We start from the raw sequence: 72,089 nt of genomic DNA on the forward strand, positions 1-72,089 counted from the left end.
CCCAAAACATAAATTGCCTGTGAGATGATATGCATCCCAACTATGAGGAACCATTACACTCTTTCAATAGCCTATTTGTTATGGGCCCATAAAGGAGGTGGTTAATGCAGTTTGGTGAACAGCATAAATGAGCCGCTAGGGCCTGATAAGGTGTCTTCACCTTCCCAGGGCTTTAGAGTGGATGAGCTGGAAAGGCCTGGGCGTGAAATGACTGCCCACAGCTGCTGCATCTTACAGGCACAAATCATGGGTGAGTGTATCTGGACTATTTTTTTTCTTGAATAAGGGATAGAGAAGCTCTCAGAGGACAAAGGGACATTAAGTCAGCCTTGAACAACACCTGTGTAAGGAGAGAGAAAAAAAACTACCCTCCTCTTTTGTTATTTATTTATTTATTTATTCACTTTATATCGCAATCACTGCCCCCTCCCAGTCACCCCCTCGCACAATCCTTCCTCCTATTACCCTCTCCCCTCCTCCTCTGATTGGGTGGGATATGTTTCCCCACCCCCTCCCCCTTTTAAGAAGAGCATGAGAAAGGGCAAGGATTCAGACACAGTCCAGACTGAATGACACATCTCCTAGAAGGCTGAAAACACCGCTGCTCAAGTCATGAGGAACATAAACACCACTGGCATGAGCTGGGTCAACATCCCTGATTCTCATGGCCAAGATCTGGAGATAAAGATTGAGTCAAATTCGAATCATCAGGATCACATAAGCATTTGTCCCCACCTGTGAGAGCAAGGTCACACCCTGAACAGCTCTGTTTTCGTCTTCAATTCTTGTTTTGGATACATCTCTTGAAAAAACTGGACGAGTCCGTGTATTCATTAGCTTGGGTGTGGATAGCTATCAAAGGCTGGATGCTCGGGGAAAAATAGCTCAGGGTGTGATCTATCCAGCACAGCACTCAGTGTGCCAGGACTTCATCAGGCACTGCGGAGTGCGAGCATCTGATGCGCACAGTGCTTGGAGAGCCATGCTGTCCTCCTGGAAGGAGTCACTGGTTTGGCAGCCCTTGACACAGGATCTTCATGGTCACACCTGAGCCCCTGTAATGAATGGGCACCACATGGCACTGATGGTCACTCAAGGAGAGACTGGGATGAAAGCTTGGGGACAAATGACCACCTCACCTCCTACTACAGGATGGAGACAAGGCAGGACCTTGTCAGGGTCAGATTTATGAGGCTGATTAAAGTGGGGGCGGGGAACGCATGAGTGACCAAAAAGGAATCCAAGTAGGTGGCGTTGATGTATGAGCCCCATCTGCCTAATTTACTAGGTGTCAGCAACAACCTGCTTGTGAAGGAGAGCCTTGGATGGTGTGAGTGGCAAGCCAGAGAGAAGGCTGGCAGTGAGGGAGATGTCTCTTAGTGTTTTCCAACCAAGGCACTTTGTGCTTGTGGAAATCCCAACATCACCGAAAGTGGTTCTCTCCTAGAAACCCCCACAATTAGCCAAAAGAAATTCCTAAAGTTTCTACTGATGCAGTTTAGTCACAAATAAGAAAGGTTACTTCTGGGTGTTCAGGAAAATTATTTAATTACTCTTTTTTTTTTCAACCCAAGGAGCTCTGGCTGGCTGGCCTCACCTTGGAATTTGTGGGAAATTATTCGTTTTTCTGGTCTTACTTGGCGGCTTACAATTTTCTGTAGCAACCACGTTTCTCCCAAAGCCCGGGCTTTCTTTTTCCCAGTAAAATGAGAATTTAAAATGGTATTCGTGGCTGCATGAAATGAGATTTATAGGGCTCGTTTTTCATGTAGCTTTAATTACCTCTTATTATTTAAAATAATTTTAAAATCCCAATGTATTTTGACCGTATTCTTCACTTCGCCTGTCCCCTCAGATCCTCTCCCCTTCCTTACCCACCCAACTTTAAAGTTCCTTTTCAAAAAACACAAAAAACTCAGCACAGCAGAGCCCCTCAAAACCAAGAAAACAAGGTAAAAACCATACCACAAAAGAGAAAAAAAAGGATCTGCCAAAGCATAACCAAAGAAAATACACACAGAAAAATAATAATTGTGGAGTCCAGTTATGTGCTGGTTATGTGCGGACACTGAAGGTGAGGCCTGTTCTGGAATGGTTGATACACCCAGGGTTACTTTGTCAGAGAAAACTGATTTTCCCTCTCCTGTCCCCAGCAGGTATAAGTGACAGTTCAGTTGTTAACCTTTACGCTAAGTTTTCATTCATTCACTCACTCACTCATTCATTCATTCACTTCTTAATATAACAAAATAAAATATAATAAGATAAAACAAATATAATAAGATACATTAAAGTTGGGCAAGACAAACCAACAGAAGGAAAAAAAGCACAAGAAGAAGCAGAAGAGTCAGAGACCCTCTTGTTTGCACACTCAAGCAAAACACTAACCTGGAAGCTCCAGTATATAGGCAGAGGACCTGATGCTGAGCTGGGCTCACTTTTAAATGTGGTCATTGGTAGCAGCAACAGTAACCCAGATATGGAATCCTTAAGAGTTATTGGAGGATTGACCAAGAATAGAGCCAAGATTGAGATTAAGGCCATCTGTGATTTCCTGGGATCTGGAAGGCGATTTGGAGAAGAAATTGTTCTTAAAGCTGAGGAAAGCGACATGATAATACCAAGTACTACAAGATCAAGGAATCTTAGCAGTGGGTTGTCTGTCTGTAAAACTGTAAGACAGATAAAAGCTGCTCCAAGGTGCAATGGAGCGAGAGACGGGCACAGGTCAGAGTAGTTGATGCAAACATGCTCTCTCCTGATTCAGCATGGGCCTGGGTATTAATTAATTAATTTTCATTTATTTATTTATTCATGTTTGAATTTTTGACCTAGCACCTAATGCAGCCCAGGCTTGAGCTCACTATTGTCTGAAGATCGCCTTGAAATCTTGATCCTCCTGCCTCTGCCTCCAAAGCACTGAGATTGTTGGCACACACCACCACACCTGTCTGAGGTTTGGATATGGAAAGATCTTCTTGGTTTATGCTCAGCAGAATAGTTATTCCCATAACCTCTCTGATTTTGCTGACCACCTTTCGTCCACTTTCATGGAGTTTATAGATAATACTTAGCATGTATTGGTCACATGCTATTTAGTAGGGGCTGACAATATTTAATATGTGGGGTTTTTTTTCTTTAATACTTTCCACAACTTCTAGTTATAGTAGCAGCATTATTGTTAGGATCCCAGTCTTCCCAGTGAGGAACCTGGAGAAGCAGAGTTGAGCACCTTGCTTAGGTCATTCTTGACTGGCAGAGCCACTGTGTCCAGTCTGCATGGTGGGACTTCAGGGTCTGTACGTGTGCAGGCTGTTTGTTTAATTCATAGGCAAGTGACAGGCTTTAGACCACGATAGAGGTAGCCTGTCAGATGGTGACTGGCGTGTGGTTTCTGGGGAGGTCTTGAAAGTGAAACCAAAAGGATTTCCAATGTGACAACAAAAAGGAAGGGTGACAATAGAGTCTGCAGACAAAGCACGGGCTGCTGGAGGCGAGTGGAAGTGTGGACCACGTCAGGAGCTCAGACAGAGTGCACTATGAGTTCTACTGGCTGTGAGGTACCGACAGTCAGGAAGCGATGGGATGTGCACGCAGAGAGTTAAAGGAAGACGTTCAGGCTAAAGATAGAAACTCGGAACCAAGAGAATCCAAATATAGATGAGGCTTCAACCATGAGACTGCATGATGTCAGCCAGAGAGTAAGCCTTGACAGGATAGGTCAAGGGCTGAGACATGGAAAATCACCATCTATTGCAGTCTAGGGAAGCACAAGGAGGCGAAAGGACGTGGCCAGAGAGATGCAAGAGTTCAGAGTCCCAAGAGCGAGCCAAGAGAAGCAAGTGTTTCAGGACAGGAGGGATTCATCAGCCCCCGAAGTCAGTGACCAAGACAAGAGCTGGGACTTCAGAGTGGGCCTTGGCAGTGCAGATGTCGCCGGAAGCTTCACTGGAAGGGTTTCCACGGTGGCGGGGTGTGAGCTTGCCTAGAGTAGACCTGAGGAAGACTAGGAGGAGGGAGAAAACGTGAATAGAGTGTTTTTGTTCAGAAGAAGAATAAGTGGGGAGCAGGTGACATGGAAATAAGGTACAGTATGTTCTGATGAGGCGTGGCATGTGTGTGCTCACTAACAGGAATGACTAATGAGGAAAATAAAACACAAAAGGAACGGAGGCTTTGGTGGGTTTTTTGTTTTGTTTTGTTTTGTTTTTGTCTTTGCCTTTGTCTTGTTTTGTTCTGCTTTGTTTTCAAGCTGGGCAAAGTTGTTGTGTTGATAGCAGTCAGGATCCGGGCCAGGTGTTTCCAGGTTCTTGGCCTGAAATCAAAGTCCACACAGATTACAAAATAGTGAGGAGACTTCATTCAAGAGAAGCAACAGAACAGAATATACTGCAAGAGGACAGTGGGCCGCATGTATGGAGATACCCAAGGCTCCAAGGACTGTTTGCGGCTTCTTTTTGTAGGATACACAAGAGGAGGGAGCTTTGGTGCTAGGGGTGTAAGCAAGCGATTCCCTATTTTGACTGTCAGCTTGGATCGCATCAACAGTTGTTCACTGTGAGCGATTCTTCCCTTAATCCATCCGACGTTAATATGTACACCCTATTATTGGTAGGTATTAGATAGCTAATAGAAGATTTCCTTTAAAAGTTTACTGAAAGACACAGTTTTGCCTTGTACTCCAATACAGTCTGTGCCAGATCTGCCCTCATACCCTCCATATTCAGAGGTATGTTTGTATACATAGTACTTACAGGAAGTAGTGCCTGATACATCATTAGAAGATGGGTGTGCATAGCCCAAGCCAAATGGATCACTGGTTGCTAGTCTGTTGCCTAGTCTCACATCTCACATATGCAAGCAAGAAGGAAACGAATCTGCTAGATAAATGGAAAGGCTGTCATAGGTGTGTACAACCTTGTCACCTGTAGGAATGGTCAAAAAGAGCTGCGGACACAGCAGGAGAAGCAGGGATATGAGCAACTGTGATGGTTTGGCATTGCAGAAGTTCTTTGCTGCTCGGTATTTCTCAGGTGATGGTAATGTGTCAAGAGGATGGGGAGGTCATGAACAGAGGTGTCTGTAGACAATGCTGCTGGGCCCCAGGTGAATGGGAGCACGTTGGTGGCGAGGAAGAAGAATTTCATTCATGGTCAGTGGGCACCATGGTCCAGCAAGGATAGAGGACTTTTGGTGAAGAATCTTGGATAAAACGGCAACAAGTTGATTCAGAACCCATGGTCTTTAAAATGCCATCAAGATATTAAGCAATGGGGGAAAGAGCTGCAGCACCATCTACGGAAAAAAAAAAAGAAAGAAGATGGTTACTGTAGCCTTGGTGACAACAAAAATGATAACAGTGCACCTAGAATCATTCGGGCATGAGTAAGAGGACTCATACGGACAGCACAGATGCAAAAGAAGAGATGACACAGGCATTGTGACTAAGGAGACAACACTGGGTAAATCAAAGGGGAAAGGAGTCAGGTGGACAATGAAGATCCGATGCTTAAGCCAAGATAGCTAAAGCAATGACAGAGCTCTCCTGATGAAATGATAGAGTTATGTAGTGGGTAGGCAAACAAGCCAGGCAGGAGAACAGCTTACAAGACTGAGGCCCTGGCCATCAAGACTTAGAGGGCAGATTGATGTCTATGCAGAAATGTTCACTGGATGGTGCCCACGAGAGACAGAGGTGGTGGAAGAACAAGAAATTAGATGTGAGGAGTCAGGAGAGCCACGGGAACTCCAGGTGTGGGACTTCAAGGTGAACTGAAAGAATTACAGGGGAGCTCGCTCAGTAGCCAGTGGAAAAGAGACTAAAACAGACATGAAGCCTTTGGATTCTGAGGGGTAAATAAGACGTGAGGAAAAAAATATAGGTGGCATGTGTTGGAACTCCAGCGATGAAGGCAGAGGAAGCCTTGTCCAGCTGCAAAGGACAGAAAAAGTAAAGGCCATTTTGAGGATTTTTCTGTCATGTTGATTGTTTGCTTGTTTTCTTCAATGTTTAGGACCAAAGCCAGGCTATTGTGCTTCGTGTATAAGCCGTTCTATCACTGAGTTAAGCTCCAGTCTCCTAAGGTAGAGGAAACCCACGTATGTTTGAAGAAGAGGCACAGAGAAACTGACACCAAGCTTATGTATAGCAAATTAAGCTTATACTTTGAATAACAAAATTTAAGACGTTACTAGTATTATTATTGCTTGCCTATAAACTGATTTGATGTCCAATCAATCAGACAGCTCAAAAAAAAAAAAAACTATGGAGAGTTATTAGCTCCTAAGGAGATGGAAAAGTCAGGTCTAATTTAAAAACCTTGTGCTTCAGTTACATCAGCTGTGTGGCTGGGGTGGGGTCCAGTAATTGCCAGTCTCCTCCACGATGCAAGAACATATTCCCTTACATGGCAATTACTTGGTCAGTAAAGTGCTTACTGCCCAAGCACGAGGATCAGAGTTCAATCTTAGGGCCACGTTAAAATGCTAGGGGTGGTGGCACACGTGTGTAATCTCAGTATTGAAAAGGTAGAGGCAAGTGGATGGCTGAGGTTTGCTGGCCAGCTAGCCTAGCTGCATTGGTGATCCCTAGACTGTGAGAGATCCGGTCTCAAAACACAGGATGGGTCTTGACTGAGAAACAGCTGAAGTTGACCTCTGGGTGTATCTCAATCCCCAACCCCAACCCTGACACCATGCAACCCATAAATGTACTCACACATATATGAATGCGTATATGCACATGCACGCACTTTAAGCAGTAAAACTAAAAGTTCAGAATTTGGTTGAAATGAGAGATTATCCTGAATTATTTACATATATCTGATTTAATCAATGTGCAATCTTATAACCATAGGATTTTTTTTCCTGCCATAATCTGGAAAAGAGAGCAGGGTGACAATAGAGAGACAGACAGAGAGCCACAGTGTTAGTGGTCTTGAAGGAAGAAGCTAGCATGAGCTACAGAATGCAGGCTAACCTCTAGAAGGCAGAAGGAACATGGAACCCATTTTCCCCAGGTCTCCAGAAGGAACCCATCTGAAATCCCTTGCCTTCACCCCAAAGGCCCTAATTTTGGACTTCTGATCTACAGAAATACAATGTGATAACTTGTATTAAGTGGCTAAGTTACTAGTAATTTGTTGTGGCAACTTTAGAAACAAACTGGCTATTAAGCTGCTTCTATTTTCAGACAGGACCACCCCCACTCCACCCCATCCAGTTCACCACGCCCTTCCCTCCCCCATGACCCCTCAGTGTACTGAATGAATTCCAAGAGATTCCAAAATTGAAATCTTTAACACAAAGGGTATGCACTGTATCTCAGAGCTGGAGAGTGACTGTGAGATCTGCGCTTTGAGTGGGAGAGCACACACCCTTTTCTTCAGGCATTATGTTACTTGAGCACTCTCCCTCTACCACCCAAGGCGCTACTCTGTGTGCCATCCAGGACAGAAAGGGTTTGAGAATTATTGGAGTAGATTCTCCAGAAAGCAACAAAGAAGTCCAAGTGTGGATTATTATGCCTATAACAGTCTTAGGCATGATCGGTCTAGGGAGGTCTTAGTGTTCATCCAGAACCCTGAGGCGTTTCCAGTATCATACAGTAGTGAAGATGTCTTTCCCTTCCAACACTCGGAATGCTATCAGAATGGATTTTTACCTGACATTTACAGAATAAAGCATGTGTAGCAATTGCCTTGGTTACCTGAACCCAAGTTGCCAAGACCACAGACAGTGCCTTTGGCTTTTGCTCCTGGATGCTACAAAATAACTCAAGTTTTTGTTTGTTTGTTTGTTTTGTTTTTTGTTTTGTTTTGTTTTGTTTTTGAGAGTTACAGGCAGGTAGATCTACACTGAGTAAGTAGCTGTATTGGAGAGGAGAAGATGTAGAGGTTAACAGGTAAAAATAAAAGGGGAAAGCAAATAAATCCAGATGAATGTGGAGGACCATGGGAAAAATAAGGACAATGGAGCGGCCAGGGCAGGGCAAGGGGGGGCCTTGTAGCACAGTAAGAAAAGGGAGAAATGTTACAAACACAGCAGGAGGCAGAAGCTTCTGGTGAAGTATGCCTGCTACAGCAGGCTCTTTGCTCTGGAATTGGAGCTTCTGTTTTTAATGATTTTATGATAAGACAAAAGTCTACCCATCACCTGTGGGAGGTTGTGTTACTGACCAGATACCATGACCTGAGTAGGTCTGGTGGAAGAGCAGCTGTGGAAGAAGGAATGAGATATGAAGAAAGAAGTCAGTTCTAGTTAACCAAGGTGGGAGCCCACAAGGGGGCTCAGCAGGTGAAGGTGAAGATGTTCGCTGCCCAACATGATGAGCTGAGTTCAATCCCCAAGACATGCCTGCATGTGCACGTGTGTGTGTGTGTGTGTATGCGTGTGTGTGTGTGCATACATACATGATAGATGAAGACAGTTAAATAAATTGAAGAAGAAGAAGAAGAAGAAGAAGAAGAAGAAGAAGAAGAAGAAGAAGAAGAAGAAGGAGGAGGAGGAGGAGGAGGAGGAGGAGGAGGAGGAGGAGGAGGAGGAGAAGTTAGATGATAGATACACATAGATAGATAGATAGATAGATAGATAGATAAATAGATAGATAGATAGATAATAAATGATGATTTATAGGTAAATAGATGGTGATAATGAAGAAGAAAAAGAAGATAGACAGACAGATAGATAGATACATAGACAAATAGATTCATTGATAGATTTCTTAAAAAGGATTAACGTGGGCCCTTTGAAAGAGAGAAAGTACATGCCCTGAGAGATAGTGCTTCTCTGAACTGGCAATGTTTACTAAAGCTAGAACCTTCTGGCAGGTTCAAATTAGCTATCCCTAAGCCTGCTTACCTCATTTACCCATTCCTTTCTGAAGGAAAAGCTCTTCCAAAAAAGACTCAGGCCTGTGTTTTCTATTGCTTCCTTCTTCAGGTTCCCAACTGCCAAGTACTCTTCCCTGGAGCCCACATAGGCTGTTCCCTCCTTCTCCTCTCAGGAACTGTGAGGTATAAGTTTCCTTTCCAATGGAAGTCACCCTCTGGGTTATTTCCCACAGTATATCAGAATACTAACAAAAACTACACCTTAAAGCATAGCCCTGTAGCCATAGGTGTTTAAAGCCTTGTTGATTAGCCTGGGATTCAGGCTCAATTGCTTGGCAGATGCTACTAATAGTGTGGCAGTTGTGGGGCTAGGAAGATTGCTAGGTGGATAAAGTGCTTGCCACACAAGCATGAACATCTGGGTTTCGATTCCCCTAGAACCTGTGTAAAGCTATACACCATAGTGTCCGTCTGCAATCCCAGCACTTCTACAGTGAAACGAGCAGAGACAGGAGACTCCCCAGAAGCTCACAGGCCGGCTCACGTAGCTCAAATAGTAAGGGACCAGTCTAAAGCAAAGTAGATGGCAAAGACTGATACTCAAAGCTGTCCTCTGACCACCACATGCTTTCTGGGGCATACTCTTGCCCACACACCTTACATAACCTCCCACATGTACACACACATAAAGATTCTTTTTAAAAGCAATAAAAAATAAGGTGGTGGCTGTGTCATGAGATAGGATGACTTGTTTTACTCTGACCCATTGATAGTGGCACAGCAAATCTGATCATTTAGCATGTTTATTTAGAGACACTATGCACTAGCTAGAACAGCACAGAACCATCTTTTCACTCTGCGTTGAAGCCAAACCCTTACATAAGAGTCTGGAAAGATTGAGGTCAGGAGAAAGCAGTTCTCCCTCACCATCCTAAACATCAAGATTTCATGCCTGTACCACCCAAGGAGGAGGACCACATGAGGGATGACAGTCTTGACAAGGATGACAGGGATGACGTGATGTGTTCTCTCTGGCCCTTTCCAGATGTTCTGCAAGAACAGAGTCAGTCCCTTAAGTCACTTCACAACATAGATCCTTTTCCCCTTCTACTGAACCATGAACTTGTGTGTTCTAGAGGGTGGGGCCGCTGTTAAAAAGCTGGGAATGGGGTGGGTAGGGAAGGCACTTGTTTTCCTTTAAACAATTCTAAACTCATGCCTAGGAAACTGCTGCAAGCCTATTTTATAGCTGAAGAAGCCAAGACCTAGAAAAGTAGTGATTTCCCTGGGATTAATGGCCTCATTGGGAATAGATTCCCCGTCTGAGTCCTCGCTCAGCTCTACCCTAGCTGTGCGTGTCACTGGAGCATATAAACGAACTCCATTAGCTTCCCTGAAAATGAGGACAAAAGGGCCACTCACAGGTTTCCGGTCTTGCTTAAGACTTGAAAAGTGCTTTGTGAACTCTGAAGAAGAAAAGAGTGACTGACTATATATGGGTAGCAATCTCCTTAAGCTGGTGGAATGGGCAGGGGGTGAAGCCAGTGAGCACTCAGGCCAGTGGGTCTCAACCTGTGGGTCTAGACCCCTTTGGAGGTCGACCATGTAGCATTAGGAAGGTTGAGAACCACGGACTTAAACTCGTGGTCCCACCCTGTCTCGGAAGCTAGTACATGCTCTAGAAATCCGCTCCTATGAAATATTCTCCTGATAGCCTCAAGCTACCATAAACTCTCCTTGGCAGCTACAGATTTGTTCTTTTTGACTACTGTGTAGTCCCAGGTTGACTCTGAGAAACTTGGCTAAAACACTTTTAAAGAATTTAAACTTCTTTTTAAAATATGTATATATTTAGCTACAGCTATGTATATATTTATCTTTAGCTAATTACAATCTTTGCATTAATACAGAAATATCCCAAGACCAAGGGATGGTGCACTCACCTTCCTCAACTTTGTTCCCCATGGGTAGCCTTGGTCCACACACACAGTTTCAAAATAGCATGTATGTGTACATACTGGACGATACTTGATGACTGGCCTTAGGGCTCTGTGGTGGGTATTTCACTCTTACAAAGCTGCGAGCTGTTTTTCCACAGTTACATAATACTTCACTGTAGAACTATGTCATACTTTGTCCTTGCTCTCTATTAGGCTATTTCCAACTTGTACTTTTTTTTTTTTGAGGCAGAGTCTCATATATCTCAGAGTTGCCTTCATATTGGATGTAGCAGAGGGTGACACTCTGAATAGCTGATCTCCCTGCCTCCACTTTCAAGTGCTGGAATTACAAGCTTGAGCCACAACTCCAGGCTAACGTGGTTGGTGCTAGGGATCAAATCTAAGGCATGCGAGGCAAGCACTCTACAAATGAACTATACTTCAGCCTTCCGATCTGTCATTCTTATATATGGTATCATATGTAACCTCATTGTGTATGTACCTGTGTGGACACAATGTATCTATGCTGAATTTATCCCTGCTATTTACTCAGTAGAAACCACATCCTCTATTTTTCTTTTGGATTGTTTTTTCTTTTTGTTTTTCGTTTTGGTTTTGGTTTGTTTTTGAGATAGGGTTTGTGTGTGTGTGTATGTGTGTGTAGCCTTGGCTGGCCTAGAATTCATTCAGTAGACCAGGCCAGCCTCAAACTCAAAGATCCCCTGCCTCTGCCTCCAGAGTGCTGCAATTAAACGTGTGTGCCACCACCACCCTGCTCCCTTTCCTTCACTTTAAGGAACATTGATGGCTACTCTTCTTTAGTCACCAAGCATGCCTCTATTGGGCTTTGCAGAGAGACTTGGCATTCACATCCTTCTCTCACCTTGTCTAATCATACACTCCTGCCGACAAGCAGCATCTACATGTGCAAAACACCCTCCAATAGCATCAGCCCAGGATTGCTTTAAATACACCAAAGAGGTCACGCCACAGTTAGTGAGTCTCATAAATGAGCTCCTAATGATTAAGAAGAGGATGCCAGACTTCCACTCTGCCAAAAGATCGGGTGCGTCTTCACTGGAGACAGAGAACATTGATTCCTCACCAGCCAAGCAAGAACCTTGCATGCCCATGGCAAGGGTCTACCTTGTGGGCTGCTCCAGCCTCTCTCAGGCCCCCCCACCCCCAGCCCCAGTCCATGCATCCCAACTCCTACTCCTGGGAAAAGGCTAAAGCAAATTCCAACTTCCAGAGTTGTCTGCAGTTTCAAGAACAGACTTCTGGGGGCCCATTTGTACTTACCGAGCATTCGTGCATCCTAGTTTCTAGTCCAACCGTAATTCACCTGCTACGTCTGCACTTTTGGCTGAGCTATGGTCTCCCTAAATTGAAACATTTCTTAGGCTCAAAGATCTCCCTGGTGTTCAAAAGGAAAATTGGTTTCCTATAAAAGCTTGGCACCGCTATCATTAATTAACAGAAAGCAGAATGCCTCTGTGTGTTTACCTTCACAAAGTGTATCCGTGCAATGCGCATCTTTCCCGGAGGCATAGTTTATTCCTATAGAGCAGAAATTATGAATGTATTTAAAAATAAATGCATGTCTTTTACCAGCAGGGAAGTTTTGAAGAGCAGACGACACATTTCATCAAAGGACACCAGACATGTGGACGTGAAAATTAAACAGAGCCCTTGGTAGGAGAAAGTAAATGCAGTTAACCCTTTCAGTTAGTCTGAGGGCACTTTTCTATGGTTTGCTTCGACATTTCCAGCAATCTATGGGTTGTTAATCATCTAGCCAGACACTAGCTGTTTATTTTCTAGCTGTTTATATTTAATCGGATTTGGTAGAGCACAAGTATGTGTGTGAAAGGGGGAAAAAGGGGAAGGTTTTGTTACCAATTAGAATTTCAGAGTTCCAGGGGAAGGTAAAGTTTTAAGTCTCTCTGTATCTGTTTTTGTTTTGTTGAGCGAGCGTCTCAGAACTTGGCCCAGAATGACCTTCAATTCCTCCCCAGCCTTCTGAATGCTCACATCACAGGCACGTGCTGCCGTACCCAACTTACAGTTATATTGTTTTTAAAATGTGGCGTAGGAATGTGGGTGTAATTCACAGGTAGAGTACTTGTCTAGCATGCAGAGTTCCTTAGGTGATCCTTAGGAACACACACACACACACACACACATACACACATACACACACACACACATACACACACATACACACACATACACACACACACACACACAAACACACACAAACACACACACACACACATACACACAAGAGAGAGAGACAGAGACAGACAGATAGACAGACAGACAGAGACCAAGACAGAGAGGACACAGAGAGACTATACACACAAACACTGGGATGTTGCTAAGCCTTTAGAAAGAAAGAAACCTTGTTAATTTGTGACCTCTTGATACTTCAGAAAAATCCATTCCTGGCAAGAGCTGGCCACTGAAGGTAGAAAATGCCATGAAACCAAAAACAGACAGATGGTTTCAGGATGGCACGAAAAAAAATGTAGTGAGGGTCTGTGGACAAAAAAAAAAAAAAAAGTGTCTTAAGAGGCAGCAATATAGGTGGATCTCCACAGTCCAGCACAAGAGGAACGGGTTCATTGCTAAGCTGGAGAAAGACGGAACAACTGAATGTACCTGAACTTCCCCAAAACTACAAACATGTCCAACGTCAGTCTGGATCTCATGGTTGGCACATGGCACTCAGCTGATGATCTACATATCTTCAAACGAATTCCAGGGTCCAAACCAGTGCACGGGGATTATAACTATAACACCTCCATGTGGATGATGCTGGGCACGTTATGTTGATAAGCCAGACTCTGCAAAATAAATATGACTTGATATCATCTCTGTGTGGAATCCAAGGTACAGCCCTATGGTGGTTTGAATGAGAAGATCCTCCAGTCTCAAATGTTTGAACGCTTGGTCCTCAGTTGACATTGCTGTTTGGGGAGGTACAGAATGTATGGCCTGTGGGAGGAGGTACATCACTGGAGGCTGGACGCTGGCTTTGAGGGTTTAAAACGTCATGCAGATTCCAGCTTGCCCTCTCTGTGTCATGCTGAGACTCTCAGCTTTCTGTCCCCGCTGCCATGCCCGACACTGTGGCTACGCTTCTCTTAGGCATGGTGAGTGACTATGACTACACTTGACAATATTGTGTCATAGCCCTGAGATTTTCTTAAATGTTCTTACTACAGGTAGAGTAGGAAATGCAAATTCTACGAGGTGACGGATATGTTAATAGTTTGACCGCGGTGATCACTTTGTAATGTACATACATACCCAAACGTCGGGTTGTATGCCTTAAATGTCTTAAATATGCACAGTTCCAATTTGTCATACTTCAGCCAAGCTGAAAAAAAAAATCAGAATCTGTTCAGATCCTGGAGTGCGACTGAAATAAATATTCTTTGTGTGGTTTGGTTTTAGCTGGCATCATCTGAGTCACGATACACGGAAAGCTCTGAGATGGCTTGTAATGTTAGCTACGTTATCATTTGCATTAGATGATTTCAAGCCATAATGTAACCTAGATTATATCCAGTGGCAGAAAGACTGCCTAGCATGCACCAATCCTTGGGTTCAGTCTGTAGAACTGAAAGAGAGAGGGGAAGAGAGGGGAAGAGAAGATAGTAATGACTTGTGAGTATGTCCTTGAACTCTGGAACTTCACTGTATATTATTATTATTATTATTATTATTATTATTATTATTATTTTGCTCCTATGATTTTTTTATAACAAGGTTGGGGTGGGGGTAAGCAATGCTGTTAAACACTGTGTTCAATAAACACTTGCTGACTTTAATTAGAGATGATCTCCTATGTTCCGTGATAGAAAACATCAAACATTTTAATTTAAAAATCCCACTCAGAATCCTTCAGACTTGTTGCTCACAAGAAGCAGGAGGCGCAGTGGGACCACAGCTGAAGGAAATAGCTTCTTGGCAGTCCTCCTCCCCTCTCCCCCCCTTTCTGTTGAAGGCACTGCCAGCGCCAAACAGAGCAATGCCACGTGTCCTGGGAGCACCAAGCAACATCAATTCTATTAAACTGAAAATGGAACAGACCACAAAGTCCAGCAGGCGAGAGGCTTGCTGAGGTCTTGGCAGCAAAAGACAGGCACAAACAGGCAAGAGGAGCCAGAGGACAAGCCAGGCCAGCTGCAAACCTGAAGGTCTTGGTACCAGTCACTGCTCGTTAAAGGATCACAGAACCTGCAGGATTCATTCCCCAACCTGCCCTGCATTGTTCTGCATGCTCCACTCTGTTCCACTTGCACTCTGAGCTCCCTGCTCTTTCTTTTGAGCCGGCTTCAATCTGGCACCCCGACTACACTTTCTTCTTAACAACAACCTACCACTTCACATTTGGGTCTGGCGTTTCTTCTTTATTTGGTAATGCTTAAATGGCTTCTTTTTAAAACAATGAGTGTCTAGGTTCCTTTAGTCTGCCTTGGGAGCCTACTCCTGTGAGTGTTTCCATTGGAAGGCCCAGGCATTCAGCCAGGCACTCTCCCTTGGTCCTTAGACATAGGAAAGTCTTTGGACAATCCTCAAAAGACGTAGTGGATTCAAGCATAGCCCAGTTTGTGAATACACAGAACTTCAGCTCAAAGGGAGCAGAGGACTCATGGGGACAGTACCTTTGTGGTGTCAGGCATCGGGCAGTTGGTATCAGTGAGCAGGCACTGCAAGCCTGTCAACCAGGAAGTAGTCAGAAACCATACCAGGCCCATGTCACTGGACCCGGATGAGCACTAATTCCAAAGGAGAGGCTGCTATAGTTCCTATCAGGGTTGATCTCATAACTGTGATAGGCAAGGAGTTAGAACCATTGGGAATCTAGCTTTCATATAAGAGATACAGGGTGCAGACAAAAGCAAGGTGGGCAGAGACATGGTAATGAGGATACTTCATGGAGGGCTGTGGCCTTTGACGTTATTTTGATGAAAAAAAAGGGTTGTTCTTTCTTTCCACTCTCATAATGTTTTAGAGAACTTTAGGGAAAGAAAAAAAGTTGGCATAGTTAGCAATTTTAGACTTTTTAAACTAAGCAGAAAATAGTTTTGATAGCATCCACATCTCTCGTCACATACCAAGATAGTTTATTTCCAGTAGGAATGCACCTGGTTAAAAGATAAGGAATAAGCCCCTACTTTTGGAAAATCCAAATCGGACAACACACCATCCGATAGAACAGTGCGTTAAAGGAAACACCCAGGTCAAAGAGGCCTGCTGGGTACTGCATCACATCCGAACCTGTTCACCAAGATCAAAAGGTCTCCTCCCAAAAGTGTGTCAGTAATTTAATCTCCCCCGCCAGGTAATCTGGTTTGCAATTGCAAATCAATGCAAAATCATGACAGCAAATACTTAAATATATGCTTCGAACCTGGGCGATTGCCCAGAAGTAAAATGCATCCAAAGATCCAATATCCTGACATTTAATAAAAGTTTGAATTATATTTGCAGCCTGCTATGATTTAATTTTCCTGAGTTCAATATTTAATAAAACTATAAAAATCTATTACATGTATCTTGTGCCATTGAGCAAGGATAGCTAACCTGTCTCGTTCTAGTGCATGCTGCAAGAGATTAAATATGAATCTCACCATTAGCTAGTTGGGTTACAAATCGTTCAATCTGTCTGTCCTTCGGTTTTCTCCCCAGTTAGATAGGGATTAAAAGAGAATCTCTTTAAGGCGACTGTTGTGAAGATTCAATGATTGGACATAAAGACTGTGAGCCACTGCTGAGTGTGCTGTGAGAACTCAGTCCATTTTAGTTAGGCTTAATCTCTTTTCATGTGTAGCTGGTACCCTCTGGTTCTTGTTTTGTTTGCTCACTGGTGTCAAATGGCTACATACAAACTCTGTTAAGAGAAGAGAAGAATTTTGTCAATTTGTGAATTCAACAAGGGCACCCTGAGGTCAAGTGAGCCATATTAGCAGAGAGATCTGTCTTGAATCAAACATGAGTCCTATGAAGGTTGAAGTTAGGGCAAACTTAAAGATCACAGGTTCCTAAGCTCCAAAGCTGATAACATGTTCACAAAACACCAGAAATAGAGAGCTGGTAAGTTACACTTCACTTGTGCCTATTTCGGCCATTTCTACCCCAAGCCCTATAAAACACTAGAAACATCCCAAGATGCTGTGGACCCTCAGAAGCTAGAAGGCAGGCTGTAATGCCTGCTCACCGTGTTAGTGAGTGAAATGCTCAATGAACCTTGAGTTGACAAAGAGCTGATGAGGCCTTTTTTCTTCATGGATGCTTGATCTGCATCAGAGCAAGGTGCTCACGAGACTGGGACAACTGAATGCAAATATTTTACTTAACTTTTTTCCTCTGTAAAACTGTGACTTTGATTCCCTTCCTGAATGTCTGAATATTTTTGGAAGAATGTGGCACAGAGTGCCTGACTACAACAGCTCCTACTTATCAACAGTTCAAGTGTATTTAACCTCCAGGACAGTCCATTCAGGAGTTATTACCCTTGAAGCAGTTTTAAGGGTGATGAAATAATGGAAAATGGAAAGATTGAATTTTTCTAAAATCACACAGCTATTGACCTGGGCATATCAGCCTGAGACTAAGTCTTATCTAACTTCTGAAAACACCACATTTTACTACTGCACTGTAGTAAGTGTTGTTTTCTATGGAGGCTGGGGAGATAGTGCAATGGGTAAAGCACTGTATGTCTTATTGTATGCAAGCATGAGTATCTGAGTTTGTATCCCTCTTACCTGTGCAAAAGCAGGCATGGTGACATGGGACCCAAGGTTGGGAGCTGGAACCAGGAGGATCCCTGGAGAGCAGGCCAGCCTGGCAAGTCAAATGACAAGCTCCAGGCTCAGGAAAAGACCTTGTCTCAGAAAAGGTGGAAGGTAAAGAGAGGAAGACAGCTGACATTGACCTCTGAACTCAGGGTGCCACATACACAGCACACTCACATACACTGTCTCATACTCAAGCTTGCAGCACACAATCGCAAACACAAAAGAACTCACAAAGTCACTGATAGAAGCTTGCCTACCACACTATCAAGAAAGCTGACATGTAAGCCAGGTGTGGTGACACATGCCTTTAATCCTAGCACTCAGGAGGCAGATCTACAAATAGTTCGATGTGGGAAGCCGCAAATGCCATTACAAGATGGCACTGGCTACCACTGGCCACCGCCCATGATTATGGGTAAACAACCAATGTGCGCATGTGCATAAGAGTTTTTTGCCGAGTCGCTGCCTGGCCCGAAGAATATTAATGAGGTAATGGTAGCATAACCAATCAGGTATGGACACGTCACTCCTAGGCCTATATAAGCAGTGCCATTTCTGGGCTCGGGGTCTTTTGCCTCTGTAATCGAGCTCTCCCAATAAACGTGTGCAGAAGGATCCTTTTGTGGCGTCGTTCTTGCTGGCAAGTCAGGCGCTCACAGTTTGAGATCACCCTCATCTACAAAGTGAGTTCTGGGCTATACAGAGAAACCCTGTCTTAAGAAAAAATCATCCCTCCCTTACAAAACAACAACAACAACAAAAAAAAAAGCCAAAAACCTGAAAAATCAGAGATATGAGGTACTTGTCCAAATACTTCAGCAAAGGAAATCTTGGAACAGGAACTCAGGACTCATGTCTAACAACCCAAGACCTTTTCTCTGGAACCTGGTTGTCTCCTTTTACCAAAAGCAACAGTTTTCTAACATAGATAAACCAGATTATCCTCCTCTCAGAATGCTAAAATGACTTCCTTTTCAGACATGGCTCACTCTTGTTTCACAAACTCTATCAATTCTTTTGTAATCCAGAAAATGTTGACACAAATTAAATTCTGCAGGTTTTTAGTCCATGGTTGTGGGTTTCCCCACAAAAGACAAACGTCTTTTCATTTTCCTGCATTTGAAATTTCCAGTTAGGCCATAATTTGTAGGTTTAGATTTTTCAAAACCTACTTTAATAAGGGTTCTTAAAACCTTCAACCTCCCTCTAGCCCACCTACCAGAGGTAGGGGAAAATAGAGTTTAATAGACAATGGGGAGTGTAGTCCTGTTTAGAAGTAGTTCTTTGGGTCAATTACAGTATTTGTTGTCAGAATATGAGCAGTCCAGTCCAAAACACCAAACACAAATCAGTAGCAGCAGCTTGGTCCAGAAGAAACGTCAGGCTCCTCTGAATCAGCATGACTCTGCCAAACTGGCAAGAAGCAGCTGGAACACCACAAGACGGTTCTGTAGCGCTTTTCTCTATATGAAATCCTAACAAGCAAAGATCAGCAAAGACCATTGAAGTGTTGCAAGGCGAACCAACGCAAGAGCGTCCTCTCACTCTCTGTAGGGTTATGTTTATATTCTTTCTAAACATTACACACCCCCTCAAGCATCCACTCCAGCAAAACATCACTGACCTTTCGCATAAACAACTTCCAGGAAAACACCATGTGTTTGGTCTCAGCAAACATCCTCTCATAAGACAGCATCCAAGAAAACATCACATGACACAACTGAGTCTCCAAAGAAACCAGAAATTTCCACTTCAATAATTCCTGTAAAGGAAAAAGAGAAAGAAAGAACAAAAGAAAAAAGGAAAGGAAGGAAGGAAGGAAGGAAGGAAGGAAGGAAGGAAGGAAGGAAGGGAGGGAGGGAGGGAGGGAGGGAGGGAGGGAGAGAGAGGAGAGAGAGAGAGAGAGAGAGAGAGAGAGAGAGAGAGAGAGAGAGAGAGAAAGAAAGAAAGAAAGAAAGAAAGAAAGAAAGAAAGAAAGAAAAAGAAAGAAGAGAGGGAGGGAGAGAGAGAGACGGAGGGAAGAAGGAAGGAACGAAGGAACGAAGGAACAAAGGAACGAAGGAACGAAGGAACGAAGGAACGAAGGAACGAAGGAACGAAGGAACGAAGGGACAGTTCATACCAGTCATGCCTGCAATTTATCCACCAGATAGTTGGCACATGACAGATGTGGTGGTTAAGTTCCTTGGTGAGGTTCAGTATCTTACCTAAAATGCCTATTGTTCCTGGCCCATTTATCAAGGATGCCCTCAGTACACTACCCATGTGATGGCTATTCACCAAAAAAGCATATAAAGAATACAAATCTAATTATGATGAAAATGAAGCTTGTTTGTAGTTTAAAGAGAAGGCTGGTTCCCCCAAAGGTTCTACTATGTCATGAGAGGAGCTGGAACATGAGTCTCCCACCCAATAGTGAGGAACATATTTGAAGTTGCAGACAAGGGTTTACTTGTTAAAGATATTACTCCCAAGAGAAAGAAGCCACGTACTTTGGCCTGGAACAACAGGAAGGATTCCATGAGGATGTCTCCAAAATTAACCCATATTAATTAGATTATAATATAACATACTAATTATATTAGACATCTAGAGACTCTAGAGTTGCATTTCTAAAGAATGTTGAAAATGTTAAGATTATGGGTATTTGAAAATGGACTAAATATATTTTGCATTGAAATATGGCCATGAGTATTTCAGGGACAAGGGTTAGAATATTATGGATTAATATGGTTAATTCTAGGCTCCATTTATGGTGATATAAAAAATGTAAAGGTTGCAACTCATTTGAAATATTTTGCTTTGAGGGTAGAGCTCATGAGTACCATGAACACACAGAGATGACTAGAGAAGTGTTTTCATGGCTCAGCCACTCAGTGGCTGCTACCACCATGGTCTAAGGAGCCCATTTTCTGCTTCATTAATGTAAGTCAATCTAAGCAAAATACTATTTATAATAATTATTTGTTTCCTTATTCCAGGTACTGTAATCTCAATTTAATGAGTAGACAGAAAGAAATGAGGAAAAATAAGGGATATTGTTTGCTTGTGCAGTTGAAATAAATGTAGATTTTTCTGAATCTGCAGTTTTCCCTATCTCCTTCTGTGTGTTTATGCATGTATGTATATAAATACATTTATTCTGTTTCTCCAGAAAATGCTACCTAATAAACTGCAGTATTCGTTCATTATTACTACCCCCTATTTTACAGTCTGATCATCACCTGAGAGATACTCTGAGAGTTCCCAGTCGTAGCATGACTAAGTAGAAGAACATGAACCTAAGATCCCCCATCTCCAGAGTGCACACCCGTAGCATTACAGCACACTGCTTTTTCCAACATCACAGACAACTAGAGCATACATCAGTCTGCAGAAGAGTCTAAGCAGAGCCCAGAGCTTTCAACCAGGTCACCAAGTATCTCCTATGGCTTAGAGGAGGTATCCTGAAGCTATCCCAGGCTTCTTGATCCCAGTTTAATATCTCAGTGGACAAGAAGAAACAAAGAACTATCTTGTTTGCTCACATGGTTGAAATAAAAATATATTTTCCCTGAGTTGACAGTTTTCTCCCCCAATATACATTAGTGTTGGTATGCTTTGTTAATACTGTACTGTCTCTGTAGTGAGTTTAATTGTGGTTATATTAAATCCAGTGGGTGTTGCTAACCCAGTAGCAAGGGTTTGGGTTAAATGTTAACAGAATGCTCAACTGAAACAACTTCTTTTTCCTTCATTTACATTTGACTTTCGCCTTTTCCCCCAGTAAACCATGTCTTGGCAGTTGTCTTGGCAGACAGAGTGTATAATAGGCAGACAGAGTGTATAATAGTAATATCAGGGACCTTGGGTTGTTTCGCTTACTTCATGATCTCAGGCAAGCCATGTCTATACACTTCTCTAGTTTGTGTGTGGGAAGGGTATGAATGTACATAAGCAAGCATATATACATATGCTGGTGAATGGGCCCATACACACATGTGTGGAAGACATGGTCCACAACTGATGTAGTCTGGTGTCGATGTCTGCCTTGTTTTTTGAGGCAATATCCCTCACTAAACATGAGCTTACTAGTTCCTCTACGTTAGCTTTCTAGCAAGCCCCATAGATTCTCCTGTTTCTATCTCTACCACGTTATGATTATAGGTACATGCTGTCACACCCAGGTTTTGACAAAATTGCTGGTGATGTGAACTCAGGTCTTCATGACTGTGAACTCAGCATCTTAACAGAAGTATCTCCTCATACCTCCATACACTTATCTTTAAGCAAGCATAAATAAATTACGTACACACCTAGCAAGGAATGAGGGTTTACACTTCCCAAAACATCCTGAAATTTAAAAAATTAATAATAAAAAGGGGTATTTCAATGTGCAAACAACTACATGGTATTATACTCAATATTAAGAAAGCACAGGCTTGGGCTGGAGAGGTGGATCAGAGGCGAAGAGCACTTACTGCTCTTGCAGAGGACCTGGGGTTGATTCCAGTCACACACACGGTAGTTCATATCCTTAATTCAGTTTCATGAGATCCAATACCCTCTTCTGACCTCCATGCACATGAGGCATACACACGGCACACATACATGAATGCAGGCAAAACATTCATACGTGTAAAATAAAATCATCAAAAATAAAAGAAAATGAAGACTTCATAAGTACTATGTTTATGAGACTTCCCAGCCCACAGACAGCCCAGGAGGTCTTGGTCCATCACACTCAGGACAAATGTAGCTTTGTGATCCATTTGACTTAAGAGATAAGATATAGTCTTCCTGTACTTTTTCCTCCTGGGAGTTCAGCAAGCTTCTAGGGTTAGACTTCCAGGACTAGCCCTCAGACATCCCTTTTCTAAATGTATTATCAAGATATAAACTTAATTATATCAAATGACCTACACTAATCTTTTACTACTTAAACTATACCTTTAGCCTTATACGGACCTTACAGTCAATCTGAAGTTTTCCCCCCAGCAGTAAAGGCTCAAAGGTTGGTATGCAGAGGGTCCTAAAAGGTTTGCCCACCTCCACAAGTTTTTCTGTCTTTACCCCTTCTCTAGGATGGCCTTCCTTTAAAGAGGAATCATTTAAGAATGTTAACAAGGCATCCGACAGTCCATTACAGAAAGCAAGACTTCCTAAGGCTTGAAATCCACCACCACCACCACCAACAACAACAACCACCATCCCCACAAAGACAGACACACTCCTTAACCCAAGGCTGGAGCTGGTGGTTTAAAAGAGGACTGGGAAGGCAGAACTTCTCATTTTGTGCTCAGGAAGCAAAAGATGTTTCAGGTACTTTCTGATGAGTTTTCAAGAACCTAACAACTTCATGTAAGAATCTAGAGACAGTGGTCATAGTGAAGCACTGAGATACACTGAAAGCCCTTGAAATATGTGTGAAACAAAACAACCATTCGTACCACCCAACCAATAGATCAAGATATGCAGGCCAATAGCTTAAGATATCCAGAACAAACATACACTCAGCCCCCAAGAGCTAGGCAACCGTTCCCTGATCTCCACTGAGAAAGAACCTGTGTTTCCCCCTTGTGTGGGGAGCCAAGGGAAACCAAGAGAAGTACTGCAGTGGATAGACTAGCCGAGCAAACACCAGCGCAACTGGTTGAACACATTGAATTATATTAAACAACCCATTCATGTTTTGAAGCTTTATCTACAATCCCAATCAGATATTGTTTTACATGCAAAATGCCATCTGATATCCATGCTACCTCACAGACAAAGAACAGATTGAGAAAATACTCAAACTCTTCCTACTAAAAAGGCTAAATGATGTACTTAGCGGAACCCATCTGACAGTGCTGTTGTAACTCTACACCTAGTCTTGCTTTCCCTACATCACCTCTAGCACCCATCCCTAACCCTTCTACAAATATCACTCTGTTCCCCCAGCTGAAGTAGTGTCTACTAAATTACAAATGCTTGAGAACCTTTCCAGAAGAATAGGTATGTTAAGATAGAGAAATTATTGACTTCAATCCAACTCCAACTGGAAGACGGTACTATGTGTGTATAAGTATGTGTAAGTGACTTTTTTAAGTCTTATGACCTTAGGTTATAAGATCATGTTATTGAAATCAGATGAGATCAAGCATGTTCAGGGTAGGCTGGCTGTAAACTAGTGATTGAAACCAAATCAAGCTACTTCAAGATATGAGAGAACCTATGTTTCATTTTTCCTGTTCCTCCCATAGATCATTTGAACTGCTTCTCTATTCATATAGCAGAGTAAGACTGCCTATATTGCTGGTTTTGGAGGTAGACTGGCTATCTCTGGATTCAGCCTTTAATTGTGCAGAGAGACTCTGACTCACACAGCATAGCTTCCTTCATGGCCATGGATATTTAACATAACTTAAATATCAGTGTTGGAGTCCTACCTATGAGTTGGAAGTATAACTGAAGAATTGTTTACAGGCTAAGTGGACATCCTGAGAGCTATCTGCTACAAGAGACTAATCATCCCTCATCCCTTAAACATAACCATCTTTAAATTTGTGCTTCATCAGACCCTCATCTAAAGGGCAAATTGGTGAAGGAGTCTGGGAATGTCTATTTTAAGTAGGAGCGCCCCGTGGTTTTTATCATGAAGTCATTTGGGGACAGTCAAGACCCACCATCTTGCACCTCTGTTTCTAAAGGCTTTTGCCTTCAATCTTCTTTGAGATGACACTTACCCTCACAATTCTCTATCCTGAATCATTTCAAGGTCTTGGGAAACAATTGTGAAAAAGTCTCAGACTGCCCACTCTTCAACAGGAATGGCATCCTGCCCTTTCAATGCAGTATGCAAAGAGAGGGTTTCAGAGAAGTAGTTAGCATCTAACACACTTTTCCCTTCTGTTTCTTGGAGATCAAGGTGGTAAGAACAACTCTCTTCTAAATTCCACCACCGTTTGAGCAGATGACTTCAGTATCTTTCACACCGTCCCTTTGTCCCCAACTCATCACCCTAAGTCACCTGGATATTCTAGTCTCACACATCTGATCACATCAGCTAGCAGATTAGCTCACATTTCCTAGAATATTCCCAGAAAGGTTCATTGGGACAGTGATGTAAAATACATCAAAGGCTTGGTTATACATACTGTCTTATGACTCAGATATTCCCCTAGGGTAGGCACATAATACAGGTTTGTTTTTACACAGAGACAATGAACTGAAAGAAACCATAAAATACAATTAGGGCTGGGATCATATAGACACCTACCAGCAGCTTCTGAAGCCATCCCTCCTTGTAAAATATAGTTGAGTTTTAAATGTAAGAATGCTGCAAAATAAATACTAAAAGCCAATGCACATGTAAGAGATTTCCCCAGTCCTGTGAGAATGCAAATGACCAATGTGTTTACCCGTTGGTACCAAATTGGAAAAGTGAACCATAAAAATGTGTGTCCATGGATACACGTGCACACGTGTGGTATATGAATGTGTCTGTATTTGTATAGGTGTGCACCTTTCTGTGTGTATATACAAATACACATATATGTAGTGTATGAATGTGCATGTGTTTGTGTAAGTGTACACATCTGTGTATGAGTCATATGTGTGTGTATGTGTGTCTGTGTGTGTTTATTTAAAGGATGGAAGTCAGCATCAGGGCACATTCCTCCGTAGCTCTCACCTTTTTTTTAAAATTAGGTATTTTCTTCATTTACATTTCCAATGCTATCCCAAAAGTCCCCATACCCTCCCCCCCACTCCCCTACCCACCCACTCCCACTTCTTGGCCCTGGCGTTCCCCTGAACTGAGGCATATAATGTTTGCAAGACCAATGGGCCTCTCTTTCCAATGATGGCTGACTAGGCCATCTTCTGATACATATGCAGCTAGAGACACGAGCTCTGGGGGTACTAGTTAGTTCATATTGTTGTTCCACCTATAGGGTTGCAGACAATTTTAGATCCTTGGGTACTTTCCTAGCTCCTCCATTGGGGGCCCTGAGATCCATCCAATAGCTGACTGTGAGCATCCACTTCTGTGTTTGCTAGGCCCCGGCATAGCCTCACAAGTGACAGCTATATCTGGGTACTTTCAGCAAAATCTTGCTAGTGTATGCAAGAGTGTTTGGAGGCTGACTATGGGATGGATCCCCGGGTATGGCAGTCTCTAGATGGTCCATCCTTTTGTCTCAGCTCTAAACTTTGTCTCTGTAACTCCTTCCATGGGTGTTTTGTTCCCAATTCTAAGAAGGGGCAAAGTGTCCACACTTTGGTCTTTGTCCTCCTTGAGTTTCATGTGTTTTGCAAATTGTATCTTGAATCTTGGGTATTCTAAGTTTCTGGGCTAATATCCACTTATCAGTGAGTACATATCATGTGGGTTCTTTTGTTACCTCACTCAGGATAATGGCCTCCAGGTCCATCCATTTGCCTAGGAATTTCATAAATTCATTCTTTTTAATAGATGAGTAGTACTCCATTGTGTAAATGTACCACATTTTCTGTATCCATTCCTGTGTTGAGGGGCATCTGGGTTCTTTCCAGCTTCTGGCTGGAATACTTTGGTTTCTCCATCTATGGTAATTGAAAGTTTGGCTGGGTATAGTAGCCTGGGCTGGCATTTGTGTTCTCTTAGTGTCTGTATAACATCTGTCCAGGATCTTCTGGCTTTCATAGTCTCTGGTGAAAAGTCTGGTGTAATTCTGATAGGCCTACCTTTATATGTTTCTTGACCTTTTTCCCTTACTGCTTTTAATATTCTATCTTTATTTAGTGCATTTGTTGTCCTGATTATTATGTGTCGGGAGGCATTTCTTTTCTGGTCCAGTCTATTTGGAGTTCTGTAGACTTCTTCTATGATCATGGGCATCTCTTTCTTTATTTTTGGGAAGTTTTCTTCTATAATTTTGTTGAAGATATTTGCTGGCCCTTTGAGTTGAAAATCTTCATTCTCATCTACTCTTATTATCCATAGGTTTGGTCTTATCATTGTGTCCTGGATTTCCTGGATGTTTTGAGTTAGGATCTTTTTGCATTTTGCATTTTCTTTGATTGTTGTGCCAATGTTCTCTATGGAATCTTCTGCACCTGAGATTTTCTCTTCCATCTCTTATATTCTGTTGCTCATGTTCACATCTATGGTTCCAGATTTCTTTCCTAGGATTTCTATTTCCAGTGTTGCATCACTTTGGGTTTTCTTTATTGTGTCTACTTCCCTTTTTAGGTCTAGTATGGTTTTGTTCATTTCCATCACCTGTTTGGTTGTGTTTTCCTGTTTTTCTTTAAGGACTTGTAACTCTTTAGCAATGTTCTCCTGTATTTCTTTAACTGAGTTATTAAAGTCCTTCTTGATGTCCTCTACCATCATCATGAGATATGCTTTTAAATCTGGGTCTAGCTTTTCTGGTGTGTTGGGGTGCCCAGGACTGGGTGAGGTGGGAACGGTGCATTCTGATGATGGTGAGTGGTCTTGGTTTCTGTTAGTAAGATTCTTACATTTGCCTTTCGCCATCTGGTAATCTCTGGAGTTAGTTGTTATAGTTGTCTCTGGTTAAAGCTTGTTCTTCTCGTGATTCTGTTAGCCTCTATCAGCAGACCTGGGAGACTAGCTCTCTCCTGAGTTTCAGTGGTCAGAGTACTCTCTGCAGGCAAGCTCTCCTCTTGCAGTGAAGGTGCACAGATATCTGGTGTTCGGACCTGCCTCCTGGCAGAAGATGAAGACCCGAAACAGGGTGTGTCCCAGAAGCTGTCCTCTAGGGACCTTGGGGGTGTCCGCCGACTCCAAGCACAAGGTGACCCTGACCCGGTGCTGGCACCGACTGGAAGGGACTTGTGACCCTGGTCAGGCCGGGTTTCTGCTTCCTTAATGCTGTCTCAGATCCAGCTAGATTGGAATGAAACAGAAGTTGTGTTCCACTCACCGGTAGCGTGGAGAGTCCTCTAGGGACATTGGGGGTGTCTGCCGACTCTGCGCCCAAGGTGACCCGGTTCTGGTGCCAACCGGAAGGGACTTGTGACCTTCCAAACCTTATTTTTGACAGTCCCCCACTGAACCTGTAGCTCACTGATTTGCAGAACTAGCTGACTCGCACACTTCTGGCAACTTCCTATACATCTTCTCCCAGCCCTGGGATTATGGGTACGTGGCACAGAACCCAGGACTTAACATGAGTGCTGGGCTCTGAATTCGAGTCCTCATCCTCTTGTGGCAAGCATTTTACTGATCCAGACAACTTAACAACCTGTTTTTGAATATACAATAAAGCAATTTTGTTAACAGTAGCTTATCTTATTAAAATTAACTTAAAATATTTAAAACTTGGCATAAAAATTTTAGGATGGCTGTTCATAGCAACACTGAATGTACTGATAACTGCTTGGAAGACTACCCAGCATCAACAAGCAGTTGAGAAAACTGAGGAAGGTGCTAGAGTACAGGCTACACCATTACTAATGAAGAGCCAGGGACTGGTGAGAGAGCTCAGTGGGCAAAGCCACTTGTCACCTGTGTTCAACCCCCTTGGGACCACATGATGAAAAGAGAGAATAAGCTACTTCAAGTTGTCCTCTAACCTCCATTCATGCACCGTAGTACACACACACACAAACACACATACATACATACATATATATACATATATATATATATATATATATATATATATATATATATATACACAAATAAATAAGTAAATAAATAAATGAATGTAATAACTTCTTTTTTAATTTTTTGGTTTTTTGTAATAACTTCTTAAATAAATATGATAGCAAAATATTCTGTAAAATATAGCAAAGGTATGATATTATTTTTTGTACTAAGTAAGTTACAGTAGCCATGTATCAGAGTGGCAGGCTTACCCACAACCTGTCATTTTGGCTCTTGGTCTCTGTGGGCTCTGTATCCATGAAGTTAGTGAGCCAGATAGGAAGCTTTAGAATTTAGTTTGCTTCATTTTTTCTGAGACAGGAGTTCATGTAGTCCTCAAACTCACTATGTAGTTGAGGATGACCTTGAACTCCTTGCCCAGCCCCTGCAACCTGAGTGTAGGGTTTCGGGTGCGTGCCACCACATTTGGCTGATTCATTTTGTTTTATGGGTTAGGCATAGAACCTCCATCTTTCATGTGCCAGGTAATAGTTCTACTGACTGAGCTATGCCCCAGTCCTGATGCACCTGCAATGAACATGTATAGACTTCCTTTTTATTATTTCTGAAACAAAACAGCAACTACAATTTACATAACACATTGCAATAGTGTTACCAGTGCTCTCTGGGTGTGTTGTGTGCAAAAATTAGGTTGGTTCATATAAAGAATTTAATATCCACATATTGTGGTATGGTGTGTCAGAAATCCTGGAATCAACCCCTGAATTCAAGGAAAGGCTACGTATGATATCACTCCCAACCCACAACTTATTTTTGGAGACAGGGCCTCTGTATAGATCCGGATGTCCTGGAATTCCCTATGTAGACTAAGCTGTATGTATGCATGCATGCATGTATGTATGCTATGTATGCATGTATGTACATGAAGACCTCGAATTCACGCTCATCTGTCTCTGCCTCCTGAGTGCTGGGATTAATAGTGTGTGCCATCATGGAAAGCTGCTGTTGCTGCTGCTGCTGCTGCTGCTTCTTCCTCTTCCTCTTCCTCCTCTTCCTCCTCTTGCTTTTCCCCTTCCCCTCCCCTTCCCCTTCTTCTTCTTGTTCTTCCTCTTCTTCTCCTTCTTCTTCTTCTTCTTCTTCTTCTTCTTCTTCTTCTTCTTCTTCTTCTTCTTCTTCTTCTTCTTCTTCTTCTTCTTCTCCTTCTCCTTCTCCTTCTCCTTCTCCTTCTCCTTCTCCTTCTCCTTCTCCTTCTCCTTCTCCTTCTCCTTCTCCTTCTCCTTCTCCTTCTCCTCCTCCTCCTCCTCCTCCTCCTCCTCCTCCTCCTCCTCCTCCTCCTCCTCCTCCTCCTCCTCCTCCTCCTCCTTCTTCTTCTTCTTCTTCTTCTTCTTCTTCTTCTTCTTCTTCTTCTTCTTCTTCTTCCCCTTTCTCCCCATTTCTTTTCTTTCTCTTTTTTCTTTTCTTTTCTTGGGTATTTTCTTTATTTACATTTAAAATGTTAGCCCCTTTCCCAGTTTCCCTTCTGGAACCCCCCTATCCCATCCACCCTCCCCCTGCATCTCTCACCCCCTCCCCCTTCCACCTTCCTTCCTTTCTTCTTTCTTTTCTCACCCCCCCTCCTTCTCTATACCACAACTCTTCCTTTTTTTGTTTTGTTTTTGTTTTTGTTTTGGGTTTTTTGTTTTTGTTTTTTGTTTTTGTTGTTTTGTGTTTTTGTTTTGTTTTTGTTTTTGTTTTCATTGTTGTTGTTTTGTTTTGTTTTTTTGAGACAGTTTCTCTGTATAGCCCTGGCTGTCCTGGAACTCACTTTGTAGACCAGGCTGGCCTCAAACTCAGAAATCCGTCTGCCTCTGCCTTCCGAGTGCTTCTGAAAGGCATGCGCCACCACGCCCGGCTCCACAACTCTTCTTAAAAAGAAGAGCTTCATGACTTTTCTTTCCCATAAAACCTTAGCTTTGCTGTGTTGCTGTAAGGAGCTGACAGAAAGGAGCTTCCTTTTCTGTGGTAATAGACAGAGACCAGGTCATGAAGTTATTGACATGTTCACTGAAAGACGTTGTCACATTGGGATTAGAGTGGCCATTATCATTCACCTGCGATCGCAGGACAGGAGAGAGCAGAAGACACTTGTCAGCCAAAAGGACAGGGGCACAGCAAACGAGCAAATGGTTTCAAGAGTCTTCGACATCTCCCTGCTGTCAACCAAGTCTCCTTGACTCCAGGCACATTGAGCCACAGAGAGCAAATCTTCAGAGTAAATAGTTCTAAGCATTGAAGGTTCAGCGTGTTTACTATGATTGAGAAGACTGTGTGGTATGCTAGGGCTTCACTGAGAGTAGTTATTAAGTATTCTTATCACACACACACACACACACACATGGACACATGTAAAAAGTGCATGAGGCATACATTGGTTAGTTCAATAGTAGTAATTCTTTTACCATATGTATGTCTATTAAATAAGCATGTTCTATTCCTTAAGTAGACTGCTCTGAGCTGTCAATTATAGCTCAATGTCCTGGTTGTTTATTACTTTGGTTTTGTCAGCTTTATACGTGATTGAGTTGTCTAAGAGGGAACCACAACTGAGAAAATGCCTTCCCTTAAGACTGTCCTGTAGGCAAGCCTGTGGGGGACTGTGATTGATGTGGGCGATCATATGTGACCCATTGTGGGCGATGCCATCCCTGTATGGGCGATCCTGAGTTGTACAAGGAGGCTGAGCAAGCCAAGAAGAAACATTCCTCCATGGCCTCTGTTTCAGTTTCTGCCTCCAGGGTGCTGCCTGGAGTTTCTGCCCTCATTTCCCTCAGTGGTGGAGAGTGATCTGAGAGTTGCAAGCTGGAGTAAACCCTTCCTCCCCAAGTTGCTTTTTCTATCATTGCAATAGAAAAAGTAGCTCAGACATAAAGGATAGAGAGAACTTATCCCCTGTAAGTTGTTCTTTTTGTTTTGTTTTGTTTTGGTTTGGTTTATTTGTTTGTTTGTTTGTTTGTTTGAGACAGGGTTTCTCTGTGTAGCCCTGGCTGTCCTGGAACTCACTCTGTAGACCAGGCTGGCCTCGAACTCAGAAATCTGCCTGCCTCTGCCTCCCAATTGCTGGGATTAAAGGCATGTGTCACTATCTCCTCAGGTGAACACAGCACATGAATGCGGCACGGGGCATGGAGGGAGAGAATCAGTGAATAAATGTAAAAATTAAAGAAACACAGTGGAAAGAGAGATTCAGAAAGACCCCCAGTATCAACCTCCACACAGGTAATTGCACCCACCCCATCCCTACACGCACATATAAACATGCATAGATACCACACACATATAAAAAGAAAGAGTTCTTACACATAAGTGTTTCTCATACCTATTACCAATACACAAAAGAGAATTAAGCCCAGCTTTTAATTATGGGACCTTCTGGTGACTCAGGTGTCCTGGTCAGGCTGGGGTTAACCCCTACCATGATTTTAAGCTTTAGCTCCTGGAGCAACGGTTTCTAAAATGTGTTATTAGTTCACTTTTTGGCTTTGGTAAGTCTAAGACGTAATTTAATCTTTCTTTGATGATTTGTGAGGCACTTCACACCCATGCAGCGCCTCGGGTCATTATTTAGGACATTCATTTTCATTGCCCTGTCCCAGAGACACAGGAATTATAGCATAAGAAACTGCACTGAATTTGTCCGGATCCAAGCCATAGGCTGAACTCTGTTGAAGGGTTTTTATGTTTCTACTAAGTCCTTAGAATGAGTATCTTGTCTCGCCTCGATGCGAAATAGAGAGCACCATTCTGATGAATTGAAGGGCCCAATTGTGCTCTAGATAGCTACTTGTGATGTTAGACAATGATACCCTGCCAGCGATGTCACTGCAGACCCCTGTGCCTGGCCACTCTAACCTCCCAACTCCCTCCACCATCCACAGAGAACACCACAGAGGAAGCATCCACCGGAGCACTTCAGACGTTGAAGTGCCCGAGGGCCATTTTTACTTTGTCACTCTTACAAATGCCCTCACTCGCACACACAGCCTGGTTCTGTGTGCACAAAGATTGGGAGGCTGCTTCAAGGCCACTTCGCAAATAAATAAGCGCAGGCGACTGCCACAAAGCATTGAAGTGATCTGCGTGGCTCCAGCTTGCAGAGGTTTTACAGAGGATTTCTGCGTGGTCATGCTTGAGCTGTCCTGAGGCCAGAAGAACTATTCGAAATCAAAGGAACCACGTCTGGTGTGTTCTCACCAGTCCCCTTCCTTCTCCTTTTCCCATGCCCCTTTCTTCTTTTCCTGTGTCTCCTTCCTCCCAGGATTCCCGGAGGAAAGACCCGGGGTGGGCACGGAGCCCTCATCCTCTCCCCATCTCTCACCCAAGCACTTCCGGTGTCCGCTTCCCGTACTCGCCCCAAGTATGATTCCCATACTTGCCAGGTGTAGTTCTCAGTTCAGCCCTGTTTCTATAAGGGAACTTGGTCTTTGTTCATATGTAAAGGTGACACAATTTCCCCCCGCCCCCCATATTCCAATCCCTTTAAAAAGTCTTCAGACGTCTTTGCACACAGGTAGTTAGCAAAGGAAATCTGGCCATGCCAGAGCAGTCACGAGTGACCCCCAGGCAGGGACAGATGAGCTCCTCTTCAGACGCGCAGGGACTCACCAAGGCAACCAGAACTGCCTGCAGTGAAAATGTGCCTGTTAACCCAGCCTGCTTTTCAGGGCCCTTCTCAGCACCTGTGCCAGCCTGCAGCACCGTGGTGAGGGTTAATGGGATGGGAGGATTTCTGCCTATGGTAAATACTGGTCTCTCACTGAAAGTCCTGGGAGCCTTGGCAATGGAAGAGTGGGAAGTCCAAATGCCAAGCAACACTCCCTGAACCCAGTTTCATTATACTTAGCTGGGGGAGGGGGGTGTGGAATTCACTGTGGTCTGTTTGCACAGTTTTTCTGTCAACACCAATTATAATTGCTCTCTGCTTGTCTAAGATCCACGTGTGCTGTCCCCCCCCCCCCAAAAAAAAAAAAAAACATTCTGACTGAGTCACATCTTCAGGTGACGGGAATAGATGTATTTGTGTTTGGCTCTGTCCTTCCTAAGAATCTTATGAAACTCGCCGTTTTCAAATCATTTGGTCAGGGTGAAGATTACCAACCTTAGCCGTATGATCTACCCTTTATCACTGGGAAACACAAACAGTGGAGTCTAGTTGGGCAGCATTGTCTTAAGACACGGTTAGATCTAACTGGATGAACCCTCATGATTGCTCTATCCACATAAAAGATATGATTGGATTGCTCACCATCTGTCCCCAAATGAACCACGTTTTAATGAGAATCAGAGTTAACCCAGATGCTTCGCAGTTCGCCAGACCCACAGAGGCATGAAGACAATCTGTTGGCCCCCTGACGTTCTGAAAATGAAAGGGGTACCAGAAGAAACAGGTCGTCTAGGGAGAATATGGGCTTGATCAGCATCTAGTTCAGCATCTTTAACCTTGTGTTAATCAGCCATGGAAACTCTGGCTAAAGACCCGATTCATAAGCTCCTGAGATGTCTCCTTGTACATAAACACTAAACATTGTCCAAGAAATATCAATTTTTCTTCTCATCTTTCTCCAACTGAGCTGAGTCATCTCTAACACTGAATGGTTTTTTAATGTGGTTCTCGCACTCCTCCTCCTGTCTGCCAATATTATAATGTATTCTTTGGCTGGTGATTCTTCTCATTTGTTTTGTCAATACAGCAGCCAGAGCTGCTTCTCCCAACTTGGCAGAAGTTGAGGTTGTCCGTTCTCGTTGACTTTTGTGCCTGTACACTGTCAAACTCTATGATATTTAAGGTTCCAATATGTTCATCTGCTTTTTTGCTTTGTCAGGAAGAACAAGTTCTCTGAAACCAAAATTGAATGTTTTCCAAGTTTACTATGTGGGTTAAGAGGTACCAAACACAAAATCAAGTATGTTGGCTAACACATATGATCCCAGCACTTGGGACTTAGAGGTGAGAGGATTATTGTTAGTGTGAAGGTAGACTGAATCTACCTTCTCAAGAGAGAGGACCTCTGGGCCCCCAATGGAGGAGCTAGAGAAAGTATCTAAGGATCTAAAGAGATCTGCAACCCTGTAGGTGCAACAACATTATGAACTAACCAGTACCCCGGAGCTCTTGACTCTAGCTGCATATGTATCAAAAGATGGCCTAGTTGGCCATCACTGGAAAGAGAGGCCCATTGGACATGCAAACTTTATATGCCCCAGTACAGGGGAACGCCAGGGCCAAAAAGTGGGAATGGGTGGGTAGGGGAGTTGGGGGGAGGGTATGGGGGACTTTTGGGATAGCATTAGAAATGTAATTGAGGAAAATACATAATTTTAAAAAAAGAGAGAGGAAGAGGACCTCTCTGAAAATGAAACGAAAAATGAAAAAGTATCAAACAGTTCTCAAGGAATATTTGTCAAGTAGATGTAAGATGTCAAATGATGTAAGAATTCTACTAACAACCCAATTCTCTGATAGGGCTTTGTTAATAAGAGAAGGCCCTCCTATGTTCGGCGCGTACATCATAGTCTCCTCAGAGCTTGGTTGTTTCAATACTTCTCTCTGATAGTATCATTCCAGAAGAAAACTAACCCAGCAAAAAGGGGGTCAATGATGTGGACTCTGCCAGCAGTGAGCCGTGGTCTTTACAACCTTGAGTCACATGAACTCATCTGTTCAAACTCAACCTCTCATACCAGTGTTTCCCCAGGTATAGGTCTCTGAGAGCCTCCAAGTTCATGGGATTTGCATACCCAGCAGGTTACAGTTGAAGTAACATGTCTCATTCATGTAGGCATAATTATTTGTTTGAAGCAATTCTATTGTGATTACTAACATTTAAACTCCTATGGAATGGTTACTGGATTTGCAGAGGTCTATTTCCATGCTATAACTTTTCAAGTCATGTGTGCTGTTTGTTTCGGTGGCACTCTATGGAAACCCAAGACACGTTGATAAGGAGAAGAGATTCTTATACTTGAAGAGCATGGGAACGCTGTGGTCTAGTGAGCGGTCAAATCCCTTAGTGATACAATTCCATGAATCCATGTTTGTGTTTTGACAAGAAGCCCTCCCATGGTCCAGCTCAGAGACTGGGAAAGGAAACAATGGAGCATGGAGCTGACTAGGAGAGATCAGCTCCTGGCAGACAAAGCCAGTGCCCTCTGGTCCTGCTGATCTCTAACCGCAGAAGACCCCACCAAAGAAAAGCCAGATGGAAGTCGTAACTGTCTGAGGGGGTTTCTTAAGTTCCTGTTTCCCTTTCTATGTCGTTGTCCCCCTCCATGTTCTGTTTAACTGTCAAATAACTTCTGACTGGATGTTTCTAAAATAGCAGTTTATAACAATTGTAGTAGCCAAATATAAAAACACAGTCCACTGTCGTTTGTAGCCATGGTGTTCCAATCTGAAACGAGACACCTTTTCAAAACAGAGACATGCAAATACTAAGTCAGTTGTACCCAAACCATGGTGGTTATTTCATGGAGAGGGTGTGTGTGTGTGTATGTGTGTGTGTGTGTGTGTGTGTGTGTGTGTGTGTATTTGTACAAGAGACCAAATTCCATGGTAATAAAAGTAAAAACATAGGAATAACTTTTTTTTTAAGTAAGGACATGGGGGATGGGATGGTGAGATGGCTCAACAGGTGCTTGCCATGTAAGCCTGAAACCTTGAGTTCAATTCTCAGAGGCCACATAAAGGTGAAAGAAGAAAACTCCACAAAAGACATCCTCTAATTGCCATACATGTGACATGGTACACACACACATACTACTATTAATGATGATGATAATGATTACAATGAATACATTTTTAAAGAAATAAGTCAGCTTCCTCATTATGAGTGTCTTAAGGATAGACATGTCGAGTTTGTGAGCCAAAGCAATAAGTCGAGTTGATAAATATTTCTCTGAATACTTCTCTAAGAACTTAGAAAAATGGGAAATGAGCCAATAGAACCACCAGGACTCATCCCTGTAAAGTGACAGATACCAACTTTTCTAAAATAAGAATGGAAATTCACATCTTAGAAACTGGTTCGTTGGATTACCTGTGAAGTTGGCAAACTAAAAAGTGACTTACATGATCAGGGGAATTACCAAGAGAGATTATCTTTCGTATTCTAAGATGCTGGTATATCAGGCAAAACTCCTGAGGTATAGACTGAAAGAGACAGTTGGGTCTAGGGATGCAAGTCAGTTGGCAGAGCACTTGCCTAGCTTGCAAAAGCCCTAGGTCCCATCCCCAGCACTAGCGAGGGGTAGTCAAGAAGATTAGAAGTTAAAGGTAATTTTTGGTTGCATAGTGAGTTCCAGGCCAACCTCAGAGATGGAATGGGGTAAGGGAGAATAACATGCTCAAATATTTTTAAAAAATAGAACTAACAGAAAGCTTACATAAAATTTTGGGAGAAGAATAATATTTTTGAATCTATAGCATCCGAATGAATGGTGATAGAGAGAAACCTCAGACTAAGAGTTATTTTTACAGGAATAGTAGTCACGTTATTAGCATTTTTATGTTGTGTATCGAATGCTATTCCAGGCAATTTGCATTCTCATCTCACTCAATTCTGCCAGGTATTTATATACAATGCTATCCTAATTCACAGCCAAGTCTCCCAGAGGGTTGCCCAAGATAGCCCACCTCTGCCTCGGCAGCCTGTTATAGGTGTTGAACACTTCTACTCCCAGAAACCAAAGGGACATAAGAATTCAAGGGGCAACAGGATGGATTTACTGAAGAGAGAATCTGTCTTTCACTGTGAAAGGTTTAAAGCCTGTTTGGACTAAATCCATGAGGAAATCCCAGCTGTACTCAGAAGAAAGGAGACATGGTCCATTGCTCTAAGCATCTGCTATGATTTGAATACAGCTTATTACTACCAATGCCTCCACGGAGGCTTAAATCTTCAGTTGGTGTAGGGAGGAAGGACTTAAAGAAAGTGTGTGGATCACTAAGCGGCAGCCTTCAAGAATGGCATGACGCCTCTCTCACTTGAGTGACAGTTCACTCTCAGAGCATATAGGTAAGTAAGGTGAGGCCAGTCCTTCCAACGCTACTCCAAATCCCCCCTCATCTGCAGGTATCCTCTTCTCCTTCTGTCTTTCTGCCACAGTCCACACAGCATAAGGCACTTGCGAGGTGCAGCCAGCCATGTAATCTTGGATTCCCAGTCTCCAGAATTGGCCTCTTTATAAATTATCCAAACTCAACCATTCTATTACAGGAGCCAGCCTAAGCCAGGGTCTTACTGATTGTCTACTGGGGTTCTGTTGTTTTACTTTTCATTTTATTTTTTTTAAGAGAAAGAGAAGAAGGCATTTGGAGCAGAGGTTGCTGGCATTGCAACACACTGTTGATAAGATTTAAAAAAAAAACAAAAACAAAATTCTGCTGCAGTAGCGGAGAACAGCCAAAGGCATGATAGATGAAGTCTGGCAGTCTGCCATAGAGAGGCAGGGAAGAACTGTTGCTGGGGTGAACTTAAGGATGTCACAGAGGAGGGGGGCAAGGGAAATTCACTGGATTCTAAGCAGTCAAACAACTCTCCTCGACTCAGACAACACAAATCACACAAAGGAAAACCAGACAACAGCACAAAGCTGTGTATAACAGAGAGTGTCAGGTGTGGTACAGGCGGCGAGACACACAAGAAAATGAGCTTGCGTGCTAAGTACCTTTTGTAGGCTTTTCATAAAATCTCTAAACCACTGCCAGTTCAGGGAGTGGATTTTTTTTTAAGTAAAATTCAGTTAGAGAAACAAAATAAATAAATATAAACAAGAATGTCATTGAGTAATAGGGAAAATGCTAGACTGTCAGTCCAGAGACTTAATATGATATTTTTTCTTAAACAAATAATTTGGCGTGGCTAGAATTTAATTTCCTTGCTGGTACCAACACAGACACCGAGGGTCTGTCATGCCATGTCATGTTTGTGAGACCATCTTCTAACTTCCCAGTACCGGTCAACCGTTGAGCACCTACTATGTACGTGCCCTGTCTTAGTTAGGGTTTTATTACTGTATGAAGAGATGCCACGGCCACAGCAATTCTTATAAAGGAAAACATTTAATTGGGGCTGGCTTACAGTGCAGAGGTTTGGTCCATTATCATCATGGCAGGAATCATGGTGGCACACAGGCAGAAATGGTGGTGGAGAGTCCGCAGAGAGTTCTACTTCCTGATCGGCAGGCAGCAAGAAGAGAGGGTGACACTGGGCATGGCTTGAGCTTCTGAAACCCCAAAGCCCACCCCCTGGTGATACACTTTCTACAACAAGGTCACACCTCCCAGCCATAAACAGCAAGTCAGACAGGGATGTTAAACTACATTATCCTTTTAAATATTCACATTCTTTGCTTATGTAAATTGTCACTTTGTCTTTAAGATCACATAAATACATGTTAATGCATGAGGAATTAAAGTGTGCACACAGAACCCCAGACCCAGCCAGTGGAGAGAATAAGACCAAGGAGGGAGCCAAAGCTGCCGTGAGATCCCACCCGCGTAGAACTATCAGCCATAAGAAAGCAAGGTGTAACTCAACAGCAATAGAATGAAAACTTAGAAAGAAATTCTACTTTGTAGGCCCAGCCCTCTCGAACTCCCCTACGTAGGGCATAGGGCGTAGGTCACCACCTCTCTGCTTTCTTGGCAAGCCGCTTCAAGCTTTATAAAGTGCAAATTTCTCTACCTCCCCATGAAGTCTTCTCCGTGTGGCTCTTAGAGTCCTGTGTGCACCATATACTTACCTGCCACATTCAGCCGGTTATTTTGCATGTCAACCCTGCCCAGTAGATTGCTCGAGCCATAAGGATTGGAACAGCATTTTATTCAGCTTTGCAATCTAGCAAATGCCGGGTCTGGCACACAAAAGCTGCTCAATGCAGCTAGTTTGTTACTAATTAAGTGAGGTTGAAAGCACCAAGTTCCCAACGCTTTGTCTAGCTGCCTTTTAAATAGGCTAAAAGCTTCTACTGTCATTTGATATCTGACACCAGCTTTCTAAAATTTCTCTTGAAATATCTACAAATCTGAAGGAGGTAAATAAAAAAAAATCTTAAAAACTTAGATACGTTAATTAGCCACCTGGCTAATGGAACTGTGCTAAAGAATGCAATTGACAAAAGCCTTGTGTCAGCCTCGTCACTGGACGCTCCTCTGAAAGACCAGTACATTTCTTGGAACCTGGATGGATGGGCGCCTGTATGGAATCTCTCACACCCCACAAACTAGCCGCTTCCCCTTGTTGTTTAGCCACTGGTTTGAGGTTGCCAGAGTATTGCTATTTGTCTTCTCCAATTTGTGAATATCCAGCTTATAAATTTTGAGAATGAAAAACCAAAGCAAATGGAGTGAAAATTATAGTCAAAGACATAAATGAAAAAAATTACTGATTATACAATTATGCCTCAAGTATTGGCATCTAAAAAGCCCCCAAGGTTTCCAAGAAAACACACACACACACATACACACACAAGTCTACATACCTAAGTGTATTCTTGAAAAGAATTTTAATATGAACATAAATAAAAACTAGACAAGCATCTAGACAGCTTTAAAAATAATTGCTTATAGAGCTGGAGGGATGACTCAGTGGTTAAGAGGGCTTGCTGCTCTTGCAAAGGATCAAGAGTTCAGTTCCAAGCACTCAAACCCATTGAGTCACAACAACTGGAGACACCAGCTCCAGGGGAGCCAAACCCCTCTTCTGACCTCCAAGGGCATCAACACACACACACACAATATAGTATAACTTTAATTGCAAATCAAAAGAGAAAATAAAGATAAATCCAAGATCTCCTTGGATTATATATTGGAGAAAAATTAAGAAAACGAACAAAACTTTAAGAAGCAAATTTGCTTTTGGTCACAATAGAAATTGAACTAGAATGCCTTTATAGTATTGCCTATGAGGAGCAACAAGGTGACTTCTATCAAAACACCTTTTACAACAGATGACATGTGTCATACATAGTACAAGAAGATTTCATATCTTGACTGCCCTGGAATTTTCCTTATGGATAGATGATACCCTTAAATTCATTATTCTCCAAGGCTACCCCTGAAATAAGTATCAGAAGGGAGTTCCTCTACAACTCCTGGACATTCCTCTTACCTTAGGTCTTGTTGCCTTCAAAATCCAGAAATTCCAAGTTCCCTTGGGTTGGCATTTCTCTGGTTGAGCTAGATAAGGATTCTTTGAAGACCGTGGTCAACTGGTGTGTGAGCAGACTTCTGTAAGAAAACGCCACAAGTCTTGGCCTATTGTTGACTAATTCTTTTTGTCTATTTGTACCTTAGCAACAGGTCTCCAGTAAACAACTCCTAAACGACTCCTGCTGAGAGGCTGAGGCTGAACCAGTGAATGTCTGTGCCTGGGTGAGGTTAGTTCACTTAGCAGTCTAGACACAGGCTTAAAACATTGGGTTCCAGTCACATCTGCTACCTATCTCTGCCACCTCCTAGCCTCTGTCCCAATCGGCCCATGTGGAATATGGTCATGGTGTTTGCAGGTCCCCGGGCTGCCTGATCATCTGATCCACAACAGCCACAGACCACTCTCACATGTGAATAGGAACAAGGAATCTCTTAATGAAGTCACAAGCTACTTCCTCCCTGCTTTCAGAGGGACCAATTTATACGGAAGCTTTTTCTTTCCTTGAAAGACATGCAAGAAGGCAGACAACATCTTGAAATTTTAATGACGCCTCTAAAGCTCTAATCTCAGCAGGAATCCGATCTAAGTGTAGAGAAACAAGAGGTGACTATTAAAATCACATGATTCAGAAATCAGGGCAAGGATTGTTGAGTCTTGTGCCCCTAGCAGGAAAGACCTCATGTGCCACACTTATACTCCTCATTGGAATGTCAGCCTCAAGCAATGGCCTATTTCTGGTACCAAATAAATATGGTTTCCCACTTGTAAAAGACAAAAACCCAACTATCTAGGGGGTGATTTTATTGGGTTTTGTGATGGGAAAAGTCAAGAGTAAGACTTCAGGCATAGCTGGATCAAGGATCTCATATCATTAACCATGGTTTATTCTTTTCCCACACTCTCTCCCTAAAGCCAGATGCCTTGGTTACTTTTCAATTGCAACAAAAAGACATCATGACCAAGGCAGCTTATAGAAAAAAAAGAGTTTATTGGGAGCTTACAAATTCAGAGGGTGAGTCCATGACCATTATAGCAGGGAACATGGTAGCAGACAGAGAGGCATAACACCGGAGCAGTGGATAGGAGCTCACATCTGATTTACAAACAAAAGGCAGAAAGATATCTAACTGGAAATGGTGTGGAATTTTGAAATCTCAAAGCTACCACAGTGACACAACTGCCATACCTCCTTATCTTTTCCAAACAGGTCCACTAGGGATCAAGTATTAAAATATATGAACCATTGAGGGCCATTCTCCTTCGAATCACTTGTCTAGATATCTGACTATAGATTCTGTCTTTATGTCTTTTTTCTGTCCTTTGTTGCTTAATTTTATTTATCCTGGCTTCATTCTCTCCATTAAAAAAAACAGGCTCTGTTTAAATGATAGGAAATAGAGCCATGGGTAGGCCAACCCTACATCCCCATGGCTCACATTCCATACAAGGATTTGATTGGACATACTTGTACATGTACACTTTTGATAAGTCATTTCAGATCATCATGATTAACTAGGCCAAGGATTTTTTTTTCAACTTGGAAACAATAATCACAGCAAAACAAAGACAAAAACTATGGAACAACATACTTCTTTTCTCAAATTTTAAGGACATCTGTATTTTAAAACTTAATACAGGCTGAGGGTCCAACTCACATGGCAGCATGATTATGTAGCATTCATGAATCCCTTAGTTCAAACCCTAGGACCACATAAACCAGGCACCGTGGCCCATGCTGCTAATCCTACTACTGGAGTAGTAGACACCAGTTCAAGATCATTCTAGTCTACACAGTAAGTTCCAGATGAACTGGGGTTACTTGACACCCTGTCTCATGAAAGAAAATTATTGCAAAGGTTGGAAGCACCTGAGTAACACTCGTCGTTGCCCCCATGACCTCCATATTCAAATGCACATATATGCAAGTGCACATACACACACCTCCATACACACACCCATACATACATACATACACACCCTCCACACACACATACACAAACATACTCATCTATATACACATATACATACGCGCACACACACAATGTACTTCTAAAACAAAGACAGACCATCCATTTGTGATTCCTGTAAACATACATTTATGCTTATGTATATATTTATACATATATGTGTACACACATCATGACATAACTTTCTTCCCTTGGTTCTGAGAAGGCTCCATGTCCCCGTGTAGGGGAATACCAGAACAGGGAAGCAGGAGTGGGTGGGCTGGAGAGCAATGGGGAAGGGGGATGGCATAGTGGGTTTTCAGAGAGGAAACCAGGAAAGGGGATAGCATTTGAAATGTAAATAAAGAAAATATCTAATAAAAACAATAATAAAGTATCCAGTTTAGTCTGCCCAGGCAAACTAAGACATAATCTCATTGACTATTTTTAACTCTTCCATGCAGTGACAAGGACTGGAATGACAAATGTCCCTCTTTCTTCATCAGACTCACTTCTCACAGTCAGCCATCATTTTTTTTAACTTACTCAACATGTCATTATTGTCTCTATTGTACTTTTTACTGTGTCTTCCCTGGACCACTTTTCTCCCCGTCACTGCTCAGGTTAACACTATCTCATGCATTAAAGGCTGGCTGTGCATTCATTCATGAGTTCCATTCATATGGCATTTTATTAGGCTTCTCTTTTATGCCAGGTCATTTGGACTCTACTAGGAACCAGACAGACCCAGTCCCAGTACCCTCAAGGCCCTTTCAGTAACCAGATGGCACATTCAGACTGACAATTTTAAATGGGTGTAACAAAGGGGTAGTGTAAGAAGTCCTGGGGTGCAGAGAAGCCCACAGGCTGGAATGGAAGGATAAACTGATAGTAGCGTCTGTGTCGAGGTCACCTGATGGGATACTTGACTTTGAATTATGGCCAAGGCTAGATAGATAGATAGATAGATAGATAGATAGATAGATAGATAGATAGATAGATAGAGATTATATATATATATATATATATACAGAGAGAGAGAGAGAGATTGCCTTGGGTCCCCACAGGGAGGAACCAGAACAGCAGAGCCCCAAACTCACCCCTGACTCTACAGCCACTGGTGCTTTGTATTGATAAATCCAACCTCGAGCCAGAGGCAGGGACTGCTGGTATCTGGCTGGCTGATGAGCCAGAGAGAGGGATTAGAAATCTTGTGCGAAGTTGCAGAGATGGGCAGAAGCACTGGTTCAGCTGCCCAGCAAAAGCTGCAGCTTGGTATGCTAAAACACTTCTCAAGACAGACATTTTTCAAGAACAATAATGTGGATAGGCTAAGAAGAGAACAGTTAGGTAAAGGAGACATGGAATGATAAGCCTTCAGGAAACAGGAATAAGGGAAGAGTACTTCACTTGCTGTATGATCTGATAGCAGTGGTTCTCAACCTTCTTAATGCTGTGACCCTTTAATACAGTTCCTTACGTTGTGGTGACCCCCAACCATAAAATTATTTTCATTGCTACGTCATAACTGTAATTATGCTATAATTGTGAATCATAATGTAAAGCTCTGTGATTTTCAGTGGTCTGAGGCAACCTCTGTGAAAAAGTGGTTAGACCCTCCAAATGTCACAACCCGCAGGTTGGGAACTGTCTTATTCTTTCTAAGGAACTGACTCTTAAGCTGAAGAAGTCTAGAGAAGAGGCTGCTGTGTAATGGGAAGCACTGGGCTTTGGGGTAAATGCAAAGGGAGGCCCTAAGGCAAGCCTGGTGAGTCCAAGGACACCCATCCATTGCTTCTATGACTCGAGACCAAAGTACAAGACAGAAAGTGTTGTGCAATTGCCGGAAAGGTAACAAGTGACAAGAGCCATGGAAGGAACACAACTGGGGGGTTAGGATGAGATGTGCATGTTCCAAAGATGGCTATGGAGAATGGGTAGAAGAGAGAGTGGGGTAAGGCAGCAAAGACATGAGCCCAAGAGACGACTGCAGACGTGACAGAAGACCTGCTGGTGGCTCAAACAAGGCTGGCATGAGAGGATGAGACAGTGGACAGGGTCTGGGTTCACACCCAGATAGCATCATAGGGAAGGATTAATATGTGTCCTACAGAATTAGGACAGTGTCCTAATTAGATTAAGAATTAATTAATCTTAGTCCTAATTAATAAGACTCAATCAGTATCCCGTAGGAAAAATACTGACCAATGACAAATGGAATTTCAGGAATAAAATCTCAACAGAGTTCATTCACGTTTCTCCTGAGTTCTCCTAACAGTTATCCAAGTGACAGTGTCAAAATGCGTAGACCTACAGAACAGTGTTCAGTGGCAGCCTCGGAGCAAAGACAGAAGCCTGATGTATACTTAAGAGTGTTCATTTCTTTTAAGAATTTCCTTCATTATTGTTGTTGCTGAATGTCTCAGATGTTCAAGTTTTAGAACAAGATAAGAACATGCCATCTTGCGCACGGAAAGCAGTTGGTAGATAGAGCCAATGGGCAGGTTGACATTTCCTAGGGATCGAGTATAGAGAAGAAGGGGGTGGGACTCTGAACAGCACTCTGAGAAAGCAAAGACTGCAATGGAGATGAAGAAGCACCAGGAGAGCTTTCAGAGGAGATGACAGAAGCCAGAAGAACACACAGCATTTCCCAGAAAACAGAGATTCTGCTCTGTTCAGTGCTACTAAGGGGCTACTAAGTGCTACCAGGACAAAGAAATGACCACTTTGTGGGACAACATGTGGTTTCCTGGTTGCCATGCTAATAAAGGCAAAAAGCAACTTGTGTCTAGGCCTGCTGGAATGGCAAATAGTGGGGAGGAAGGAAGTGGTAAGGCCAGTGATGGGTGTGGGGTTTCCTGGTACAGTGCACAGACAACAAAGACTTCGCATTCAGGGATCCCAATCCTTGGCCCAGAGGGCTTTTAGCAGGCAAAAATCAAGGAGGCAAAGTGGCGTGCCTTGGGAACCTTGGCTCCAGCACTCCACTTCCAGCTCTGCATTTGTTATTTTAGGGATAAGCAAGTCTCCCCCAGCACGATAAGGAGGCAACAGCCCAACTCTTGTGGTTAACCACTTAAGCCATCCAATCGGCCTTGGTGGATTTCAACAGAGCTCTGCAGGAGACCAAGTCCTTTCCTGGAAAATCAGCTTGCATGGGCTCTATACTAGGGAAACCAACCCTTGTATCATCAAAGATCTTGATAGAAAAAACCTCAGTGACATGTCAAAATTAACTAAAGGGACATTAAAAGACAGAGATCTGGGAGCAATAAAGATGGTTTTCCATGCAGTTCAGTGCAAAGGAGAGCAGAGAAGAGAAGCAGTGACTAGAAGCAGATACAGAATTAAGAATGTGCCTTTGAGATGAGGTGGCTTGGAGCTGGGGTGTGCCTCAGTTGGTAGAGTGCCTGCCCAGCAAGCATAAAGTGTTGAGTCCAATTCCTAGCACCACATAAATCAGGCATGGTGATTATACTTGTAATCTCAGCATTTGGAGGTGGAGATAGGGGATCAAAAGTTCAAGGTCTTCTCCCATTACACAGTAAGTTCTGGGGAAGCCTGAGCTATAAGAGGAAAGAGAGATGTGGACTTGCAGGCTAGGGGGCATGATCAGAAGGACAAAGAGAGACAGAGACAGCAAGAGAATATTCTAAAGCATGCCGGTATGCTGCTCAAAATGACATATCAAAAAGGGACCATCAGCCAGGTGTGATGGGTACAAGCTTTTAATCCCAGTACTTGGTGGGCAGTGACAAGTGGATCTCTGTTAGCTCGAGGACAGCCTGTTCTACAAAGTGAGTTCCAAGACACCCAGAGCTATATACGCAGAGGGACCCTGTCTCAAAACCAAAACCAAACCAAACCAAAAAGAGATCATCAAGGAAATCTAGTCCTGTTTCCATACTGGGATAAGAAGTTGTGACATAGTGTTGGCATAGAAGGAAGGGACATAGCTGATAGGTTTGTGGTACAGAAATGAAGGTATCCCAAATGATGCTACTACTTCTCGGTGAGGGTGAGTCCAGAGACTCCTCCCACTAAGGATAATAAAGGGACCCGATACCCTGAGCGCTCTGTATGCTCCAAAGCAAACCTGTTCTCCCTTTTTTCTTCTACAGATTATAGTTTAATTTGCTGCTTGCTTGTCTGTACCCCTTTCCAAATGAGAAGTTGTTTGAGATTAGGGTTTACCTTGTGTATGGTAGTATGTGTTTTTGATTATGTATATGAGTATGCATGTGTGTATATGATGTATAATGTGTATATATATGTGTGTGTGTATGATATACATATGCATATGTATATGGCATATGTGTATATACATATATGTTGTGTATGATATGTATATGTGTGTGTATATATACGTGTGTGTGTGTGTGCATGTACACATGCAGGTACATGTATGTGTATATGTGTGTACGCATGTGCATGGATGCGCAGCATTGAGGGCTCAGTAACTATCTCATAAATGATCGAACTGTCTACCACCAGGTAAGGGGAGCAAGGAAGGTTAGTTTTCTTTCTTCTACCTTTTAAAAATACCATCTAAATGTCAACAACAAGCATATGTTGCCATAACAGTAGAAGGAACAAATGACTTTGAAATCAGTGGAACAAATCCAGAGATTTGTTCAGGTTGCAACTAAAAAGTAAAGTGTACTGATACTAAAGATGTTAGGGTATGAATGAAGATAAAAATGTATTTTAGATGCTATAGAAATGGCAGGAGTCAGAGAAAAATAAGGAACATAAGAAGTAAAGAAATTTTGAATATTTCATTAGAGAATTGGTAAGGTGGCCCTCTGACCTATCACGTTCCAGAGACAGCAGGATGTTCTCATGCAGTGCCAGCCACTTCCCTAAGACATGATGGTGTCTTAGGTCCAAGTGGACGGATTCAGCCGTATTGAGGACCTGGTTACCAGAGTCGCCTTCAACTCCTGCAAAGTGGAGATTGTTGCCATTAGTGGCCCTCCACTGACCTCAACTGTATAGTCTACATGTTCCAACAAGATCAACAGCGCAGTCAAGGATGAGAAGAGGAAACTTGTCATCAACCAGAAGGCCATCTCTGTCCTTCAGGAGCAAGATCCCACCAAGATAAAATAGTGACACTGGTGCAAAGTGTATGGTGGAAGTTACTGGTGTCTTCTCCACCATAGAGACTGTCAGAGCCCTCTTAGAAGAGTCAAAGCAAAAGGGTCATCTCCTGCCCTTCCCCTGATGCTTGTGATGGCGGTGGACCACCAAAAGTGACAATTCCTTCAAGACTGTCAGCAACACCTCCTGCACTACCAAATGTTTAGCCCCGCTACTAAGGTCATCCACTACAACTTCATCATCATCAAGGGGTCTGCGACCACAGTCCAGGCTATCACGCTACCCAGGAGGCTACAGACAGCCTCTCTGGAAAATAGTCCTGTGATGGCCATGGGGCTTCCCAGGGCACCATCTCTGCACCTATCTCCCAATGCTACCAAGACTGTGGTCAAGATCATGCCAGAGTTGAACAGGAAGTTCACTGGCATGGCCTTCTGTTTCTATCCCCAATGTGTGCCTTACAGATAAGGCATTGCTCCTGGAGATAGCTGCCAAGAATGGTGGCATCAAGAAAGTAGTGATGCAGGCACTGGTGGCAGCAGGGGTGGGGTTGGGGTAGCTCTGTTTCTTTCTAAAGCATATCTGAGGACCAGGCTATCTCTGGACTCCCACCGCCTTCCTCCATGTCCTTGATAATCAAGTGTTCCTGCTGAAATACAGGGATGGATCAATCCCTGCAAAATTAAAGAGTAGAAAACTTTCATAAGAAAAGACCACAGCACGTTTAAACTCTAATTAAGCCAAACCAAAAGCTTTGGGGAATTATTAGTTAATATTTGAGGATGATGGGTAAAATCAATAAATGGACAAAAGGACAGGGAAATTGTGGAATTTTTTTGAAGAATCAGATATATAATAATAGCAGAGGTAATTTAGGGGATCAAGACTGTGGAGCAGCTGAAATACAGTTGCCAACCCATGTACAAAAAAGTAAACTCCAAAGAATTGGACCAACAGAAACACACACATTATAGTGAAAGGAGAAGTAGAAACAGGGGTAATATTAACATTAACATATTCTGTAAAACAGTTACTAATACAATTACATTTGAGCATTCATTCTACGTAAATGTCTTTGCAAATGAGATGACAGATTTGCTTGCATGATAAACAAATGTGAAATCATATTATTTTTAAAATAACTAGGGCATCTATTGACGACTATATCCATAGGCATCTCAAGTTTCTAGGAAACTACTATCTATAAAGAAATACGCAGTACCTACTGGATTCCCACACCTAGGTAGGAGGGAGCAATAAACACAAAATTAACATTGCCCTCCGTGTTCTTCTGTGAATTAAAAGGGACTGGTGGCGCTGGAGAGTTGGCTCACAGTTAGGGCCTCATACGGCTCTTGCAGAAGCCAGAGTTCAGTTCCTAGCGCCTAGATCAGATGGCTGGGGACCAACTGTAATTCCAGGGAATCCTGCATCCTCTCCCTGAGCAATTGAATTTATATGTGCATAACACACACACACACACACACACACATGAATATATAGTTTAAAAATAAAAACAACTTTTGTAAAAAAAAAAAAAAAATCACAGGGATTGGTTTGATAGTCCCAGGTGAGTGTCAGGATAACCGTTTGTAAGCCTCAGACTAGCTGACTTGCCTGAAAATTCTCTGGTGGAACTCTAGCCTATTTAAACACAGCTTTAGCCAAAATAAATGGCCCTTCAGCTCCGGAGCTTATAATTGTAGCACATCTGTGCCGCCCCGACACACACCACTCTCCTCCTACCCGTTGTGTAAAGAGTCTTCGAGGTAAAAGGAGAAGCTAGTCACCAGTCACCGTGTGCTGAGATCCGGTCTGCGGGACAAAGAGAAGTCTGAAGTGCATTGTGACCTGCTAATAATCTTTCACAGCTAACCGAGAGATCACTGATTAAAAATAGCATTGAACGTGTATTGGGCATCTATTTCGGGCCTCATTTTATTTGGAATGCAAATCCTGTTGGAAGCCAGAGCAGCAGAAGCAGCAGCTGGAAATCGACTCAGAACGTTCCAGCCAATTCACGTCGAGCCCAGTTGGCAGAATTAATGCCATTCCGCCGTCTCAGCGAAGGAGAGGTGGTTAATTATGCCCCACTGCCCAGCGGTTTCTATTATGGACACATCTGGACTGAAAGGCTCATTTGAAATCTCCAATCTCTCAACTTCCTGGAGCCTAAACCAAGTTGAGGAGTTGATTTGTGATGAGGAGAGGGGAGGGGACGTGGGCAAACAGCTTTGCCCGTGGGGCCCGGAGAGACTATTATGAAAGCCTGCTGGAGTTTCAAAGGCCCTTTTACGGCCCCAGTGCTGACTTCCATCAGTGTTGTCGACCAGTTCCTAACACACCATGTCTGGACAGGTTGTGCTGTAAATAATAAATAAAACACTCACGTTCATGCCTGCACCTCAGGGTGAGGGAGTTTAGTTTCCACGGTGCCCTCTGCTACTGCAGGCTGTGATGTTTTCATCTCTCCTAAAGGAAGGTAGGCTGGGACCTTGTCTGCTTTGAACAAAACGCCTTTCAAGAAGTGTCTATGCCCTGGATCAAGACTTGAAGCCGTCTGTTATAAGAAAAACACCCTCCAAGTGACAGCTGCCTCCTGGCTTGGCAGCAGGAACCACTCCATGAGGAAATCTCTGTTGGCGGTGCCATCTTTGAGAGGAAAATTAAAAATGATCATCACCCAGGGTGGCCATGGAAATTCTCCAGGGTTTTAATTTTAGTGACTGGACCATTTTCTTCTTTCCACTTATATTTTCTGTTGTACATATGGAGGAAGTTAGGTTTTGATAATGTAAAAATATATAGTGATCGATCAGAATAATGAGTGTTTCCCTCTCCTTAAAGATTTATCAGTCCTTTGTATTGGGAAGCTTCCAAAAAACAAACAAACAAACAAACAAACAAACCATATTGTGAGCTATGTATTTGGCTACCCATTGTCCACTCTCTCTAGTCAACTCTCTCCTTTTATGAAATCAGCTCTTAGGCCTCACACCTGAGTAAGCATGTTATGGTCTTCTTTCTGTGCCTGGCTTGTGCAAGCAAGGTCACTTTCTCTTCCACTTGGACCTCAGTAGCCCAAGTCTCTAATCCCCCTTCACTCCTGCATGTTCCTGAAAGACATCTAGAGTTCCTCCAGTGGGGGCCTAAGGCTGGGACCTGGGCCAGGCTCACACAGTGGCTGTGTCACAGGTCTCCTCCCTGGTGATATGTGGAGGCCTGAGAAGCCAGTCCCTCCCTCCAACTGCCTGGTGACTAATATTCATGTCTAGTCCATTCCTTTATGCCAAACCCGGCAGGCAAGGCTTCATTCTTAATAAAGTATAAATGCCTTGAGAGGCAGTAATCATGTCTGAGCAGTCCCCTGAACCTGACAGAACCTGTGTTTCCAAAGTTAACACTCATATCCACTCACTACCTCCTCTGATAGAAGGAGAAACGTTTCCGTAAAGAGAGTGAGAAGCGCCTGCCCCACGGGAAGTCAGTACAATTAAAGTTACTAAAAATAAACTCTGCTAGAGACTAAGTCAATAATTTTGCTTGGAATAAGTCTTGCTTAGTCTATAGTAATTTGCATAAACTATTTGGTTGGTGAGTAAACTTTATAGAAATCAACTTTAGTAAGATGGGGGAAGTCAATCAGTTTATTTGACAATTCGGGAGAATCAAATTGTGTGTTTGTATGTGTATGAGAGAGGAGGGGAAAGAGGGAGGGAGAAAGGGAGGGAGGGAGGCAGGCTCTGGCTGTCCTGAATCTAAGACTAGGTTAGCCTCAAACTCACAGAAACCTGCCTGACTCCGCCTCCGCCTCCGCCCACCAAGGGCTGGAATTAAAGGTGTGCACTACCATACTCAGTAATAAGCTTAGTTTTTTTTTTTAATTTATTTTTTATTAGGTATTTTCCTCGTTTACATTTTCAATGCTATTCCAAAAGTCCCCTATACCCACCCCCCCCAATCCCCTACCCACCCACTCCCCCTTTTTGGCCCTGGCATACCCCTGTACTGGGGCATATAAAGTTTGCAAGTCCAATGGGCCTCTCTTTGCAGTGATGGCCAACTAGGCCATCTTTTGATACATATGCAGCTAGAGACAAGAGCTCCGGGGTACTGGTTAGTTCATATTGTTGTTCCACCTATAGGGTTGCAGTTCCCTTTAGCTCCTTGGGTAATTTCTCTAGCTCCTCCATTGGGGGCCGTGTGATCCATCCAATAGCTGACTGTGATCATCCACTTCTGTGTTTGCTAGGCCCCGGCCTAGTCTCACAAGAGACTAAGTTTTTAAAGAGCTTATACACTGCTAGAAGAGATGGTACATTGCCCCACCCCCGGAAGCACTGGTTAACCAGTCTGAATGCACCACTGACACGAGTTCAGGACAGACTATTCTGGCCTTAGGCAGGTGTTAGAACTAGAGTACACTGGAGGCTTATCCTAACTCTAAGGTTCTGATCATTTGTTAATTATCTCATGAACTCTGGCCTCGGGAGCTGAACTCTGTAGTAGCACAATGCCCAAAACAGAAATATGAGTACCCTCAACTACCAGCTCAGAGAGACTGGCCACAGCTCCTTTAACCTTTAGAGCATCAGGAAACTAAGGGGGAAACGGAAGAGTTACCTAGCCTGGGCACAGACAACCTTCGGAGCATGATCCATCCACCCTGGATCCCAGCAGCCTCTCTCTGAGCAGCACGAAGTCCCCTGATAGCAGGTCGTAGCTTCAAGGAGCACCTCTGGTGATAGGTTCTCCTAAAAGCAATATTCCAAGTCCGTTACTTCCCACCTGTGCTAGAGGACCAAGCCAAGGCAAGGATAACAGGCTGGAGCCAGATTTGGGGATTTGGGTTCTATGTTCAACGCCAAGCACAAGGACAGAATCCTAAAGGAAGAAATTGGTATCATGCAAAAAGTGAGTGCTTTGGACCCAGAGATTTGCATTCAAATCCCAGGTGGGCTGCAAGTTCTGCCCAATGTACTTAGGCTTTCTGATCCTTGGCTGTCCCATGAATAATTACATGAGAATTAAATTGGACAAGATATGGGGAGAAAAACAAAAGCTGTGTTCAGTGTAACTGTGAGCTATCCCACTCCCTCTGGGGAGGATTCCTTGGTTCTCTGCCCAGTTACAGATTATAGTCACCTGGGGTGTATGCAGCCCATCTCTCCGGAGCTAGCTTCCCTTTCCTGCAGATTCTGGCATAATTATTCAGGATGAGACTCAGTCCTTGATACTCAAGATATTCTTTTTAAAATCCTGCCCAGATTGATAGCCCCTGCCCAAATATCAAAATGAGTAGCCTCTTTGGACTTGGAATTTTATATTAGCATTTAGGCACATATTTTACTTCTGGGTCTTGATTTATTGCTAAAAAGAGGAGTGATATTCTGGTTGCTTAGAATATTTGCTAATATATGTTTGCACGGTTTCTAAAATGATAACCAAAAGCTAGTAGCTGCTCAACAACTATTTAGTTCACACTCTCTGCCTATTTCTTATTGTTAGTCAGGAAACACACATGCACCAAGATATTAACAATATAAATAAGGATGATAGATAAAAGGTACCATGTCTGTTATCTTTTAAGTTAAAATAATTACTAACTACCTCCTCCAAAACTGTCCCACCTTATTGTCAACTATAATATAGGCTTAAACTCTAGGATAGAGGTGGAAATTTTGTTATGTACATATCCAATTCCTCCTTCCCATGCTCAGGGCAGACATCACTAATCAATTACAACACTCTTTCCTATTGATCTCATATGAAGGCTCCAAAGTCCTATACCCCACAGACATCTACTAATAATAATCTATAGCATATGTTCAAAACAAATTGTCCATCCTTATTATACATTATGGGCAGCCTTAAGCCTGCAAATGAGGTTCAATTTAGAGTAGATGGAGAGCAATTAGCCGAAGATGAAGGCAGACCCTGAGGGTGCCACAGTTCTGAGTAACTTAACCTATCCTAAGACTTTGTGCTTTCTAATGAGTAAGGGCTTTGAGAAAATGCCAGTGTGAAATAGAAGAGCCAGTGCCTACAGCCCACGGCTTCTAGGAAGGACCATCAAAATGTTTCCAGAAGACAGATTATTGCTCTGACTGCAACAGCTTCCCTCTCGTAAGGTGATGGACAGGCTCTAATGAGCAAACCCCATGATGCTCGAGTCCGTGGCTGAAAACTGACATGGGTACCTGCGGGTTTATCACAGCTGAGACCTCATGAGCCTCAAAGATAGCCAGGGTCCTCACCTACTGTGTTGGCTGCATCAGATCCTTCTGCTGGTAAAGATTGCTGCACTAAATCCTTATTATTGATTTCTCCCTTCACCGGCCGTAAGCATGTTCACTCTTTAAAGAGTAGCAGCCTCTGCAGGCCAAGTCCTGCCGGGTCTGCACTGCTTCCATAGCAGGAGTGGGATATCCTGCTGGTAGCCCTTTGGTAAAAAGATTTTTCATCTGGAACCTTAAATAAAATTGTAACACTATACTCAACTTTATTTCTGTTTGTTTGTTTTTCTGTTTCTTGGTTGATTGGTTGGTTTTGGTCTTGGTCTTTGGTTTTTGGTTTTGGGCTTTTGTTTTTTGAGACAATGTTTTTCTGTGTAGCTCTGGCTGTCCTGGAACTTGCTCTGTAGACCAGGCTGGCCTCAAACTCATAGAGATCTACCTGCCTCTGCTTCTTGGGTGCTGGGATTAAAGACATGGTTTATTTCTTATCTTTTTAAGACCAAGAAAATTTTTTTTGTTGTTGTTGTTTGGTTTATTTCTTTGTTTATGACTATGTCTTGTTTTGTTTTGTCTGGGGTAAAAAATTCAAAACTGGGAGCTAGGAAATATTACTACAGATTAATTTGGAGGGCTGACTTTATTCAGTGTTTTGTCATATTGTCACTTCATTATGCAGGCAGTGAAAAGACCAGGACAGTAGCTGAAATCTCAAGTGGGTGAGGGGCTGGTGACCAGGTGAGACAGTTCAAAGATCTGTGCATCACATCAATGCAAGGCCAGAAGCAGATGAAACACAGCAGGGGTGGGTAGGATGGGGTGGTGCTAGGAGGGAGAAAGAGGAATGTGGTTGGGAGATGAAGCAAATATGTAACAATATTGAAGAAGACAGGAAGCAAAATTCACATCTCCAGAGAACACTTTTAGAGACATTGGAGAAAAATCAAAAGAGAGAGAGAGAGAAACAATTGAGGAATTAAATTAGAATTGAGGTATGAGTAAGGACTCCTGCATTCATTAGATACATACATACATACATACATACATACATACATACATAGACACATAGATAGATACATAGATACTTAGATAGATACATAGATGGATACATACATAGATACATACATAGATATATAGATACATAGATATATAGAGAGATAGATATATAGATACATAGATCTATAGAGAGATATGTGTGTATATGTACTATGTACTTATGTAGATAAATACACAAATAAGAATAGGTGCATGTATGTGCATCTATATGCATATAAATGAGATGAAACTATTTGGACTTAATAAAAGCACACAGAAACCCCAGATTTTGATTTCTAAATGCCATCCTTTATTAAAAGGAAGCAGAAACTTGCAGGGCAAATGACTTGCTCTGGAGCTGAAACAGGGAGCGTACAAAATGGACCTGGGAACATCTTATGCCTAAAAGGAGGAAAGCACTCTGTGGACGAGGAGGGTATATCAAAAGGACAAAGGCATCAAAACTAATGAGAGTAATTGGGTACAGTCTTTGACTAAACCCAGACTCCAAATGTCTATCTATGTTAATATAATAAGTGAATGAATGATTGAAGGAGAAGACTAGCTCTCATTTATAGTACAATGCCAACCAATAAAAATAGAAGACATGATATTGAAAGATCCTGACAGAATGTAAAAGGACACAGAAGCCCTGAAATTGGCAAGATAGATGTCAGTGTTAGCAGAACTAGTTTCACTGATTTAGAAAAATAGAGGTGCACAATGCTCTGGCCACTCCTTGAACCTGTGTGTCTGCCAATGTTTTGACCATTCCTTGACCCATGTGTGTGCCCACTGATGAAGCCCATTGCCAGGTGTTTGTGATATTGGTTGCTGAGAAAGAGTCAGAAAATTTCCCCAGCAACCACAGCCCGGCCAATCCTGAGTTGCTACACCTGCACCAGACTCTTTCCTTGTACCCCTCCCATACTCATTTCCTGAGAATAGACATTGTTTAGATCTGGAAATCCCCTACTCTCCCCCTTTTCCTTTCCCCCCTGAGGGCTTATAAAAACTGGGACCTCTTTCCCCTCGAGGTTGACTCCTCTACCCCTGTGTGGTATATGAGTCGTCCCCAGAACTCTGGCTTTCCCCAAATAAAGCCTCATATGGTTTGCAACAAGCTCGGTCTATCATGAGTTCTTGGGTGTCCGCTATTGTCCTGAGGCCTGAGCGAGGGGCTCCTCTTGGAGTCTTCCAATATGACCCGTCCAGCAGGTCCAGTTATTCGAGGGTCTTGAGGGGACCTTCTCCTAAGAGCCAAATGGGGGGGGAGGGAGAGACGGACACCAAGTGCGAGGAATGACATGGAACCAGTCTGATTAGCATCAAGGTGTCACTGTATTCAGCAAGGCTCAAGGCTTAAATGCACAAGCAAAAGGGGAAGTAATTTTCAGCAGGAGGGGTGGGGCAGTGGAAATGCACAAGCAAAAGGGGAAGTACAAGTACTTCTAAGCAGGAGGGGTGGGGCAATAGAAATTTTTCTTTTGGCAGCTACACGGGGAAGCAGGAACTTGGTGGTATCAGGCTGTGGTCAGGACATCTGGCTCTGACTTAGGGCTGGAACATTCTGTGGTCGTTCTCGGAACGGTGTGTCGGTGGCCCACTTTTGACCCCCTTTTCTTCTCAGGGGGAGAGGCCCAATTCAGAGATCAAGACAATTGTGTTGTCTTAATAGCTCCCAACAATAATAGGACTGGACACTCATCATTTAACAAACAATGTAAAGGTGGTTAATTCTGTCAATGAAGGCTAAAGTCAGAACTTGGAAGTCTGATAAGGAACTGTAGGTTTTTGCCTCCGACTGTGTCCCCACAAACACTAATCAGTTGCAAGAGAGAAAGTGTTGCATTTAAGGCAGAGAGGCCCGAAAAGTGTCATCATGTGCCTCCAGATGTGAGGCTCTATGTAGAGAGCGTTTCCGTAAACTAACAGCCAAACCTGGGTTTGATCATAAGAAAATAAGCCCAAATCAGAGGTCACCACGCAGGACATGCAGCTTACGGTCAAGCACCAAGAAAACAGGGATAGACACAGTGGCTGGGGCTGTGTGAAGAAACCTGAGGAGACATGAGAACCAAAGCACTGCATGTTCTTTTTGTTTGTTTTTTGTTTGTTTTTGTTTGTTTGTTTGTTTTGGTTTTGGTTTTTTATTTTTATTTTTATTTTTATTTTTAGACAGGGTTTCTCTGTATAGCCCTGGCTTTCCTGGAACTCACTTTGTAGACCAGGCTGGCCTTGAACTCAGAAATCCACTTGCCTCTGCCTCCCAAGTTCTGGAATTAAAGGCATAGCCACCACACCCGGCTTTTTTTTTTTTTTTGCACTGCATGTTCGTGGACTGAGGCCTGAAGCCCAGAGGAGAAAGGAATTTGGGTGATTCTTGGTGAAAATCAAATACAGCTAGTGAACTGGCCAGGGGTATATATGCCACATCGCCACATTGGATAATCACGTCTGGAGAGCCGCATGTTGGAGCTGAAAGGAAAGAGTACTTGTCTGGAGAAAATACATCCTGGAATGTGGCAGGGGAAGTTCCATCATGTCTCCAGCTCCCATTCAAGTGGGTGAGAAGCAAAGAACGTTCATAGTCCAAAGTAGGGGGACAGTGGGTGACAATAAGTACACAAAATATGAATGACTGATAAGCCTGGTGAACAGATGAGGGAGTGCTTGCATCCCAGAAGTTTCAAAATGATTTCAAGATGAATTAAAGGAAATGTATTATATAACACATATATTTATGTATTTATGCAGACACACATTTCAGAGTGATGCAAATTAAAACCACATGACATGAGGGAGCGCCATCTTGGATCCGGGACTCCGCCGAACTTAGGAACTTAGTCTGCACAGGTGAGAGTGTGCACCACAGAGGCAGACAGCTTCTGGGACAGGCGGGAGCCACAGAGCCGCTGAGGCAGCACCCTTTTGGGGCCGCAGACATCTGGCACCCTCCCAGCTGGAGGACAGTGGTCCGCCCTGCACGGGAGACCTCTGCCTCAGGAGCAGGGAGCTCCATCTTGGATCCGGGACTCCGCCGAACTTAGGAACTTAGTCTGCACAGGCGAGAGTGTGCACCACAGAAGCTGACAGCTTCTGTGACCTGCCAAAACAACACAGCATCTGGGAAAGGTCCTGTTTTGGGCCTTCTTCTTCGGCCAGGAGGAGGTCCAAACACCAGATATCTGTGCACCTTCCCTGTAAGAGGAGAGCTTGTCAGCAGAGAGTGCTCTAACCACTGAAACTCAGAGGAGAGAGCCTGTCTCCCAGGTCTGCTGATAGACGGTAATCAGAATCACCAGAAGAACAATCTCTAAACAGAGACAACTATAACAACTCCAGAGATTACCAGATGGCAAAAGGTAAACGTAAGAATCTTACTAACAGAAACCAAGACCACTCACCATCATCAGAACCCAGCACTCCCACTTCGCCCAGTCCAGGGCACTCCAACACACCTGAAAAGCTAGATCTGGATTTAAAAGCATATCTCATGATGATGGTAGAGGACATCAAGAAGGACTTTAATAACTCACTTAAAGAAATACAGGAGAACACTGCTAAACAAGTAGAAGACATTAAAGAGGAAGCACAAAAATCCCTTAAAGAATTGCAGGAAAACACAACCCAACAGGTGATGGAATTGAATAAAACCATCCAAGACCTAAAAAGGGAAGTAGACACAATAAAGAAAACCCAAAGTGAGGCAACGCTGGAGATAGAAACCCTAGGAAAGAAATCTGGAACCACAGATGCAAGCATCAGCAACAGAATACAAGAGATGGAAGAGAGAATCTCAGGTGCAGAAGATTACATAGAGAACATGGCACAACAATCAAAGAAAATAGAAAATGAAAAAAGATCCTAACTCAAAACATCCAGGAAATCCAGGAAACAATGAGAAGACCAAACCTACGGATAATAGGAGTGGATGAGAATGAAGATTTTCAACTCAAAGGACCAGCAAATATCTTCAACAAAATTATAGAAGAAAACTTCCCAAATCTAAAGAAAGAGATGCCCATGAACATACAAGAAGCCTACAGAACTCCAAATAGGCTGGACCAGAAAAGAAATACCTCCCGACACATAATAATCAGAACAACAAATGCACTAAATAAAGATAGAATACTAAAAGCAGTAAGAGAAAAAGGCCAAGTAACATATAAAGGCAAGCAATTCAGAATTACACCAGATTTTTCACCAGAGACTATGAAAGCCAGAAGATCCTGGACAGATGTTATACAGACACTAAAAAAACACAAATTCCAGCCCAGGCTACTATACCCAGCCAAACTCTCAATTAACATAGATGGAGAAACCAAAGTATTCCACGACAAAACCAAATTCACACATTATCTCTCCACGAATCCAGCCCTTCAAAGGATAATAACAGAAAAAAACCAATACAAGGACAGGAACCATGCCCTAGAAACAACAAGAAGGTAATCCCTCAACAAACCTAAAAGAAGACAGCCACAAGAACAGAATGCCAACTTTAAAAACAAAAATAACAGGAAGCAACAATTACTTTTCCTTAATATCTCTTAATATCAATGGACTCAACTCCCCAATAAAAAGATATAGACTAACAAACTGGCTACACAAACAAGACCCAACATTTTGCTGCTTACAGGAAACTCATCTCAGAGAAAAAGATAGACACTACCTCAGAATGAAAGGCTGGAAAACAATTTTCCAAGCAAATGGTATGAAGAAGCAAGCTGGAGTAGCCATTCTAATATCTGATAAGATTGACTTCCAACCCAAAGTCATCAAAAAAGACAGGGAGGGGCACTTCATACTCATCAAAGTTAAAATCCTCCAAGAGGAACTATCAATTCTGAATATCTATGCTCCAAATACAAAGGCAGCCACATTCATTAAAGAAACTTCAGTAAATCTCAAAGCACAAATTGCACCTCATACAATAATAGTGGGAGACTTCAACACACCACTTTCACCAATGGACAGATCATGGAAACAGAAACTAAACAGGGACACAGTGAAACTAACAGAAGTTATGAATCAAATGGATCTGGCAGATATCTACAGAACATTCTATCCTAAAACAAAAGGATATACCTTCTTCTCAGCACCTCATGGTACCTTCTCCAAAATTGACCACATAATTGGTCACAAAACAGGCCTCAACAGATACAAAAATATTGAAATTGTCCCATGCATCCTATCAGATCACCATGGACTAAGGCTGATCTTCAATAACAAAATAAATAATAGAAAGCCAACATTCACGTGGAAACTGAACAACACTCTTCTCAATGATACCTTGGTCAAGGAAGGAATAAATAAAGAAATTAAGGACTTTTTAGAGTTCAATGAAAATGAAGCCACAACATACCCAAACTTATGGGATGCAATGAAAGCATTTCTAAGAGGAAAACTCATAGCTCTGAGTGCCTCCAAAAAGAAACTAGAGAGAGCACACATTAGCAGTTTGACAACACACCTAAAAGCACTAGAACAAAAGGAAGCAAATTCACCCAAGAGGAGTAGACTGCAGGAAATAATCAAACTCAGGGGCGAAATCAATCAAGTGGAAACAAGAAAAACTATTCAAAGAATCAACCAATCAAGGAGCTGGTTCTTTGAGAAAATCAACAAGATAGATAAACCCTTAGCCAGACTCACTAGAGGGCACAGGAAAAGCATTCTAATTAACAAAATCAGAAATGAAAAAGGAGACATAACAACAGATCCTGAAGATATCCAAAACACCATCATATCCTTCTACCAAAGGCTATACTCAACAAAACTGGAGAACCTGGATGAAATGGAGAAGTTCCTAGACAGATACCAGGTACCAAAGTTGAATCAAGATCAGGTTAATGATCTAAACAGCCCTATATCCCCCAAAGAAAGAGAAGCAGTCATTAATAGTCTCTCAACCAAAAAAAGCCCAGGACCAGATGGGTTTAGTGCAGAGTTCTATCAGACCTTCAAAGAAGATCTAATCCCAGTTCTTCACAAACTATTCCACAAAATAGAAACAGAAGGTACTCTACCCAACTCATTCTATGAAGCCACAATTACTCTGATACCTAAACCAAAAAAAAAAAAAGACCCAACAAAGATAGAAAATTTCAGACCAATATCCCTTATGAATATTGATGCAAAAATCCTCAATAAAGTCTTTGCTAACCGAATCCAAGAACACATCAAAACAATCATCCATCCTGACCAAGTAGGTTTCATCCCAGGGATGCAGGGATGGTTCAATATACAGAAATCCATCAACGTAATCCAGTATATAAATAAACTCAAAGACAAAAACCACATGGTCATCTCGTTAGATGCGGAAAAAGCATTTGACAAGATCCAACACCCATTCATGATAAAAGTCTTGGAAAGATCAGGAATTCAAGGCCCATACCTAAACATGATAAAAGCAATCTACAGCAAACCAGTAGCCAACATCAAAGTAAATGGTGAGAAGCTTGAAGCAATCCCTCTAAAATCAGGGACTAGACAAGGCTGTCCACTTTCTCCATACCTATTCAACATTGTACTTGAAGTCCTAGCCAGAGCAATTCGACAACAAAAGGAGATCAAAGGGATACAAATTGGAAAAGATGAAGTCAAAATATCACTTTTTGCAGATGATATGATAGTATATATAAGTGACCCTAAAAATTCCACCAGAGAACTCCTAAACCTGATAAACAGCTTCGGTGAAGTAGCTGGATATAAAATTAACTCAAACAAATCAATGGCCTTTCTCTACACAAAGAATAAACAGGCTGAGAAAGAAATTAGGGAAACAACACCCTTCTCAATAGTCACAAATAATATAAAATATCTTGGTGTGACTCTAACTAAGGAAGTGAAAGATCTGTATAATAAAAACTTCAAGTCTCTGAAGAAAGAAATTATAGAAGATCTCAGAAGATGGAAAGATCTCCCATGCTCATGGATTGGCAGGATCAACATTGTAAAAATGGCTATCTTGCCAAAAGCAATCTACAGATTCAATGCAATCCCCATCAAAATTCCAACTCAATTCTTCAACGAATTAGAAAGTGCAATCTGCAAATTCATCTGGAATAACAAAAAACCTAGGATAGCAAAAACTCTTCTCAAGGATAAAAGAACCTCTGGTGGAATCACCATGCCTGACCTAAAGCTTTACTACAGAGCAATTCTGATAAAAACTGCATGGTACTGGTATAGTGACAGACAAGTAGACCAATGGAATAGAATTGAAGACCCAGAAATGAACCCACACACCTATGGTCACTTGATCTTTGACAAGGGAGCTAAAACCATCCAGTGGAAGAAAGACAGCATTTTCAACAAATGGTGCTGGCACAACTGGTTGTTATCATGTAGAAGAATGCGAATCGATCCATTCCTATCTCCTTGTACTAAGGTCAAGTCTAAGTGGATCAAGGAACTTCACATAAAACCAGAGACACTGAAACTTATAGAGGATAAAGTGGGGAAAAGCCTTGAAGATATGGGCACAGGGGAAGAGTTCTTGAATAGAACAGCAATGGCTTGTGCTGTAAGATGGAGAATTGACAAGTGGGACCTCATGAAACTGCAAAGCTTCTGCAAGGCAAAAGACACCATCAATAAGACAAAAATACCACCAACAGATTGGGAAAGGATCTTTACCTATCCTAAATCAGATAAGGGACTAATGTCCAATATATATAAAGAACTCAAGAAGGTAGACTCCAGAAAATCAAATAACCCCATTAAAAAATGGGGCTCAGAACTGAACAAAGAATTCTCACCTGAGGAATACCAAATGGCAGAGAAGCACCTGAAAAAATGTTCAACATCCTTAATCATCAGGGAAATGCAAATCAAAACAACCCTGAGATTCCACCTCACACCAGTCAGAATGGCTAAGATCAAAAATTCAGGTGACAGCAGATGCTGGCGAGGATGTGGAGAAAGAGGAACACTCCTACATTGTTGGTGGGATTGCAAGCTTGTACAACCACTCTGGAAATCAGTCTGGCGGTTCCTCAGAAAATTGGACATAGTACTACTGGAGGATCCAGCAATACCTCTCCTGGGCATATATCCAGAAGATGTCCCAACTGGTAAGAAGGACACATGCTCCACTATGTTCATAGCAGCCTTATTTATAATAGGCAGAAGCTGGAAAGAACCCAGATGCCCCTCAACAGAGGAATGGATACAGAAATTATGGTACATTTACACAATGGAGTACTACTCAGCTATTAAAAAGAATGAATTTATGAAATTCCTAGCCCAATGGATGGACCTGGAGGACATCATCTTGAGTGAGGTAACACAATCACAAAGGAACTCACACAATATGTATTCACTGATAAGTGGATATTAGCCCAAAACTTAGGATACCCAAGATATAAGATACAATTTGCTAAATGCATGAAACTCAAGAAGAATGAAGACCAAAGTGTGGACACTATGCCCCTTCTTAGAATTGGGAACAAAACACCCATGGAAGGAGTTACATAGACAAAGTTCGTAGCTGTGATGAAAGGATGGACCATCTAGAGACTGCCATATCCAGGGATCCATCCCATAATCAGCTTCCAAACGCTGACACCATTGCATACACTAGCAAGATTTTGCTGAAAGGACCCAGATATAGCTGTCTCTTGTCAGAATATGCCAGGGCCTAGCAAACACAGAAATGGATGCTCACAGTCAGCTATTGGATGGATCACAGGGCTCCCAATGGAGAAGCTAGAGAAAGTACCCAAGGAGTTAAAGGGATATGCAACCCTATAGGGGGAACAACATGATGAACTAACTAGTACCCCGGAGCTCTTGTCTCTAGCTGCATATGTATCGAAAGATGGCCTAGTGGGCCATCACTGGAAAGAGAGGCCCATTGGACTTGCAAACTTTATATGCCCCAATACAGGGGAATGCCAGGGCCAAAAGAATGGGAATGGGTGGGTAGGGAAGTGGGAGGGGGTATGGGGGACTTTTGGGATAGCATTGGAAATGTAATTGAGGAAAATACGTAATAAAAAAAATATTAAAAATAAAAAAAAAACCACATGACATTCTATGACACATCAACAAAACAGCTAGTTAAAATAACCATAACCGTAGTGCCCCATATCAAAAGGGTGTGGAGCAAGAGGAGCACTCAGCCCTGTTTGTGGGAATGTAAAATGACCTGGCCATGTTGGGAAAAGATCTGACAGTATTATTGGGCAGTGGTGGCTCATGACTTTAATTCCAGCACTCAGGATGCAGAGACAGGAAGATCTCTGAGTTCAAGGCTAACCTGGTCTACAAAGTGAGTTCCAGGATAGCCCACGCTACACAGAGAAACCCTGTCTCAGGAAAAAAAAATGTGACAGTATTATAAAACTAAACATAGCCTCCACACCCTATGTCCTGGGAATTCCACTCCTAAGTTATCCCCCCTCCAAAAAAATGAAGTTGCATATAAACAAAATAGAAGTGTTATCAGAGACACTTTGCCCATAGAAGCCAAAGATCAGAAACAGGCCTTCCATCAGGAAGAAACTGCACTATATCTATACAATGCAATGCTACTAAATAGTAATGACGAGCAAAGAATTGATCTAAACTATCTTGAAAGGGAATGGCAAAAACATGCTATGTGAAGAAGGCCCTATGGAAAAGACATTATGAATCATTCCCGAGGCACGGCCTTCTCCAGTGGGTAACCATGATTGAGTTTGGGTACGGATGATGAAATAGTGCTTGCCTGGAGGGAACTGATGTGGAGGTGGGAGGGCAGAGGCCTGAGGGTGTTCCGGGTATGGTAAGGTTCTCTCTTGACAGCAGTTTGAATCATACAGACACAGGCATTAATCAAAGCTTATCGAATCACGTGCTGAAGATTTTCACATTTCTCTATGTGCACAAAGAGTGACCACAAAAGGTAAGATGGAAAAATGAGAAAGATTAGACAATAGGTTATTTATGTGCCTATTGACCTCTTCAGGGGAAAGTGTGCTACATCAGCAACTTGTTCTGAAATGCACTTTACCTGGAGGTGGGTCAATGGGTGGCTAAAGAAACTTTACATGTAGAATATAAATGATAGATTATTGAGTGCTCTGCATAATCTCTTATAATCTTTTATGTATGCTTGATAATTTCCATAATGAAGTGTTGGAAAATGTATTTGTGTATTAAAATAAAAACCTCTTGCTATAGACCAGCTGCTTGAAGCCACTAAGATACAACAGCAAACTGTGAAGTACCTGGTGAGCTGAGAAACCTGGAAAAATTTCTGCAAGGTATTTCTCCCTACTGGATGTCCCAGGAGACATGTGACAGACTACTGGATGTCCCAGGAGACATGTGACAGAGGGGATTTATGGGTTAGCTGCACACATCATCTTTCATGTGAGAGATCACTCAGAACAACGATGACTCTCCTCACCCATTGATCGATAGAATACTCCAAAGCACCAATTGACCTAAGCAGTTTTCTTTATCTTCTTCTAGAACTGTTAGCTGTTAACCAAGTTGCTTGAAAACAACTTTTCTGAATGTCACGTAATTTCAAATCTAGAGCAAATGGTTATCTATCAGGAGTGCATTTTAGAATAAAAATCATTGTGTCTTTGTTAGTATATAGCATGGCAATGCTTAATGTATTACACATAGTATTATGCTACGTGATTGGCTTACCGTATCCTTGGGCATTATCCCATGTCATTATATAAATGATACTGTTTATAAGATGGAAATATGATTGTTGTAAAGACTAATTTATGCAATCCTTATAAATAATATGAAACAATGCCTAGCACATAGTAATTACTTAATTTAGATTAGCTATTGTTATTCTTTAGGGAAAATGTCTTATAATTTGTATAAATCAGTTCATAGATGTGTAGACTACTGCAGTTTCCCTACTTACATAAAGGATATATAAATGAACAACCTTATATATCCTCTTGATTCATGTAGTGTCTCTAGAACCAGTTTCCAGAAGTGAGACTGGGAAGGTGTCTCAGTGGGTAAACTGCTTACCACACAAGTGCAAGGGCCTGCATTTGAATCCATAGAACCCATGTAAAGCTAGACATGATAGCACACATCTGTATTCCCAAATCCTACAGCAAGAGAAAGAACATGGGTACCTAGTCTGCTATATATAACAGTGAATGTGAGACCCTGTCTCAGACAAAATATGAAGAGAAACTGATGCCCCAGGTTGTCCTTTGTTGTGATAACATCACACAAGAAGACCACTGGCACTGACATACACACACATTCTAGGAGAATCCTATAGGTGGGGTCACTGGACACCCCCCGCCCCCGAGAAAGCATCCTGTGCCAGGCATCTACATATTGTCTCCCAGCTCAATCCAATAACTTGCTAACTCTGGATCTGTATTTCCCAGACTGGCCAGTCTGTTGGCTTCTTTTCTGTTTGTTTCTAGAATGATATTGCTAACTGAGCTCCGAAATGACTAAATAAAGTTGTACTCCCACCAAGAGTAATATGAGAAGGGTTCTTTCCCTAGCTGTGTCATGAAAAGAGAAAAATACAGCTAAAGAGGTCAATTAAGACCTTCTGAGAAAGGATCCAAACCTCAGGACCTGGACCCACCACCAATGGTTTGAAGCACAGTGAGGTAAGATCGTTTCTTTTGTATCTTTGATTCTCTAAGTGTACACTCTAGACCAGCAGTGTTAGCATTGCCTAAGAGTCTGCTAAAAAAAAATACATAATCCCCAAGTGTGAGCATGGTGGCACATGCCTGTAATCCTGGTACCCGGGGAAAAGGAGGCAGGGGGACCTAGATTCCAATGTCAGTCCCTGATATATAAGATCACGTCTCAAAACAACAAAAGCAGCAAGAAGCAGAATTGCATAGCATGTGTTGTAACAGCATCCCCAAAGGACTTGGACGTCCACTGAAGTCTGAGAAGTGCTGTTCGCACTTCTGATGCTGCGACAGGAGGCCCAGAGCAGTCGGGGAGGCAGAGCTTCAGTAGGACCCCTTTGACCAAGAGGAGAAAGGATACTGAATCTCAAGCCACATTGAGCACAACTGAATGTTTAGTGAAGTAAGATTGAAATACATTGCAATAAAGTACACATTTGTGATGTGTGTCATTTGCTGGGGGAATCCATGGCTCCATCCTCTCTAGGCAAGCACTCTGACACTAAATTATGCCCCCTGCCTCTGTCCTCACGACTCTGTCTACAATGCTTTTTCATTTCTGCTGCGATAAAAAGAAAGTTTTTAACGTTTTTGAGGTTTCTACTAGTCATTTTCTCTTTAGTTTAGGTTTTCAGTTCCCAGCAATATATTTTTCTTGCATTTGAATTTTTAACATGATCAAAATTAATCTGAAATTTAAGCGTATCCAAGAACAAGTCAAATACATTTTAAATTTGTGACCATAATATATTGAGCTGCATAATGATGCATCTAAATTATTCTTATGCTATAACTTTTCCTTGCTGATGACTATAGGCATCCTGTAACCAGAGCTCTTCATACTATGGAGCGTTCTAATGAATTGTGTCAATACTACATGCTCTTTCATCTGAAATTCATCAAGACAAGATGAATCAGGTATATTGAGATTTGGTTGGAGATGCATAAAACCAGAAAAATTGCACACAGATTTAGTGTGCATGCAACTATTAAAGGTTTTTTAATCTTTGCAAACACCGGAACTCCAGTCGATTCTCTGTTGAGCAATTACCATCAAAGCTGTAAAAGTGTGTGCATAATTATGTATGCTATATTATGAGTATATTCCTGACAGAACATTTCCATATTGTTTGAGCATCATTGTGAACTAAATTATCCATTTGTAATTTTATATATCTGATGATTGGAAGTTTCTCACAGACTACCTGCCATTTCAAATTTTGTTCTCTTCTACTCTCTAGGTTTCTAGTGACAAGTATTGCAAGGTAAGTTCACATCGTGACACCCAGGGGAGCCCTGAGCCTTCAAGCCATGACACTGGGTGACCCAGCACAGGGTAAATGATATACATTTCAGGAAGGCATAGACACACAAGAATGACTAGCAATAGTATTTTTATACATAAAGTTGCCATAAACTACATAAAGATGCACCAATAAACCCCAAAACACCATCTCTCCAACTCAGCATTCCTATATACAGATCCCTAAAATGCCTGAAGTCTTTTCTAAGCCACTCCATACCTGGGAGATTCTGATGGGAGAAAGGAAGAGAAAGAAACAGGTTTGGTTTTTGGGGGTTTTTTTTCTTAGTTTTGATTTTTCTTTAGTTTTTGGTTTTGTATTGTTTTGCTTTGCTTGTTTGTTTATTCATTCGTTTGTCTAATGACAAGGCTTCATGTAGCCCAGGATAGCCTCAAACTGTGTAGCCAAAGAAGACCTTGAGCTTCTGCTTCTGCCTACCAAGTTCTGGGATCACAGGCTTGTACTACAACATTTGGTTGTATGCAATGTTAAGGATCCACCTCAAGGCAGCATCTATGCTAAGTGAGCACTCAGTCAATAGAACTACATCCCTCGTGCACAAGACATTGATAAGACCCTCTCAGGACTTTTTACAGGAGAGGAACCTTGAAGCATGAGCATTGGAAAGTGCACAGTAAACCTGACTCCACAAGAAGACAAAATGCTATAGGAGAGAAATAACTTTCAGAGACCATGTTGTATGGCCTTTCTCATGCAAAGAAGGAGAAGCTGAGGTTCTGTGGTTCCTTAACAAGGCTGAGACAAGATTCTCATATACTTCTTCCATTCCGTTTCTAGCTCTGTGCTTCCCAAAAGCCCGGAACTTAGAAAGCTAAATGTATGTCCAATGTATATAAAAGGAAATAAAATATTGGAAGAAGTGCCACTCTAGATTTCATTTAGGCAAAGTACCAAGTAATACCATTTGTCTTAGGAATCAGCCTTGTGGCCTCTCATGAAGTACTTGCCAGTTGAGATACGTAGCTGCTTTATCGACTCTTATTCTACAAAGACAAAAATCGCATTCCTAAGTTGTAATGTATATGTAGATGACATGTTGTTTGATACCAAAATAGTCATTCTCTACCCTCAGAGAACAATAGGATTAGTGGATGCTAATACCAATGCTAATGTTAGCCTATTACAAATGTGTCATGCTGTGGCTCTATTCTGATTTGTGCCTTGAGACACAGATTTCATATCACTCACAAATTACAGTATCTATTTACTTTTTATAGGCTGCAGTATGTTCCACACTAATATTTCAATTTAATCTTTTCTCTCTTGAAGATTTATTTTGTCTGACAACCCACATAGACCATGTAATCAAAACAACCTAGACATTAGACATCTGGGCCATAGTGTGTTGGTCCTCCTCCATGATACAACAGTTTATTGAATGTTCCTGCATGCCAGGCACCATGATACAGAAAGAGCAGGCAGGAGATACTGGAGAGAAGCTTACAAGGGGGAATTGGTCAAGTCATTTGCCCTTGGCAGGGCTCTTAAACTGTGGGAGAAACAGACCTCTGGATCAATTATTAAAGTGCAGTATGGTGGTCTCTGAGTGTACAGAGATAGGAATCAGGGAGCTTATGAAGAATTGAACTTGAACTGTGTATCAGGGAGCTTCCACTTGAACCAAGACTCAAAAGAAATTATATATCAGCCAGAGAAGAGGAAGGACATTTAAAAAGCAACCAACATGTGAAAAAGTCTAGAGAGGTAGAGGAAGTGTTTGGAAAATAATTGAGTGTTTATTTGGATGAACCTAGAATCCTTGGTACCTAGAAGGTTGGAGCAGGAAAAAAACACTAAAATTCAAAAAGCATTCCAACATCCTGGGGAGGCTCTGGGTGTTGTGCTGTGGAGTTTAGACTTGCTTCTATAGGAAAATGCACTTTTATGTGGCATAGTAACTTAATCCTGTCTGTTCAGGAAAGCCAATCACAGGAAGCAGGAGGTACTGCTATGTTGCATGCAGCAATGAAACAGCAAGAACTAAAGGGCTGGACCACAAAACCTGCAATCACTGTGATTATGGCATCTATTGGTAAAGAATCCCAAGTGATGTCTTTTATTGATTGTGTCATTGTCAGTGTCTGTACCTGAAATGCTGGGCTATGGCAAGACTAGAGCCACCCTTGCCTTATTTCAAGCAGTTGTCCATAACATACTATAGCATTCATATAAGCAACTGGCATGTCTCCCAGGGACCTATATTTAGTTCTTTCTTCCTACTTTTTTCTTTCTAATGACTTTGTATGCTGACCCCTTTCCTCTGCTCTAGGCTGGTCAAAAACCAGGATGAGATTTAGAGACAGCAATGATGTAGCATCACATGGGAAAACAAAGAAATGCGTCATCCCAATGAGAAAACGAGAGATAGTGAATTACTATAAACTGCAGTATATGATCTCCAAATTCAGAGCTCATTGGTAAATGGCAGATTAGAGGGGGAGGGAAGATTAAGCAGGGAGACATTTGCTTATACCCAACACTGTGTCTTAGGGCCTGAGAATGGGGGCATTGCCCACACAGCCAGCTTGTGGATCTGTCTGCTAGATGCTGGAATGAACAAAGTCTGTAGAGACGACAGTACAGAGGGAGACCCTACCTCTCCCTCCCCATTAGCAGCTCTGCTTGTGTGAGGGTGTCTCCCATGAGAGCTGAAAGAAAAAAGAACCAGTGGCTCCCATGTCTACCCAAGAAGCTAAGGCCTTGACTTCTGTGGTGAAGTCAAATGTGGCCAAGGACTCTCACTGAGTCTGAAAAGCCACATTCAGTAATTTCTTCTTATCATGTGTCAGTATGAAGACAGAGAGGCAGATATACATTTCCTTGACCCTTAAAACATGTTCCCCTCTAAACAAGAGGTCAGACATAGCTAAGACAGGAAATGTCAAATAAGCATCTTATTCAGAAAAACTTAGATTTTGGAGAAGCATCAACTACTCTTGCAGTACAAGTGCATCCAACCATTGCATGGGACACTCTCACAATAAATGAGCTGTTGTTCCAAAATTAAATAAAACTAGAGATTTCATACTTTCTGTCAGCCCTTACTCTATGGAGCATAGACTCACATCTCCACACCTGAGTCAAGGTCTCAGAATCCTAGACATGGAGGAGAACTCTAAAATCAGTCAGTCCATCATCTTAAATTAATCCATGATGAAACTGAGGCGACCCATAGGATTGCAAGAACTCACCCCAAGTCACACTATTAATTAACAGGAGACAGGGAATGCAGTACATCTCGAGGCTCCTTTCGCAGTGTTTCCCCCAACCCACCCTCAGCTGTCACCCTAAGCCCTTTTTGTCCCTTGGCTCACTAGCTCCCAAATTACTCAAAATCCCCCAAGGGCAAAGGAATCATTTCTTTTAATATCTCTTTCCAATGCTTTATGAGCCCTGGCAGAACAATCCATATAGAGGAACTGGCCATGTGGCTAAATTACCTGGACACCAGCCACCACTCTCTCCTCACACCTTCTGTGCTCTTGTACCTGAGAGTCTGTTGTGGCATTCTGTTTGTTTGTTTGTTTGTTTGCTTGTTTGGGTTGTTGTTGCCGCTTTGGCTCCTGGGAGGTTGGTACCAGCCGTTAGCCAGGTGTAAAAATTATTGTCAACACCCCAAAGGCTATAAACTGTGATTTTTCTAGATAGCATAGCTTTTGGGAAGAATCGTGAGGTAATGAGTTCAAGAAAAACACACCTGAGGCCTGGGGCTGTGTGAAAGACAATTCTGTTTTAATCAGCTTCCCTTTGTCCAGAGCTTCCTGCCAAGAGCCAGTGAGACTTGGAAGATTCCCCTTCTCTCCTTTCCCCTGCCTCCCTCTTGTGGACAAGCGGGCAAGCCATAATGACAGTGGATAGGAGGAGGGAATAAGACCTCTGTAGCCACACAGACTGATACCTCTGATGTCTTCATTGCTTGCGGTATATGTTTAATCAGTTCTTGACAAATGTGGGAAACAGCAGCTTCAGAGACTTCTATCCATCTCACATCCCACACAATTTTATCCCCCAAAATAAAACCCACCCAAGCCCCTTGTCTAATCTCCACATTCCTGATTTCCTTTTATTATAACCCACTAAAGATGTTGAATTCTTAGAATCCCAGATTCCCAGCAATGCCTTACACTTCTGGGAACCAGGTTGCACTACTCTACTTAGAAGAGACCATGGGTACTAAAGCAGGATGCTGGGATGTCTGTTGATGAGAGTGGTATTTATTTAGTACCTACTATCTCTTCTTCTACTCATGAGCTACCCAGTTCCTCTCTTGTATCTATGACCTTCAGAGCAGTCAGTGAAACAGATACTGGGATTTCTGTCCACTTCACCAATGAGGAAGGGAGGCCTGAGAACTTTAAATAACCCCCATAAACTCCCGTGGGAACAGTGGGGTTGGGATGCAGGCTCAAGAAGATCTGGCTGTGGACTCGAGAAAGACTTTCTACACCGATGAAATGT

The 72,089-nt window shown here is 42.5% G+C and overlaps 1 long non-coding RNA gene across 3 annotated transcripts; it reads right to left on the reverse strand.

Annotated features, from left to right (window-relative positions):
• Positions 1 to 542: 542 nt before the first annotated feature.
• Positions 543 to 40,448, reverse strand: LOC147000358 (uncharacterized). Of its 3 annotated transcripts, XR_015045861.1 has the most exons (6): positions 40,309 to 40,448; positions 13,436 to 13,620; positions 4,918 to 5,295; positions 3,233 to 4,315; positions 2,389 to 2,561; positions 543 to 1,055 (listed from the first exon to the last, which is right to left on the reverse strand). It is a non-coding gene; the product is annotated as an uncharacterized LOC147000358 (long non-coding RNA). The 3 variants fall into 3 exon arrangements; XR_015045860.1 differs by having other exon boundaries at positions 2,389 to 4,315; XR_015045862.1 differs by lacking the exon at positions 40,309 to 40,448 and adding an exon at positions 16,417 to 16,658 and having other exon boundaries at positions 2,389 to 4,315.
• Between the last annotated feature and the right edge of the window lie 31,641 nt (positions 40,449 to 72,089).

Source organism: Mus caroli, unplaced genomic scaffold (assembly GCF_978045245.1).
Source record: "Mus caroli unplaced genomic scaffold, Mus_caroli_1 scaffold_18, whole genome shotgun sequence".
Classification (NCBI taxonomy): domain Eukaryota; kingdom Metazoa; phylum Chordata; class Mammalia; order Rodentia; family Muridae; genus Mus; species Mus caroli.